Here is a 72,089-nt window from a genome sequence, read left to right on the forward strand (position 1 = left end):
CTGCGGTGGAGCCTCGCATCAGGCAGACTTGTTTAAAGAGCTTCAAGGGATTCTTTCAAATGTATCAAACTAAAACACGAGACAAGATTGGACCAATACAGTTAATACAATTAATATATAATATTGGAATTAGTTCATTTTACCGCCACACCGCCCCGTTAAGTACTATACTGTGGTGACCCTCAGGACTCAATTAGTTTAAAACTCGGGTTGAAACACGACGACCTTCTTCAAGGGAAGATGTTTAATAATACGGGCGTTAGTCTCGGACAAAAGCCGATTCCTTTTGCAAGAAAAAAACGGCGGTCTCCTGTGAACTTTGCAATTTAAAGAACGGCAGGTTTAAGAATAAACCATGTGAAACACAAAAACTTGCAGATCACCACAAGAAGAGCGAATTTTTCAATTTCACTAAAATATTTTATAGGCCAATCACTCATGGGCAGTCCCACTCCACTCATCCGACAGTAACTCCCTGATTAAAGAGGAAGAAGGCATCCTTCAGCGCTGTAACGAGCACTATCATTCACTGCTCAACGGATACACCGAAGTGGATGTCCTGACTACCCAGCAGGTTCCTCAGTATCCAGAGCTGACCCACAACAGCTATCCTCCATCCTTATTGGATGAGGTAGCTACTGCCACAATGGCACCCAGTCTGAATTCTTCCCACCCAAACAGGGGTAAAACAAGGATGTGTACTGGCTTCAACTCTCTTTTCCATTTTCGTGGTTGGCTTGAATATTCGTGCCAGTGCCAATTTAGCCAGCGGGGTGGACATCGAGTACCAGATGAAAAATTTTTTCAACATAAGACGACTCCAGGCAGGAACAAAGGTGTTGGCAGCTTCCATTACTGAATTGCAGTATGCAGACGACCTCACCCTTGTCACTCACACTGAAAGTTACCGACAGGAGATCCTGAACACCTACTCAGATGCGTATGCACACTTCGGCCTATAGGTGAATATATGTAAGACTCGTATTCTCTTTCAGCCTGCCCTGGTTCAGCCACAACTCCATCATCCATCCAGCTTAATGGTACTACCGTCTCTAATGTTACCCACTTTCAGTTTCTCGGCTCCCACCTGCCCATCACTGTGGACATAGATGAAGAGCTTGAAAATTGGATGAGTTGTGCAATGTGCATCTTAAGCCTTTGGCAGACTCCGTACCCGTGTCTTCAGCTGTAGGGAGCTAAAATTATCTACAAAGCTGCACGTATATTGAGCAGTGGTCCTCCCCACCTTGCTATATGGCAGCGACACATGGGTCACATACAGGAGGCACAACAAAGCACTTGAAAACTTTCACCAACGTAGTCTATGTTCCATCCTCCGAGTTCGCTGGGACGACAAGAGAACAAATGCCAGTATTCTCGCTGACACCAAGTGTTGGAGCATTGAGTATATAATTATCCATGAACAACTATGCTGGACTGCTTTGTTACCCGCATGGACGACAGTAGACTGCCAAAGCTGCTACTTTACAGTCACCTAATGAATAGTAAACGTAACGCTAGTGGGTAACTGAAAAGGTATAAGGATAATCTTTAGACAAACCTGAAGAAGTGACAAATCGACCCCCCTCACCTGGGAGATGATTACTCCATACCCTAGTCGCTTGGAGGAGCACCACACAAGAAGATGTCAATGCTTTCGAGTTAGCCCGATTGCATACTGTTACGTGCAACTTATCTCATGATAAAACTACCCTCAACAACCAATTACTTTATGAGCTGTACGTCCCTGCCGGAGGTACTGTAACTGTGTATGCATTCTTGATATATATTGTATGATTATATATTTTTCATATTAGAATTACCTGTTCAAAGCAAGGTCTCCTTCCCCCCACAATGAAGGGACGAAAGTGGCCAGACCCTTTAGGACACCCTTTTAGATAGCCTCTCTTACTATAGCTACATCTTTCTCCTTCTTTCCGAGCTAAACCTCCCTAGACCAGGATATAGGAAACGGGTTATGGTGATGATACTGTAAAGGTAGACAGACTAGTGGAGAGAGAGAGAGAGAGAGAGAGAGAGCCACCCAGCTATAGTTCACGTGACGTCACTGCACAGAGCGAGCGAAAACTAGACCACTGTCAAGCCGACCTCTCTATATTGACCTTGGTTCAAAGCATCCCACAGAAACCAACGGCTTCAGAGCCAGGTCAGTCATCAGACCTTCACCACTGACCTGCGTTGTCAGTTCACTTGTCATCGTTCGGGTGATGTACTCACGGTATTCATTGTTGAGGCTGGTTGGCTGTTTTGGTGTCATATGTATTTATGTTCTAGAATCGTGTTTTGATTTGGTTGTCAGTTCATGTGATTAGCTTTATGTCTTTGTTATTAGTGGTAAGCATTTGTAAATATATTTATGCATTTTATTTAAGTTTCTTTACTACAATCATCAAGTATTCAGTTATTAAAAGGGGCTACATTCAATCCATACATTACACCGTAGTTGGAGTTGTGTTCTCAATACAAATTTAAGAACCATATATTGTAATTCTCTTAAAATACATTTACTTTTTGTTTGTTACGAACCTTACCCCTTTGACACGAAACAGGCAGACAAGCGCCAACGCAGAAAGATGCACAAGATGTAGCCCTCCACATATGTAACTTCTGTGAACGACCCTGCCGGTACCGTATCGAACTCTTTAGTCACCTCAGAACTCACCGACGTAGGTGACATCCTTAATAACTCATATCATTGTATTATAGTTGGTTGATCGTAATACTCGATTCCGAGTGACAGCAAAGTAGTAGTAGCAGTAGTAGCGTTAAGGTGCAGGATCTGCTTGCTTTCTTACACTTTCAGCTACCGCTGCTGGCTAGCCCTCGTGGTGAACAGGGGAGCAACCGTGTGTAAGTCTTCGCCTGCCAGTGCACAGCCTCTTCCCCATCAAGACTCCTGCTGTCCCTCCTCGTGGCAACACGTGGTAACTGGACACCTCGCGGCCCCAGGTAAGACCAGCAGGGGATCTCGGAGCAGCAGTGGGCCCCAGAGGTACGGCGCATAAGCCCACCGGAATGTGGAATCGGGGACACGCCCTGGCGCCTACCAACCACTGCCCGACTGTCTTGTGGATTAAGTTTGATAGGTATAAGGCTACGGGACTAAACCCTAAACGAAAAATCTGGAGCCCCGCATCAGGGAGAGTGCCACAGAGCGGACATCTGGCAGGCTCTGCAGCGCTGGAGAGTTGAAGGTCGTCGTGAGTCCCTCATTCCACCAGAAAGCGTTGGACAGAGCCAATAAGCCTTCCGCTCAAACCAAACCTTGCCTATTACAAAGACTGAGATGGCTGAAGTCACAAGTTTGGAGTTATCCTCTATAACAGCTAACACCAACTTTATGATAGTGCCACTATACATCACAAGGATGTTCAGAATCCAAAAAGACGCACATTAGAATTCATGTTGAAAATTGCTCAGTGAATTCTGAGAGACTATTTTCTGCTGGAAATTTAATTGGGATGAACAATTCATAAAATCGCAATTTTAATTAGAAGACGGTGATAGGATTCAGATGATATACCCAGACAATAAAGGGGAAGTAAATACGTAATGTGTGTGAGGTAAGGGACGCCAGGGCCTCTGAACTGACGTCGTGGGATAACTTTTTCAAGGTCTGCTGAGTCGCTGAAGAGTGTTGACTCCGAGACGTAGGAAAGTGTCATTGTTTTATACATATTTTCATTTTCATCTTCCAATACGACCACAAAATTCTTACAACTGACAATCTTCCGGTCAGTTATTTAATGTTATTAATTCTTACCTTTTGTTTTAACAGTAATGTTCTTGGTTATCCTTTCCAGTTACGGGATTAGGTAAGAAAGTTTTAAGTGGGAGGGATTTTATAATACACAACTGAGCGTTCTTGATTTATTGTTGCAACATCATTATATACAACTAGCGAAAGAGCCGCCCTTTGGGCGGCTCTTTCGCTAGGCCACGGTAGGACGCCACCTTCCGGGAGGCTCCACATTGTCTCACTGTAGTGCATTAAGGTAGACCACATTTTTGGTTTGCCATTAGCAGCAAGTATGTACAGATTTTTGGCAGTTCCCACTCTGGAGCATCCAACATAGAACTGTCCATGAGAGGAGCAGGGAAACACCAGGTTTAGGCCAACCATCTTTAGGGACTGTCCCTGGCTTTTGTAGATGGTAATGGCAAAGCTCACTTTAACCGGGAACTGAAGTCGCTTGAACTCAAATGGCAGGTCAGTGGTGATGAGAGGTATCCTTGGTATAAAAACGTCCTCTCCTTTAGCTTTTCCTGTCAGTATTGTAACTTTCAGTACATGTGGCGTCATGTTCTTCACCACCAGTCTTGTGCCATTGCAAAGGAATGGTGGTTCAAGATTTCTTAAGAGCATTATAGGAGTTCCAATCTTGAGAATGAGGTGGTGAGGAGGCATTCCAGCGGGCTCCAAAGAATTAAGTAATTCTGCAGGGTACTGGACTGCTTGGTCCTGGTCGATTACTGTATCAACAGATTTGAATGAGGTCTCACTGCCTGAAAGCTGCCTGAGTAGAGTCATGTTGATTTCAGCCACTGTTTCATTCTTTGGTGCCAGAATTGCGCGTTCACGCAGCCACTTGTGATCCTTGTAGTGGTGGATAATGTTTGGGTAAACCATGTTAGTGAGCTCAGTTGAGGACTTTACAACATTTCCACATCCTTGAGGAATGATTATTTGTCCTTCTGAATCAACAAGGAAAGTTCCATTCCCAATCTGTAGTAGAAGGTTTGCAAACCGTCCAGCATCCTGATCTCCTTGTAGATGTACTCTCATGTTTGTGGATAGGGTGAGTGTCTGAACACTTCTCCAAAGGTATGATGCCTTGAGGCACGCATTCAGTTCATCAGCTGGAGTGCTTCGAGGAATGACAGGTAGGGTCTGGCGAAAGTCTCCACCAATGACCATTGTAATGCCACCCATGAGCTGGTCATTTTCTCGTATGTCTTGCAAGGTCCTGTCCAATGCTTCAAACGCTAACTTGTGAGACATAGTGCATTCATCCCAGACTATGAGGCTGCATTTTTCTAAGAGTTTTGCCTTTGCCGATCCTTTTTTGATGTTGCACACTGGATTCTCATTGTGAGCGAGGTTGAGAGGCAGTTTAAAAGTTGAGTGTGCAGTACGTCCTCCTTCTAGTAGTGTTGCAGCAATGCCTGAGGATGCCACAGCAAGAGCAATTTTCCCCTGATGACGTACTTTGGCCAACAGAAGGTTGATCAGGAATGTTTTTCCTGTCCCGCCAGGTGCATCGAGAAAGATCATACCTCCCTGCTCCGCTTGTATCGCTTGCAAGATCTGTTCATAAGCATTTGCTTGATCAGGCACCAGGTGAGGCTCATTTTCTTCAAGAAAATTCACCAGAACTTCAACTGAGTAGTCTGTCTCTCTGAGCAACTCCCTGTTTGCAACTACTGGTTCTTCTCGGTTTGGGGAAGGCAATCCCAAATCAGTCAGGTTTTTTCCGCATAGCTCCATCACTTTGTCTTCCAGCATGATCAGAGCCCTGTTGAACATGTCATCCATGAACTCAATCTCTTGACCAGGATGTTCTCTTCTTGCTTGATGAAGCAGATCCTCTGAAAGACTTTCTTGGTGGTTTTTCCAGAGCTGGCTTGGGTTGGAAAGTCCACATGTAGCAATCATGATGGCAAACAGGTTCCTCATTCTCATTGGCGATTGAGTAGCTGCTGCCTCTTCTAATGTGTCATTCCAGTGACCATCATCTTCCAGTAGGCCAAGGAGATTGCACGCTTCCTGATAGGTTCTGCAGACTTGTCCATTCACTGTCTTGAGTGCTGCATATGATGTTGGGCCACGGATGTGGTGCAAAAGTAGTCTCAAACAATAGCATTCAAAGTTGTTGGGGTGAACCGTGTAGACACGTCCCAAAGCATTGCCTGACTTTATTCCTGGATATCCTTCAACAGTACAGTAAAGTATATTTTTTAGCATTAAACTGTTGTATTTTATTGTCTAATCATCACTACATATAACACCACCATCATCACCATATAACATCATCCATCAATACTTTCATATAACACCATCCATCATCACTACATATAACTTTATTATCATCACTACATATAACATCATCCATCATCTTACATATACTTTCACTTACATCATCACTACATATAGCATCATCCATCATCACCATAACACCACATCCATCATCACTACATATAACACAACCAATCACACTACATATAGCATCATCAATCATCACTAAATATAACACCACCCATCATCACTACATATAACATCACCCATCATCACTACATATAACACCATCCATCATCACTACATATAACACCATCCATCATCACTACATATAACAACATCCATCATCACTACATATAACACCACCCATCATCACTACATATAACACCATCCATCATCACTACATATAACACAACCCATCATCACTACATATAACAACATCCATCATCACTACATATAACACCATCCATCATCACTACATATAACACAACCCATCATCACTACATATAACAACATCCATCATCACTACATATAACACCACCCATCATCACTACATATAACACCATCCATCATCACTACATATAACACCATCCATCATCACTACAGATCGATAAAGTAGTTTCCGAGATTCTCGTGCGGACACACACACACAAACACACACACAGACATACTTCTTTGTTTTATATATATATATATATAGATTGTCTAACGTATTAGGGTTACTTTACTGTTTTGTCTTGGTTCCAGTGACTGTAGGAGTAATTTCCAGCTCCCATAGGATAACGTGAAATATATTTTATATAGTTTTTTTATTATTTTATGTAAATTTTCAAGAACGTGTTCACAGTTGTTTTGCAAGCTACCGGTGGAATCAGCGTTGTTTTGGAATAATTAAACTTACTATTAACGTAATTAACAGTATGTGTACACTTACATTAATAGAGTTATATCCTATTCATTCATAAATCAATTCATTTTACAAGCCAATTTTTCCCATTTACAAACTATTCAATCGCTTACCTTATATGCTATTTTTTTCTAACTACATTCCTTATCGTTCATTAACACACTCACCTTACATGCTAAATTTAAATATAATCTTGTTTCACTCGCCAAGGTAAAGTTCCCGGGTCTGGTTATGATCACTCTATACCTCGTGAATAACTGTACATCCACATTTCTAGGATGGTTGATAAATCTTCACTGAGGTTTGGTTAGTTCTTTCCACAATTAATTTATCGGTAACTTTTCATGTTCGTAATTACGAATGATCACTCTGGCCCAGGGTAGACGTATTAGGCGTCCATCCCCCGGATGGTGAAAAGGCCGACTAATTTTCCCTTCCCTGAACCAGGCAACTGAACTCCACCAGACAGTGACGCCACAGTGGTGTGGGCTACACGCGGCCAACACCGTCGAACTACCTCACTACCTTACACCCTTACAGGATTGTTACCTAGTTCATTCACCTTCAAGCATTCTCTAGTGATTCAAATTAATCGAAATACATCATGTCTGCTATATATATATAATACACGGTGTGACATTACCCCCACAGATGTCACTCCAGGATAGTTCAACTAAATAATTAATCAGCCAGGCACGGTAGGCGGAAGTCAGACTTGTCCCTGGCTTTCCGTCTCCTCACCCCAGCGGAGGTCAGTCTGCGTTCCTGGTGGGTTTCATCTCCACATCACAGTTCCTTTGTTCCTTTTGTTATTGGAGATGGTGTGGTGAGTGGGTCCCGCTACTCCTGTGAGGTCGTGGCGGTCACCTCTACTCTCCCTCCACCCCAGTGCGAGTTGTGTACAGCAGGGCCAGATACTGGTGGTTCATCCTTGGGGTTTGCCAGGTCACCGTTGCCGCAGACGAGTCGTGAGAAGAGGTCGGCTCCGAAGTTGGTGGATCTTCTGATGTAGTGGATGGTGAACCCAAATTACTGCAGGTAGAGCGCCCACCGCATCAGACGGGCGTTGGCGGTCTTGGTGCGCTTGATGTAGGAGAGTGGCATGTGATCAGTCTCCAAGACTAATCTTGCACCACATAGGCAAATGCCGCAAATTGTAGAATTTGTGGTCACCTTCAATAACCGCTAGCAGCTCTCGTTCTAGGGTGGAGTAGTTCCGCTCAGCTCGGATGAGTTTCCTGAAGTGATATGCCACTGGACACCAGACACTATTAAAGTCCTGCATAAGGATCGCTCCAACGCCCTCTCCTGAAGCATCCGTCCGAAGAGTAAAAGAATTATCCTTGCAGGGGAGAACTTCCTTAAGGGTCGTGTAAGCTTGCTCCTCGGCGACCCAGACGCGCGAAAATCTTCACATTACTGCGTAGCTTGTACACTTATTCCTGTTGACACACACTTGCCATCTCCCACAGTGTGTCCCAGAACCTGCGTCTCTGATTACGCAATTTCGCATTTGCTGGGTTTTAAGGTCATCCTGTGCTTGTGAAGTTGCTCAAAGACTGTGCAGAAGTTGACAATGCTTTTGTAGGGTAGTGGTGTGAATCAGGACATCACCCAGGATCTTACGCAGGCAGCGACTGAACACTGGAGGGGAGTTTGTCAACCAAAAGGGAAGGACGGTATACTGAAATAACTCAAACGGCGTTTTGAAGGCTGCAATCTTCCAAGCGTCGGGATGGAGAGATATCTGGGAGAACCCTTTCGTGAGGTCGAACTTGTTGAAGTATCTTGAGGTGGCGAGACGAGAGAAGAATACGCGTTGGTCTGACATTGGCTCCGTGTCGAACGGTGTTACTACGTTCACACGCCAGTAGACTCCACATACTGTATGCACACGTCTCCTCCATTCTTCCTCACCAATACTATCGGGGAGCAAGAAGGACTTGTTGACGCCTCGATTATCCCAGCACGTTCCAGTTTCCGCGCCTGTTCAATAACTGGATCCGAGTATTTCAGAGGTATAGGGTAAGGCTTGGTATATATCGGTTCCTTGTCCCTCAGCACGAGATGATGTTCGTCCACTTTGGCCACTCTTGGTTGACTTGAGAAAATATCAGGAACTGGTGTATGATCTGTCGGAGATTGATCTTGTCGTGGTCGTCGAGGTTGGGATTTATCGGGACATCGTTGGGTCCTTCGCGGGAGTCTCCCCGTGGCGCTGCCGGCTGACAGAAACTCGTCGTCTGGTATAACCGTAGCCGTGCATCCATGGTGCCCCCACACAACCGTCAGACTCCGGTGGTGTAATGGGCTGGTGGTGGTGGTGGTTGTTCAGGGCCTGGAGACATGTCAGAGGAGCTTGTAGGGGTATCGAGATATTAATGTTGTCTAGCACTCAGGATGGAAGGAAACTCTAATGTGGTTTTCTTGTATAATATAAGATATATAATAGACAGTCTGGTGCTGGAGGTGCTGTGTGGTGAGGGGCTGCTTGGTAGAGACGTGCGGTGAGTAGCTTGTTGAAGGAGGTAGATGTGCAGGAGCTTCGTTAGAGAAGATGTTGCCTGTTGCTGGCCTCCTGGTTGAATGAAATGTTAACAGCGTGGAGCTTGCTGGAGGAGATGTTGCTTGTTCAGGAAAATGGGCAGAAATGAGAGTTGGTTGGTGAGGAAGCTCAGAGAAGGACATGCTCGCTGGCGGGAGCGAGGACCGCCAGGCAGGCGGAGGAGAGGCGAGGGTCGCCAGGCAGCGGCAGAGGAGGAGGTGTTGCTTGTTCAAGAAGATTGGTCAGACTGAATCTCAAGGGAGAGACAGAGCTTATATACCCCGCAGCAGCCGCTATGAGTCATGGTGGGAAAACCCGAGAAGTAGCCGGTGAATAGTTTCGTTGCTAAGATACGGTAACATCTGGTTGGTTGCTAGGGAAGGCGGCACATTGGAATGTGATAGCAGGTGGTGGGCTGCTACGCAGTTAGTTTGTAGGGGAGACGTCCACTACAAGCTCCTCGAGTGGTACTTCTTGATCGTGTTCTTCGGGGAATTCCTACTCTGCATAACACTTTAAAGAGGGCTTCTGCTACATTGGTGGTTCCTTGATATTCTTCAGTGCCACAGCTTCCGGCCATATCGTGGCAAAATCTACGATCGTGAGGATATATCGGGATTTGCCTCAGCACAGAGGACGATAAGATCAACAATGTCGACTCCTACTCGCAAGAACTACTCGGCGATTATCGGAAGCTGTTGCAGAGGAGTAAAACTGTTTTGACCCTCACGGTCGTTTAATGGCATACCGCCGCAGGATTCCATGAGAATCGTGACCCTGCTCCCATCCTAGACAAGAGCATTGCTTTCTGGATGCAACGAAGGATTTTCGATGTTCTATGTGACCACCAGTATGGAGTGATGACCCATTTTGAATACCTGCTGGCGGTAACCTGCTGGTATCACGAACTGCAACGTGACCTCACCATGTGGTAGAGTTGTCTGCTGATAGGGCAGGTCGTCCCGCAATACAAACTCGGTCATAAGCTTACCTATGATAGCCTTAGCCTTGTTAGAGGGGTTTGGCGTTTGCTGGACAACCGTTGAGAAGTGCGTCCAGACCTTGTATCGTTGCCAGGGCCACGTTAATGTCCGATCATCGGGTGGCAGCTTGGCTGTAACCGCTGCACCCGTGTGTTTGGTGACATGGGCGTCAGCGACTGTGCTGCGGAGAACATCAGAGGATTCTGACGAAGGACAGGCATCCTGTGTGGCAGGAGAATGTATCAGTTTCTCTGCCGTCTGCGTCCCGACGTCCTTTCCTCCTCTGTCTGTGTCTGCGCATCCGTAGCGGGATACAGAGTGGCGCCAGGAGCAGTTCCTACGACGAAGTCACACACGGGACAGTCCATAGCGGAACCTGTCAAACACCTGTAATATATGAGACTGGCAGAAAACCTTTGCTTCTCTAACCGTAATTTCAGAACCATCAATCATTTTAATACAAATTTTCCTGCCTGTATAGTCGCCAGCCCTTACATACATATTTCTCACGACGCAGCCGGTGGATCCAGATCCCAATATGACCATGTCTTGCAACCCAGACATTTCCCATTGCTGTTGACTACCTGGTGTCGGAGGAGTGTGCAAGCGTGGAGGCCTACATATTACATGGTGCTTTGTAGGCCAGGCTGGATGGGGGTATTGTAGCTTGTGCTACGCTGGCCTGCGTCGCCTCAGTGTCGACTTCATCGGAGTTGGTTGTCTGACGCAGTGAATAGGAATTTTCTGTTCACCCCTCGCTGCTGAGTGTTGAAAGGCTGAGGATTTATCTCCAGGGCGACCTGGAGCGGGCCAGAGACGTGATTGGATATTTGATTTTCTGGATCCTTCGGTTCTCCTGGATTTCGCGAGGTGAATTCTTGACATCGGACTTGCGATCGCTCTTCTTCATTCACGCGCATTGTATCCATACGTGGTGACCAGGCGTCGGGCTATGTCGGCGGTCTCTCGAAGGTCTGTAACCTTGTGGACCCGGAACTGGGCTTGCAATTCCTTGGGCAGCGAGCTGATGATCTGGGTTACCAATGCCAGTTCACTGACGCCCTCCTTGGTATTCGGAAACCCACTAAGTTTATGACGGGTTTTTAGCGGTTAGCAAGGTGCGCGACGAAAAGTGAGCTCGTATTGCGCTATTCCAGATAGGCGTCTTGAAATCTAGTACGTGCCTGCTCATGTTCACAGCACACAGTGTGTATCCAACAATGCTCGCTTCAACTCAGAGTAAGTCAGACTTCCTCCAGTTTCTGTGCGGTGGTAGATGTCTCGGCTGTGTCCCTGGAGCCTGGTGACGAGTTGTAGAAATCTCACCCACGTCCCACCTTATGGTCTGCAGCTACTGTTCCAGGCCGGTATAAATTTCACTACTTGTCATAGCATCATAGTTTATATATAAACAGGTATTTAATAATTTTTAAGGTCTATTTTTGGTACGAGAGATATGGGGTTGGGAGCTCTTTGTTTAGCAAGTGTGTTTCGTCTTTAGTGGTCAGCTCCCCGGCCCGAGTGATATCGGTTCATGCCAGCATATATGTCAGGGCAAATATCATTCTTTTCATAACAAATTCATTTTCATACATTAACCTTCATTTTATCTTTTGATTGGTGACACTGTCGTGTGCTGCTGGGCGCTATAATTGGAGTGTGACACTGTCTTGTGTACTGCGTCGAGCAGGGGAGGTGACATCGTCCTGTAAGTGTTGGAGTGGCAGTGTCCTGTCTGTATATGTTGGAGTGCCAGAAAATTTAATATTGATATTGAAACAGTTTATTTAGCCAGAAAAACACAGATACAGAGTGGATAATAATAACAATATTAATATTATTGGAGCCAGTTGAGAACCTGAGCCTTCAGGCTCCTGATATATACTTATACATTATCTCATGAATAGCACAATAGCATGGTGGTAATAAGAACATCTCATAATGTTACCACTGTTATCACTTCGTTATTTATTTTCGATTTTTTTTGTTTTTGGCATTTATATAAGAATACATACGCATTTAAAGAGGAGTTGATATCTGGCTTGTATTAAATGAACACGTGACAGAAGTTGCCAGTATCATAAGTCTTAAGCTGGCAAATATCATAATTGCAATGGTAGCTTCTCATCAATCTCTCTATGACAATTTCTGATATAATGGTTTTGATGGTGCAATAAAGGTGTAGAAATTATAGCAGGTATTACAAAAATATTAATACTTAGACAATAGATATTTTAAGAGATAATAAAGGAAGGGAGCGTAGTCTTTGCTCGGATGGGTGGGGGTGTTGTTCCACAACCTTCACACCGTGATATTTTATGGAGGTCTGGGACTGAGAGGAGCGCATGGTGGTGGTCTTAGTATCCTGGGTGCCTTGTTGTATCTTGATTTTTCCAGAACTGGAAATAATTATTGTTAATTATGATTCACAGATTTGTAAACAACTACACAGTAGTAGCAATAATATAATTGAATTTAATATTTTCAGTTTATCAAATTGGCTGTAAGACTGGGGTTTTTTCAAGTAGGTCATTATCAGCAATAACTGTCTTCTGTGCAGTGATCAGGATTGTTTTTTGTAGAGCCAGAGCCCCCCATAGTGTGTGACAGTGTATCAAGTGTTGGTAACAAAATCGTAATATATTTGTTTCATTGCTGCAAGAGTGCGAGTAACTGACGAGTATGATACAGGATACCACACTGTTTATTGACTTTTACTGTCAATGACTTATATGTGGTTTCCTCCAGCTGCTTTTCATCAACACAAGTTTCCAATAACCCCAATGATTTTAGTATTTTGTCTGCTTTGAGGACTGTATTACCAAGGTACAGGGGTCCAAATCTGGGGGTAGGGTTTTTCCTTCTGTGAATGATTGTGTAGTGGGTTTTTTCGCGGTTTAAGGTCAGTTTATTACGTATTACTCAAGTCCTGACTTTATTCAATTCAGTGTTCATAGTTCTCAGTGCGAATGCAGGTCTCGAGCTGTTGGGTATAGATAGTTACTATCGTCTGTAAATAAGTTGTGCTACAAGTTAGATTTAGAATATAGTTAAATGTCTACCCAGATCCCAACAGGTAACAACAACAAAAAAAATACAAAGACAATCGGATTATAAAAGGGTAGACAAAGGATGCGAGTTTTTGTTGTGTATAATAAAGTACCATAAATTCCTTAACAAAATATTCAGCTTTCTATAATTTACCCTTAACCATACTTAACCTAAACATTAAAAGTATATACATATTTATACAACATAAACAATTTTGAAGCAAGTGGACGTGGGGGAGGCAATATAAGATTACAAATACTTAAGTGCGGAGCTGAGATGGCTGACGAGCAAGGCTGAGTATTATAGAAGACGGTAGGTAGTCACTGTGCCGTAGGTTTCCAGGATAGGTGATCCTGTGGTCACTTCCCAGAGTGAACTCAACTCTCCTCGAACTCGAGCTGACAAAGAAGGCTTGGAGGAGGTGACGCAACAACCAGGATATGGAGAAGAGAGCAAGGTGGTAACTAAGACGAGTCATACTCGTGTCTCGTCCCCTAGATAGCGTTGCTCGTGAGTTGCTGGGTAGGTAGATCAGGACAATAGATGAGTAATGGTTCGTAGTGCTGGGTAGGTAGATCATGACGGTGTGGTGAAGGGGTTCGTAACAGTTGTATTTGACGAGTGTGCTGAAGTCAACAATAACGTTCATGTACAACAAGAACAGTACAGGACTGAGAATGGAACCTTGAGGGACGCCATACAAATTTGCCGAGGAGTCAGATTGATGATTATTATATCCGGCATACTGCTTCCTGTTAGGCAGATATGAGGTAAACCAATTGTGGGATAAGCCCCTAGCGCCATAATGTTCAAGCTTTACCAGGTGGATGGTATGGTCGACGGTATCAAAGGCTTTAGAGAGGTCCAGGAATATACCGACTGTGAACTGACTGTCATCAAAGGAGTTTAAGAAATCATTTGTATGCGATAGCAGTGCACTCTCAGTTGACCTTCTAGCTCTAAATCCAAACTGATATTCTGTATGGATGTTACTGACACTGCAGAAGGAATTTAGTCTATTACATGCTAGCCTTTCCAGTATCTTACTTAAGGCAGGGAGGACTGATATGGGGCGGTAATTCTTGAAGAGACCTTTGTCCCCAGATTTTTTATATGCTGGGGTGAACTTGCTTGAAATTTTCGGACATCCTTCACCACTAATGAGGAAGAGAATTACAAATAATAATGGGGAGAACAGAGAGTAATAAGCGGGCTACTTTCTTAATGATGCTCTCATTGGTATATTGTCTTCGCCTGCTGCTGCATCTTTGGACATTTTTAGATGGTCAATATTTCATCTTTCTCGTAACAGGGATAGAACAGCTCATTTTACTTTAGGCTGTTTTGCAGGTAAGGATCCTCTTTGCAGGGAGTATAGCTGTCCTGTGTTTCGGGTTATCAAAAGAGGATGACCCTTTCCTGTATGCAAGGATGTCACTGTCATATTGACTGGGCAACTAGACGGGATATGACACTTGCCTCTTCAGTGTGGTGCTAGACCAGGGATGGTGACACTGGCATGTGTTCTTTTTGGTTGTCTAATTATGCAGCGAAGTGTCAGTCGAAGTGATACTGCTCCTTATGCCGAACAGTGTCCAGAATGTTAAGGTAACAAACGGGGGGTGGTGGGTGTGACCGCTGTGTACTGAGTGCCAAACGGTGGTGAGATACCAACTGTCTTAGTGATATTGTCCTGTGTGCATGGTACCAGACTATTGGATGTGTGGCACTGCCCTGTGTGGTAGGTTACCAGTGATACTATCCTGTGTGTTTTGGTACCAAAAGAGTGACACCATCCCGAGCGTCAGATAATAGACGAGAGGGGTATTTTCTTTTGTACTTGGGTGCCAACATGGGTGGACAATGTCCTATGTGTTGTGGTCCCAGACAAGGGATCTCTGTTGTATGTTCCGGGGCACTAGACGGGGGAACTGTCCTATGTGCTCAGTACCAGATGGTGAAGGGTGACACCGGTCTGTGTGCTGGTGTGTCACGTAGCTGTGCCGCCCCCCTGACCCGGGTCAAGTGACACACTCACACACGCTTATAAACTCACAAACTGACTTATGCCAGTAAATATACGCACATACACACTCACGCATTCTTAAACATACAGATACACGCATTAAACACTGACAGATAAATACAAACAAAAATAATAAAGTGGAAAAGACAATTAGTTACTGAAACAATACAAATAGATACACAAAATCATATATATTCAGTGCACACACACACACACACACACACACACACACACACACACACACACACACACACACACACTTTGTCTGTCCGCTGTCTCTCCCCAACCAATGTTATAGAATAGGAGTGATGTCAGGGGCCAGGAATTATAACGAGGTGTTTCACTCCGATATAACACAATACTCCGTGCTGAGCTCCAGGAAGTAGTGCATTCAGTAATGTTATTTAATCTCTCACATCTCTTTCCCTCTCATTCCCACTCCTTCCCTCTCTTCACCTCCCCTCCCTTCTTTCCCTCTCATTCCCTCTCTTACCTTCCCCTTCCCTCTCTTCACCTCCTCTTTTCCCTTTCTTTCTTACTCCTGCTCTCGTTTTTCATTTCTTTCCGTCTATTCCTTCTCCTTCGTATCTTTTCTATTCTTTTTCCCTTCCTAACCTAACCTAACCTAACCTAACCTAACCTAACCTCTCCATCATCAGCTACAGCAGGGCGAGATTCCCCACCACGAGAATAGCAAGAGATGAAAAAATTGCAGATGCTTCGGAGAGAGTGAGTCCCTTCCTCTCTTCCTCCCTCTCTCCCTCCCTTCCTCTCTCCCTCATCCCTCCCTCCCTCCCTCCACCCTTCTCCCTACGGCCTCTTCTTTCCTCGTGCCTCTTTTTCTCCTCTCTTTCTCTCACACTTGCTCCTCTCACACCTTCTCTTCCTCTTGTTTTTATCTGGTTCTTCCTGTCTTTATGTTACTTTTCCTCGAAGAACTTCCCTCGTTCCCTTTTTGTAGTTTATATTTGTCAGTCTTCTCTTCCTTCATATTACATTCTTCTTCTCTTATCTTTTCCCTCTTCCCTCTTCTCTTACTTCTCCTTCTTTTATCTCTCACTCATTTACCTTCCCTTATCTCTCAATTTCCTTCATTTTCATTGTGTCATTTCCTCATCACTCATCATTCTCATCTTCCCTCATGTCCCTTCCTTCCCTTACACAGTTAGCCTTTCCTTTCTTCCTTCACCTTTCCTTCCTTCTCTCCCCCTTATCTTTTCGTTCATCTCTCATCCTTCCGTCCCTCTCTCACCCTTCAGTCCTTCCCTCACCCTTACGCCCCTCTCTCATCCTTCCCTCTCTCCCTCCCTCCCTCACCCATCATTCCCTCCCACTTTACCGATCCTCTCTTCCCTCTCTTCCCCCTCAGTAGCCTCGTCACTCTCCTCTCCTCACACACTAAAGAATTTCCTTAAAACTTAGACCTTTTATATTTACCTAAGTTAAAAAAGCCGAAGAAAAACTACAAGAGAATGAAAGTTAAACTAATTACCGTTTATGTAGAGAAAATAAGAATCTTTAGTAGTTTAGATAATAAACAATGAACTTCGGGAGTGACAGTCATTATCACACGTGTTATTACGGGTCGTGTTCAGGGTTCATTATGTTATTTACGGGTCGTGTTCAGTGTTCATTATGTTATTTACGGGTCGTGTTCAGTGTTCATCATGTTATTACAGGTCGTGTTCAGTGTTCATCATGTTATTACAGGTCGTGTTCAGTGTTCATCATGTTATTACAGGTCGTGTTCAGTGTTCATCATACCCAACTATCCTCACTGACTCACTAATAACGTCTTTCCCTATAAAGGACTCTCTTATTTTTTCCTTCGCTGTAAATCTCATTGTTTTATACCCTGGCATGTGTGAGACCAACGCCGCACTAACGCAACTGTGACCAAGTGTCGGTCAAATTTGTCTCGCCTCACTCTTACTCACTGTGTTAAAAATCACTCAGTTGGGAAGGGAGAATAGGAGGGGAGGGAGGTGGAGCAGGAAAGATGAAGAGGAAAGGGAGAATGGGGGGAAGAGGGGGGCGATAAGAAAAAGGAGGAGACGAAAAACAAAGAGGGGGAAGAGGAGGGAGATTAAGAGGGAGGAGTAATAGTGCCAAAAGTCTGTACACTTGGGTGGTCTGGTAAGTCGTCACCACAGTCAATATCAACAACTCTCTCTCTTACAACACCTTACTTAATAGAATCGAGGTACTCGAGTTGTTTGCATTTATAGAGTTGGCTTTGCCATCAGCCGATGCATCCTGCATAGGCTAACTGAAATGCCAATTGGGGTCAACGAGCGCCGCATACGCCTCAACACTGGATGCAGAATATGACATCAAGGAGGCCTTCTACACCGACAATGACAGAGTGTTAACCTTCATCCCTACAGATGATGAGGTTGTGCTTCTGGATGACTTCAGTGCCAGAGTTGGCAGAGATGCTGACATATGGCAGGGAATCATAGGGAGAAACGGAGTAGGCAAGTAAAATCCCAACAGCATACTCCTCCCCCAGCAAGTGTGCTGCATTCCAGTTCAATGATTGTTAGTACAGTGTTGTTCAGCGTTGGGTTTGTTCTGTATCTGAAGCAGGTGTTGCTCATGGGTAGCTTGAGCCGAGTCCTAGTGCGGGGTGTGATCGTATGGCTGGTCACTTGGCTCCCTTCATCTGACCCAGTTGGTCACCTGCTTCCTGTGAGTATTTCATATTTATTATCGTTGTGGTTTATGGTTCCTATGGTGTTATTTATGCCTTAAGTGCCTTGTGTAATATGTTTGTTAATTATTATGTATGTTCAACTTAGTGTGTATAAATCTTGCAAATGTAATGGCATGTTGACCATTACTACTAAATCAACAGGACAATATTCTAAAAGTACTGAGTTGTTACAGCTCTTTTCTTCATGGTCACGTAGGTGTGAGCGGCTGCACTCCTAGCCCTGTATGTCAGCACGCCAGCAAGGATGCTGTCAGCCCTAGCCTCTGTCGTTTTGGTTGTCCACCAATACTCATCGCCATTGTCAGGAAACCCCACCATGGCATGAACGACAGTGTCCTGGACATTGGCACTTTTCCTGTATCTGGCGGGCAGTAAAGATCATGTCAGTGGTGCCACGTGATAGTCTAAAACCACATTGAGATTCTGGGAAAAGTGCAGAGAACAGCGTTATTACCTGTACATGGCTTTCATCGACCTAACCAAGGCCTTCGACTCGGTCAACAGGGAAGCCCTCTGGTGGACCCTCAGCTGTTTTGGCTGCCCCCCCCAAAAAAAAATTCATCGCCATTGTGAGGCAACTCCACGATGGTACGAACGGCAGTGTCCTGCACAACGGCACCCAGTCTGAGTTCTTACCCATCCAAATAGGGGTTAAATAAGGATGTGTACTGGCACCAAGTCTCTTTTCCATTTTCTTGGCTGCCTTCCTTACTCGTGCCAGTGCCAATTTAGCCGGCAGGGTGGACATCGAGTACCGGATGACGGGTCTTTTCAACATAACACGACTCTAGGCAGGAGCAAAGGTGTCGGCAGCTTCCATTACTGAACTTCAATATGCAGATGACCTCACCCTTGCTGCTCACACTGAGCGCGACCTACAGAAGATCCTGAACACCTACGCAGATGCGTATGCACGCTTCGGCCTTGAGGTGAATGTATGTAAGACTCAGATTCTCTTTCAGCCTGCCCCTGGTTCAGCCACACCTCCACCATCCATCCAGATTAACGATATCTTAGCTCCCACTGGTTCACCACAGCGGACATCGATGGAAAGATTCATCATCGGATCAGATGTGTATCTCAAGCCTTTGGTAGATTCCGTACCCGTGTCTTCAGCTGTAGGGAGCTGAAATTATCTACAAAACTGCACGTATATCGATCAGTAGTCCTCCCCACCCTGCTATATGGCAGAGAAACATGGGTCACATACAGGAGGCACTTCATTGCACTTGAAAATTTTCACCAACGTAGTCTACGTTCCATCTTTTGATTTCGTTGGGAAGACAAGAGAACAATTGCTAGTACTTTCGCTGACACCAACTATGGGACCATTATCCATGAATAACTACGATGGACTGGCCATTTTACCCGCATGGACGACAGTGGACTGGCAAAAGAGCTACTTTACAGTCACTTAACGAATGGTAAAAGTAACACTGGCGAACCTACGGAAAAGGTCTAAGGATAGTCTTAAGACAGATCTGAAAAAAAGTGCCAAATCGACCCCTCACTTGGGAGATGATCACTCCATACCGTAACGCTTGGAGGAGCACCACACGAGAAGTTTTCAATACTTCCGAGTTAGCCAGAGTGCATACGAGGCAGACAAGCGCCAGAGCCGGAAAGACGCTGACGCCGCCTCTCCCGCACTAGTTGTAGCCCTCCACACGTGCATCATCTGTGGACGGCCCTGGCGGTCCCGTATCGGCCATTCGAGTCACCTCAGAGCTCACCAACGAAGGTGACAGTTTTAATAACTCATGTCATTGTATTATAGCTGGATGATCGTTACATTCGATTCCCAGTGACAACAAATTAAGTTCACTTACTGATCCTAAATTAAAATATATCCGACAGTCCTTAATCTTACGAATTTCCTTTAACAGGTAATTACGCGTTGTGGGTATAACTGAAGAAGTACTAAGTAGAAACTGATAGAAGGTATGAAATGAGGTTAACGACTCATAAACTGCTAACGAGGGACTGTAACAATTTAGTTAAGTATAAAATAACCATTAATATATAACCGTGAATAGTGAATAGGGGGGGGGGGGTGATAATTGTAATTGCTTAATTCTCAGTAAATATTAAACTCATTTTTATATTAATAATTCTTTCATCAGTTACTTCAATTAACAATTTCGTCAGCAGCTTCATTTGTATCTAATTGCTCAGATCTTCCTTCTTCACCTCCTTCTTCTTTTCCCCTTTCTCCTTCCCTTTTTCTTTCTTCTCGTCCATTTATTTCTCCTTCTTTTCCTTCTCCTCCTTCTTTTCCTTCTCCTCCTCTTTTCCCTTCTCCTCCTCCTTCTCCTTCTTCTGTTCCTTCTCCGTCTCCTCCTTGTCCTCCTTCTCCTCCTTATGTTCCTCCTTCTTCTTCTCCTTCTTCTGCTCTTTCTTCTTCTCCTCCTTCTCGTCTTGAGGTCGGTCAGGTTTCACGACTTGTCCAACAGTGTTTTAATCTGTACTCCTTCGTCCTCATGGCACTGTCTTCCGTAAAGCGCATCTCTTTAAATGTCCTTATCCTGGTGATCAACATTTTAGAAACTGCTGCTGTCTTTACCAAACCTTTCCTCGTTTTAAGGCTGATCTTTAAAATCCCCATCCTTAAAATTCTTGCCTTAGAGGTATTTAATGTTTGAGGACATGTTGGTAGTAATTTATTTAAGCTTAACTCTTCTATAACCATCTTCTTTCCGTTCATTAGAATCTTATATGTATTTTCTCTCCCATCCCCAAAAAATCTTAAGTTCCCGTACATGGAAAGTTTTAAGGCCATTTATAATCCTTCTTTGAACCTTAAACTTCTTGATTTTTTCCCTTTAAATCTCGTCTTTAGGGTCATGGAATTTTGTTTTAAGATGTCGAGTGTTTATGTACTTAAATTCGTTTCCTGTTCTTACTATTTTACCTTATCTTAAACCATCATCATCGTGTCTAAGATATATCATGTTACTCAACTCACCCCCCTGTCACTCCCATCCCACCCCCTTTAAATCCTCCCTTTCGAGATATCAGGATATTAGTATAATCGGTTTACAGATTCTTGTCATTGTTTATCATTCATTAATAACTTTTCTCCTATTATATGTTACGGTTAATGATTTAAAAAACATTAAGACATTGGTTTTAGTCTCTCTAGAAAACGTACCCCATGTTTAGAGAATGTTCAGGACATTGACTCAGAGTGGATAAAAGCTACATTAATCTATTCGTGTTATCACTGATGTAAACTTCTAAACCATCGATTGTTTAGTCTATAAATGTATCGTTCTTTAATTAATATCTTCTTTTTATACTTAAGATTATCAGAACTTTTATAAACATCAATATGGAATTTTTTTCAAAGTTTTAAAACATTAAGTGTTTCTGTTTCGTAACTTTACCGTGTTAAGTTCTCTCTCTCTCTTAAGTCTGGCCTCAGAGGACATGAGTTACATTCTCTTTATTTAATGTATTCAATTACTCCCACAACATCATAATATAGGATGTTAATCTTTATCTCTATCTCCCTTTATTCCTCTTTAATCAATTTCTTATTTTCAGTTTTTGTCATCGTGGTCGTCAACATTTTAGTGGCTCTTGTAGCTGATCCGGTATGATAGCGCCCCTCCATTATTGGCCCATGTCTCTGCATCTTTACAGCGGTGTTTATTGGCCGGCTTTAAGAGACCCACTGGCGCGCTCTTGTCACTTAGAGAGGCGCTGAAGGAGAGATGAAGAGAGTTAGGGGAAGATAACTTTGACCCCGAATACACTGAGCCTTTAGTGTCTGCGAGTACAGTAACTTTGATTCAGTGTACGATTACTTTTCATGGGATAATGAGTCTGATAACTTAGACCCAGACTACGCTAAGTTTTTCAATGACTATGACTACGAATTATTAGAGCCAAAATGATATGATTTTCTAGTGATGGTGAAAACAACAGCTAAAGATCCAGAGCACGATGACTTTGCGACTATGAGCACGAGGACTTACCACCAGAATATGATCATTTCACTACTCTGAGTACGATGACTGCAGTTTCAGATGAACATGATGAATTTTATAACGCATAACAAGGTTAGCAATTGTTCTATTCCATCAACAACAAAAGGATATAGCTATAATATTCTCAGACATTCTGTAGGTCACGCTTTGTCACGTCCAGACGTTATCTCGTACAAGAGGCGAGTCACTGTAGTTGTTGAAGTAAGATTATTCTGCTCACGAGGGAACATTGTTGGTAATATGTGTTGAGAACATTGTTGGCGACAATGTTTCTAACACTAATGTTGCCAACATTTTCGTGGATGTTTTATTGTATTGTTAATAACACAGTTGACAACACATATTACCAACAATGTTTACACTCTCGTGAGTAGTATGTCTGAGAATATTATAGTTATTTTCTTTTATTGTTGACGGAACAGTGCAACTGCTAACCTTGTTACCCACTTAAAGATTTTATTTGTTGAAGTGTATAATAACTTGATAACGTGAACGAGAACACGGTCAATTATGCTTCTTTAAGTATAATGATTTAGCTCCTAAGGTCTCCAAGTATGATGACTTCAGGAATTACTTTTGATAACTCTAAATTTCATGTGAGATGACTAAGCTCTTCTGTGTGATGACTATGAGTACAATACGACTCTCCCCTCTGAACTGGACCTGTGATAGCCTTTGAGTACAGATGAGTTAGTTCTTTGAGACCAAATACTCAATCCTATGACTACGGTGAGTGAAACTTTGATGGTAAATTTCACGAAAGTAAATTGAATTAATTGATGATTAGACTACTTAGTTTATTTCACCTTAAGATTAATCACCCTGATGTTAACCTAACCTTAACCTAGCCTAACCTAACTTAATCTAACCTAACCTTAGTTTAATGGTAACCTAACATAATTTAATATACGTGTGTGTGTGTGTGTGTAAGTGTGAGGTACAGACATACTCACATCTTTCCTCACAACATCACACATGGTCAGATCCGTCACCAACAAGTTACACATGAGGCCAGACATGTCCCGCATGTCCTGTAGTATCTGGCACTTCCCGTCACTGTCCACACGTAGCCAGGGAGACACAGACCAACCACGCATGTCCAAACGTGTTCATGGACATCCAAGTCGGCCATACGTTTCCAAACCAACAGAGGAAAAAACATGGGAACAAAATTAGTTAACACAAACTTAACATAATTTACATATTAACCAAAAAAATTCCTTTGTTATTTTTACTATGTTATTTATAGATGGAAGTAGTTTATATTACGTCAAGATTAGTCACCCCACCAATTGGTTTATGACTCGAGAAAAAAAAACATAGAAAAGGATTCTTTGAAATTGGAGCTGTTTGGTGATATCGTCAGTGAAGGCAGAAGAACTAGGAAGTGGGAATGGTGTACGGAAGTGCAGGGGAGGAAGTGAAAGAGAGGAGATGGAGCAGTATAAGAGAAGGAAGGAGGGAAGGGAAGAAATGAGAACGTAAAGAAAGACGTTACAAGTAATGGGAGGAGGAGAAAGAGAAGAAGAGGAAGAAGAAGAATAGGAAGATCATTACGTCATACTCACATCAAGAGAAAGATCTATTTAGTTACTGAACGACTTTTAGTTTTCCCAAATGTATATAAAGAAACATTAAGGGACTTTTACAAGATTACAGTATATCACTTAATATTTTTAATGTAACCTCGGTCGAATCACCTTACCGTTTAACACTGCTTGTATACCTGAACTATACAGGTAAAAGCTGAATCAATGTGAACTGTGAACTTGTATGACAGTTTTATTGAATATCTGTCTGTCTGTCTGTCTGTCTGTCTGTCTGTCTGTCTACTCTTTTTAAGTGTGCGAGTACTGTCTCATAGCCCGACACAATAGCTCAGATGAGAAGAATGTGTTCTTTCCTAACCTCTGACTCTGTTTTCTTCTTTATTTACGTTGGACTGTGGACACGATGTCCTCCGTCCATTCCTGTCTGTGACTATAGCGTACAGTCCCTTCCCCACCACCTCTCACAGGTCTGATGAACGCTCCCTGTAGACAACACCCGGCTTAACAATTGTCTCAGTCCCCTCCTCCCGGTGCATATAAATAACTTTCGGTCGGTTCCTCAGTGATTCATACAATTTATTTATCTCCTTTAATACATTTTTATTTGAAGAACGACTCAAATTTTATGCCCAAACGATGTTGAAATTACACTGAAGCTCTTATATCTTTACTCAGTTCTCTTATCTTCATGTAAGGAGCAAGTTTAACGTATGGATCAGAGAGCACTGATCTTGATAGACCGGATGTAGGGAGATGTTCTGGTGAGACAATTGCCTCGGTGCTCCCTCCTCCCTAGGCACATAATTAGCCCCAAGGTACTAAGGGGAGAGGAGAAAATGACACTAACGTAGAAAATTAGAATAAAAATAAATGACAACATGGCTGGATCGCCCTGAGTGCCCGAGTCCTTCACCAGGAATTCGCGAAGCCTCACCAAGAATGCAGACCAGTTCCTGTTTTAGTTCCGTTGTCTATCGATGTCCGGATTTTCAAAGGTTCGAATGTTAATTTCTCCTCCAAAATGGACATAAGAGAACTCATCTAGTAACAGTAGTTTATCATTAGTGCAATCTAGATGTCATATTTATCTTCCATCTTCATGCCGTAGTGTTAAGTGAGTCAGTTACATACATCCTCACAACTTCAGTTAAGGGGGAAACTTGAAGTTAAATCTATGAGACTGAACGCTGGTTAGGAAAGTGCCTCTTTATGGGCTCACATCTCGTTTTCTGTTGTCCCACCGACGGACCGCAGAGTGGTGGGGGTCCTTAAGAGTTTTAGTTATTATGGTCTCCTTGAATTCTTATGGATTTTAGAGGCTTCTTTAAGATCTCTTTGGTGTCGGCGTGTTAAGCGGTCTCCGTCTAGGAATGTTTGAGTGGCGGCTCTCTATAATTAACTTAGGCAACGCCCGTCTCCTGCCTCCCTCAACCTGCCCCACTAACTGTCTCACTCATTGCCATCTATCCCGCCTCCTCTCCCCCTTCCTCCTCCTCTCTCTCTCCTCTCTCCTTTCATCCTCTCTCTTCTTCTCTCAAAAGGAATAGATCATATTCATTAACAGTATATAGTGTATGAACCTCTGTCCTGCGTGGCAGTGAGAACTGATACCACCCTCAGTGTCAAGACCCGACTGAATTACTCACAATAGGCAAACTGAACTACAAGCTTTGTCAATAAATTTGTTAAACTAAAATTCTTCTCCTCTTTCCCCTTCCCCTTCCTCCTCCTCTTCCCTTCTCCCTCCTCTTCCTTTTCCTCCTCCTCCCTCTCTGCCCTCCTCTCTCCTCTCCTCCTTCCTCTTTCCTCATCCTCATTCTTCTCTCTCTCTTCTCTTCCCTCCTCCGTCGATGTCGATGGTACAGAAGTGTAAATCACTGTAGTTATCTAGATACGGTAGAGCCTCAGTGCATTTTCGACGCCACTTTGACAGTCAACTACCTCTCATTCTTCCGTTCCCAGTTAAAGGGAAAATTTACTTAAGAATTTTTAAGAGTCAAGTCTATTATTCATGTTCATATGATTAATTCTACCATATAAGACGATAATAATATTTCTGTAATACGATATTCTTGAACTGTAACCTCTTGCACTGATTTGTATATAATAAATACAACCACATGCGATTCTAAGTTAATATCGTTACTGGTTATAAAACTATTATACGGAGCCACAACTAACCTACAAATACTGAACTAAAAAACAACAGCTAAAAATTCCAATTATATTTAGTTTATATTCTTGCATGAAAATATATAATAGAGAACACATGTTTACTGAGAACAAAGGGTTATGTCAACTAAGACTTCCAGCTTCATTATCTCCACTAATAAATATCCTTCACTGTACACGACCTACAATTATTCTTTAGACAAGATACACATAAACACCAGAACCTCACATGTAAATCATTTTCTGGTTATTTCTCTATCTGTTTGTCTATTATTTTGTGTATACTCAGACAGTAGTCAGAGACGCAACACAGTGACTCACCTTACACAGCAGTACACACGGGGAGAGTTGCACTGAATCTTGTTTAGTATCGTATGGAGTTCAACAGACATGAACACAAAATGGAGTTAAATCGTCTGGTGTTATCCTAATAAATTATTAAAAGTGTCGTCCCCGTAGTGAAGGGGTTAAGAAGTGTCTGCCTGCACACTCTACACTTACAGAGCTACAGGCTGTATACACGTGAGTAGACATATAGTCCTACTGCTCTAACGTGTGAGGATCATTCTAGTTTTATTCACATTTATATATAGAAACATATGTACAAGTTGGTTTCGTAAACATACAATAGGTATGAATGAATCAGTTTGTGTGTGTGTGTGTGTGTGTGTGTGTGTGTGTGTGTGTGTGTGTGTGTGTGTGTGTGTGTGTGTAGACCTACTTTACAAGCTGTGTGTCTCTCCATTAGCCAGAGTGCACTCATCATTCAGTAAAAGTGTGTGTGGATTTCCTTCTATATGTGTATGTGTTAAACTTGTGTGTATTTCACGTCACGTCCATCAATCTCTCCGCCGTAAACTTCTAAAACTGTTTCTTCTGACGAGTGAGGGCCAACCAAAAGATGAATAGCTCGGTTGTGGTTTTCTGTTGAGTTTTATGGCTTATTTTGACAGGAAGAAACTTTCCGCCTATAATGAAGAGCTTTAAGTAAGAACATGAACATGATGAAGATATATAATGTAAATAATGATAACACCATTCATGATCTGTTACTCTTACTAATCTCAGTTCAAGATCACTACTACTACTACTACTACTACTACTATTACTACTGAAGATGAAGTTTCCTTACGGTGATGTGGTAGTCAATGGTTAAACCGCCTTTCCTGACTGACTTACTGACTCGAGGAGATTTCATCCTACCAGTGTTGCCTTGCTTGGACTGTCAATAACCCCTCGTGATCTTCCACCCAATTTTCCTGCGTTTCCTGCCAACTCTCGCTACGGATTCCTCACCGACTAGTTTTCTGTTAATCTTCGCCTCTGATATCTACTTTGAGATAATAGGCGTACGTAAAAATTAATAAATCATTTCTCTACGGAAAATTTGCCCAGGATTGACTTGTAAATTCCCTTGTAGTGGCCATTAAGTAAAGGTCTCAGAGTGTTCAGTAAGCAGAGACGGGCGCCAGCTAACGAGACCATCTTGACCTACCGAGAGACTCACCAAATTTGCAAACAATAAAAGTAAAACAACGAAAAAACGAATTATGTTAGTAAGCAAATAGACAAACTAAAGCCTAATAAGTCACCTGGTCCTGATGAGATATTTGCCAGAGTATTAAAGGAATGTAAGGAAGAGCTTAGTATGCCCTTAGCAAAGTTGTTTAACATGTCCTTAAAAACAGGTGTAGTACCAGAATCCTGGAGGATAGCGAATGTAATACCGATTTTCAAGAAGGGGGATAGATCACTATCCTCTAACTACCGCCCAATCAGTCTAACATCAATAGTAGGCAAATTACTGGGAAGCAATCATTTCCCTCTATTCGAAATCACCTGGAGAAGCACCGATTGATCAATGATTCCCAGCATGGCTTCACAAGCGACGTTCTGTCTAACTAATCTATTAACATTCTTTTCATCAGTTTTCGAATCAGTGGACGAGGGGCACAATTATGATGTGGTATATCTCGACTTTAGCAAAGCCTTCGACAGAGTCCCCTACGAAAGACTAATTAGAAAGGTAGAAGCACATGGCATCAAAGGTAACATCCTTAAATGGATTAGGGCGTGGTTACAGGACAGGAAACAGCGAGTGAGCATTAACGGCACTAAGTCCCATTGGAGCAACGTCGCAAGCGGAGTTCCCCAAGGCTCAGTACTTGGACCATTATTATTTATATATACATAAACGACATAGATATCGGCATAGACAGCAACATAAGTAAATTTGCTGATGACACTAAAATAGGACGTGTTATCAAATCTGACGAGGACTCGGCAAAACTACAGGAAGATCTAAACAAATTTTTCGAATGGTCTGAAAAATGGCAGATGAAATTCAATGTCGACAAATGTAAAGTACTCAGTATAGGAGATGTAAACAGGGAAACCAGATACCAGATGAACAACGATGCCATAGAGAAATCCGACTGCGAGAGAGATTTAGGAGTAATGATAAGTAGGAACCTTAAGCCAAGTAAACAATGTGTTTTTGCTCGTAACAAGGCTAATAAAGTACTTGGGTTCATACAAAGGAGTGTTAGTTACAAGACTAGCGAGGTCATCCTAAAACTGTATCTTGCTCTTGTGAGACCACACCTGGATTACGCAGTTCAGTTCTGGTCACCGTATTACAGAATGGATATAGAATCCTTGGAAAGAATTCAGAGGAGAATGACAAGACTAATCCCGGGCATTAGGAACCTTGAGTATAGAGACAGGTTAAAGCATCTTAATTTGCACTCCTCGAGAGACGTAGAGCGAGGGGCGACCTGATAGAGGTGTATAAGTGGAAGTCAGGGCTAAACAAAGGGGACATTACAAAGGTACTCAAACTATCCAACCAGGAGCGAACTCGTAACAATGATTTTAAATTAGACAAATTTAGATTTAGGCGTGAAATAGGTAAACACTGGTTTGGAAACAGAGTAGTGGATGAATGGAACAAGTTACCAAATATCATCATTAACTCGAATACGCTGAATTGCTTCAAACATAGGTTGGATGCTCATATGAGCAATAGGGGTTGGGTGTAAACGGACTGCCCAGTTTGGGCCAATAGGCCCGCTGCAGTTTCCTCCATTCTTATGTTCTTATGTTCTTATAACGGAAGCATCAGTTTCATCTTCCATTGTTCCTTTAGCTATTTCCTTTCTGAAGTCTTTCTACGTTCCAACTCACTAGATTTGATTCCTTCTTTCTTAACACTTACTGTCAGCTGCCATTTAATTGTCTCTCTCTGAGTATCTATCCACAGTCACAACGTGGCGTCATTTCCCAAACACTTACCTTTTGAAAGCTCTTTTGTTGTTTTAGATTTTGGTTCAAAATGTTAATTTAGTAATGTCATTACCAGAGTAAATTGTGTAGTAACAGTTATGCTAATCTCCGCACAGTGACTATTATAAGAATATTAACCTAATACAATAAGTATCAATATGTTCCTCTCTAAAGATCAGGTCTCTGTCATAACAATTGCTCTCCTATATTTCTTCTCAAACTTTTACTCTTTTCCCCCTAAACCTAAACCTTCCCTAAAGGACCTCGAGCGGCGCCTGTCATTACTTCACTCGTCTCCTTCACGACAGGAAGTGACACCCAGGAACTGACCTGTGACAGTCGGACATGTTATGAATGCCGGAGTCTTAAGACACGAACAGGAAGCCGGAACTACTCCTACACTCACCAGGGGAACTGATGACATTGTAAATATTCAAGTATATTAAAAAAAAATCAGGTATTCTTTGCAATATTTTAGCCCAAACTAGACTAGAGATTTACGGCGAAAATTGTCGTTCTGGAGATTATTGTTATTAACTCCAGGAACTTTTGTATATGAAAATCTGAGCATTTTAGGGATAAGTAAGAGCGTAAATATTAGAGATATACTTCATGTTATTATTGCTGCTGGAGAGAAGGAAGACGTTAGTGTTGTAGTATACAGGGTGCCTATAACTTATTCACCTTATCATGAAGCTCATGAAGATTTTTCTGTAAAATATATCATAAAACGGTTTGGTGCAATTAATAAAGCAACCCAAGTAATCTTTTGATCTGTATTTGTCACACATAACTACACTTCAGCAAGCCTCCACCTGCGCCTCTTTGGTAGCACGTAAAATATCAAGACGGCAGCTAATTTCATTCTAGGTGTTATGAATCCATAGGCGTGATGTCCGGGGAGTGAAGTGGCCACGGAATGGGTCCATCACGCCAGATCCAACAAGTAGGGAAGTTTTCATTGAGGAAATCGCACACTTGTAAGCTCCAGTGTGGCGGTGCTCCATTTTGCTGAAAGAACACCTGGGGCTGCATATCTTCCAGCTGAGGTACAGCATAAAATTCAAGCATATCTACAGGGTATGTGAGTGGCAGAGTTAACAGTGTTCTCAAGGAAGCAAAATGGTCCAATCACACGGTTGTAGGAGAGTGCGCACCAAACCTTTATTTGGGGACTGTCACGCTCGTGTTCAAGAAATAAATGAGGATTTTCTGATCCCCATACGCCGCAATTGTGCCTGTTGACTTTACCAGACAGGTGGAATGTCGATTCATCGCTGAAAACGACAATATCGCTGAAAACGACAATATTCAAAAATTGCTGCACTGTCACAATTCACGCCAGTCGCAGTCCTGCCAAATACAGGTCAAAAGATTACCTGAGTTGCTTTATTAATTGCACCAAACCCTTTTATGGTATAATTTTTGTTGTGTTACAAATCAGGTGAATAAATTACAGACACCCTGTCAATAAGATAAACTTGTGGCATTTTCCAGGGGAGGAAGAGTCCCTCTCACGGTAACTATGATCTACTCGGTGAAGCCTGACACTTTCTCCGGGATCAAATATCAAAGAAATGTGTCCGAGAGGTTAACAACCCTAAGGTCTTACATAGGATAATATGAGGATATCTGGAAAAATCTAAATGACGCTGGCAACTGAAATGACACAGCAATATATTTTTTCTATAATTCCAGCATTGAATATATTGAGTTTACTATCAGTGTCATTTTCATTAACCAATAATAAAAATCAGTGCAATAATTAACATGATACACTAACTAACCATGAGACAGCTTGGTCCCTGCTGCTGGAGTATGGCGGTGAGCTGCCCAAACTCCACACCTGAGACATTTCATCATGGACTCTGTAGTGGAAAATGACTGGAGGATTTTCTTACAGACAGAGAAAATCCCAGGGGTGAGAGGGGGTGTCGGGGTAAACAACGTCTCCCTGACAGAGGCCAAACCTCAGCTGAGAGGGTGAGGACGCTCGGTGATTGGTCGTTCATCCAGTGACGTCAGAGATAAATGTGAGCAATGATTGGCTACTTCCTCACTAATGTATTATTTGGCCCATCTCGATTCATTCATTTCCTGATGTATCTGATTTGACAGTCGATCGTTTTTACCGACCAACTTACTTAACAGGTGATAACAAGGTGCGCGATAATGGCTGGTAATAATGAAATCACGTGGACAAAAGGCAATTCTTCTGACATAAAGTACCACAGAGGCGACGGCTCAATATATTTTAGTGATCAGTCATATAAGTTTCCACCAATATACTGAAAATAAACCCCACGACCCCCCAAAAATTTCAGTTATCTGACCTCTTCACGTGTTTGTTTACTTCAGGTCTTCACGTGTTTGTTTACTTCAGGTCTTCATGTTTTTTTTACTTAAGGTCTTCACGTGTTTGTTTACTTAAGGTATTCATGTATGTTTGTTTACTTCAGGTCTTCACGTGTTTGTTTACTTCAGGTCTTCACGTGTTTGTTTACTTCAGGTCTTCACGTGTTAGTTTACTTCAGGTCTTCACGTGTTTGTTTACTTAAGGTATTCATGTATGTTTGTTTACTTCAGGTCTTCACGTGTTTGTTTACTTCTGGTCTTCACGGAAAAGTCTTAGTAATCAATAATGTTATAACCAAACGGATGTAAAAGATCGCCAGGTCTATGAGTACCATTGTCACACTAACGAAACTCAAGCTATGACTTATTCTAAACCTCAAGTAACTAAACCAACACTCTAAACAAGATTAACTCTAACTAACCCGAACCTAACCTAACTAAAACTAACCAACCCTAACTGTACCTAATCTAACCTAATTATACCTAACCTAAGCTAACTAAATCTAACCTAACCTAATTATACTTAACCTAAGCTAACTTAAGCTAACCAACACTAACTAACCCTAACCTAACCTTACTAAAACTAACATAACCGGAGTAAAGCGAACAAACCCTAAATATACCTAACCTAAGCTAACTAAAGCCAATCTTTCCTATCTAACCTAACCTAACATAACCTAACTAAACTTAATCTAACCTAACCTAACCTAACCTAACCTAACATAGCCTAACCTAACCTAACGTAAACTAACCTAACCTAACTATAGTGAGTTTTTTCAGACCAAACCAAGCCAGTAGAAAAACATACATATCAGTAACTATTAGGTTATTGCTTGTAAAATGTGAGGCTACTTTTCGCCTCAGGAGTTATTCTAGATGCTGCACATTATATTACAAATGATCACTGTCTATATGTGTCATCAGTTAATTCAAGAAACTACCCTGCAGCCAGTACCATGCACCTGTTCAAACATAGCTGTCTACACACTCCTAGATTAGTGATAATTATGTCGGCCTGACACCTCCAATATAAGGGGCTTACAGCTCCTTCCATCAGTCAGACATGGAGAGGCAGAACTCAGAAGCAGACGGAGTCACAGTCATCACAAGTCGGAATTGGGAGGGGGACTTCCTTTCCCAGCACAGAGTCTCCAGCTAGCAGAGTCTCTCACAGGAGACAGATTCCATTACCCGCCGGGACAACTCTCTTCAGCAACACCTGCAAACCGACTCCCCAGCCGCTAGGCCTCCCACAGGTCACACGTGAGTCATTGTCAGAGCGATCCATAGGGAGAGTTACTTATGGTGGGAAGTGTATCTATTTCATGTTTGTGTTCGGGAGTCATTCTCTAGTAACGCCAGTATAATGAACTATTACTGTGTTCATGCCATTCAGGTAACTAATAAAGAGCTGTATACTTAAAATGGTTGTTTAGAAGATTTCCCCTAAGATTATATGTTAACTATTCGGCGACGCTAACAAATATCTTCACTTTACAATCATATTACAGCCTTAACTATACCTAACCTAACAAAACTTAATCTTTCCTAACCTAACCTAACCTAGTTTAGACCTCATCTACCTCAATTAAACCTCGTCAACGCTTAAGTAAACCAAACTTATCCAAACTAAACCTAACACTCACCAACAAAACCTGTAAATTGTTCCATTAGCTTGGCAGCCTAAGGGGATAACGTAGAGTAAACAGAACACCTCGTATGCTAGGCCTTCGGTACACGTGGTCGGCACTTCACTTTTCCTGCTTTCAGGTAAAGGTAACCATTAACACCTGGGTAAAAATGGATGCAAACCAACGAACACTTGGAGAGGAGACGAGCGCTGTACCCTTTCAGCCGGTGTGTTGACGAACTAAACCTAACTTAACCTATCCTAAATTAACCTATTCTACCAAAAATGAAACAAACTGCCTTAGCTAAACCTGAATGTGTGTGTGTGTGTGTGTGTGTGTAGGAGAGGTTAATGGAGTACAAAGGGAAATAAAATTAAGAGGGAAAAAGGTGTACGGGAGAGAGTGAAGGAAGTAAGCAAGGAGGGCGGGAAGAAGGAGAGGGAGAGAGGGAATGTGTTTCGAAGGTAAAAAAGAAATTATTGTGAAATTGGTTTCCTTCTCATCGATTGAAGGCAAATTGCTGGAAGCAAAATTTCAAACTCAATTCGAAATCACATCGAGTACTTGGGTTCATACAAAGGAGTGTTAGTTACAAGACTAGCGAGGTCGTCCTAAAACTATACCTTGCGCTTGTGAGACCTCATTTGGCTTATGTAGTTCAGTTCTGGTCACAGTACAAAGGAATGGATATACAGGGGGAGGTAGAATCGCTAGAAAACGTACAGAGGAGGATGACAAGACTAATCCCAGGCTTTAGGAACCTTGAGTATAGAGACAGGTTAAAGCATCTTAATCTGCACTCCCTCAAGGGACATAGAGTGAACGGCGATATGACGAAGGTGTATAATTAGAAGTCAGGGTTAAACAAAGGTGATATAACAAAAGTACTTAAATTATTCAACCATGAACAATGGTTTTAAATATGACAAATTAAGAATTAGGCGCGAGATAGGTAAACACTGGTTTGGAAACAGAGTAGTGGATGAGTGGAACAAGTTACCAAACATCATAAACTCGAACACGCTGGATAGCTTCAAACATAGGTTGGGTGGATATAATGACGATAGGGGTTGGGTGTAATTGGGACTGCCTAGTATGGGCCAATAGACCCGCTGCAGTTTTCTCCATTTTTATGTTCTTTTGTTCTTTTCCTCACTGTATCTCTCTCTCTCTCTCTCTCATACACTGTCTCTCTCTCTTTTTTAACGATTTTCTGACACTATATCCCTCTCTCTCATTTTATCTTTCTCATACACTATCCCCTTTTTACTTTCTCTTACACCGTCTCTCTCTCTCTCTCTCTCTCTCTCTCTCTCTCTCTCTCTCATGAGAACATAAGAATGGATGAAACTGCAGCGGGCCTATTGGCCCATATTGGGCAATCCCGTTTACACCCAAATCGTATCGCTCATATATCCACCCAAGTTTGAAGCTATCCAGCGTACTCGAGTTAATGATGTTTGGTAACTTGTTCCACTCATCCACTACTCTATTTCCAAACCAGTGTTTACCTATCTCGCGCCTAATTCTTAATTTGTCTAATTTAAAACCATTGTTACGAATTCGCTCCTGGTTGGATAGTTTGAGTACCTTTGTTATATCACCTTTGTTTAGCCCTGACTTCCATTTATACACCTCGATCATATCGCTCCCTTACTCTACGTCTCTCGAGGGAGTGAAAATTAAGATACTTTAACTTGTGTCTGTCATCAAAGTTCCTAATGCCTGAGATTAGTCTTATCATTCACCCCTGAATTCTTGCTAGGGATTCGATATCCATTCTGTAGTACGGTGACCAGAACTGAACCTCGTAATCCAACTGAGGTCTCACAAGCGCAAGATATAGTTTTAGGATAACCTCGCTAATCTTGTATGAACCCAAGTACTTTGTTAGCCTTGTTTCGAGCAAATGCACATAGTTGTCTTGGATTAAGATTCCTACTTATCATTACTCCTAGTCTTTCTCACAGTCGGATTTCTCTATACCAACGTTGTTGAATCTTATATCTAGTTTCTCTGTTTACATCTCCTAGACTATGTACTTTACTACTGGCTGCTATGTCGACGATACACATTGCCAGTTCTTATGCCACAAGGGCAGTTCTTCTTTTAGGACGCTCATTTGTGCCAGTATCCAGAAGGGTCCTGACATTCCATGCAGTGACCTTAAGAGGTTGCAACACACACACGCACACACATCATTATGACATCATCCAGCATAATCCCAACACACACCATACTGTAAACACACCCACAATACAAACACACGCCTACAACACACACCCACAATACACAACACACACCCACAATACACAACACACACCCACAACACACACCCACAACACACCCACAACACACCATCAAAATAACACCTTACTACCCAATAAAAACTTAATACAAAAAACTTGGCTTTCAGCTACACGTCCACAGAAGATACATAATGTCTCTTGTTCTTTTTATAGAAATTACTTCCTTTCCCTCTGTGTTTTATCCCCGCCACCCCTCATAGGAATGCGTTTGATACCATGCGTCGGGCGGAAGTTACGGGTGTGTGTGTGTGTGTGTATGTGTGTGTTAGTACCATGTGTCGTGCGGAAGTTAGGAAGTGTGTGTGTGTAATAATAAAAAATATTAAAAATAATCAGCGGTTTATTGAAAAAGTTTAGCAGCCCGAAGGCTGAAAATATACATTGGACATGAATGACTTATTACATACATTGGTGGTTTAACAAAAGCCTTCATTAGAGAAAGGTAAAGGAACAACTTTAAAACTGGTACTGTAGGAGCTGGTCTGTAGACATTTTTGCGACCTGATGTCGGCGCTAACAAAGTCCTTCCCACTGCCTTGATGCCCGTTGTACCTGACTGCTAAGCCGCTACCTCACTACAGCTGCAGATGTACCACGTGGTCCGAGTAGGTCCTCCAGCTCACACAGGGTGTTGGAGATGGTTCTTGTTTCTCATATGATGTAGTTACGAATTCATAGTTCCTCACCTGAGTGGAGTAGGGAGTCCTCATTTCTCTCCTGGTGTAGTTTGGAGTGTTTCTTGGCTTCTCATCCCGTGTTGGGGGTGGCGAGTGTAATAATAATAATAATAATAATAATTAACGGTTCATTGAAAGAGCATGCAGCTGGAAGGCTGAAAATATACAGTTACATAATTTGGGAATTATGTAATTATATAATTTGTCCACCAAGTTTGATGAAAAACGATTGTGCCTTTTCAGCTGCCCAGAACAGACAGACACACACAAATAGACAGACAGACAGACAGACAGACAGACACACGCCTAGTCCTATAGTATATTAGATAGATCGATAGATATACAAGTAACATAAGTGATACAAATATGATAAGAACATAAGAAAGTGGGATACTGCAGGAGGCCGACTGGCCCATACAGGGCAGATCCCTTTCACACCCATCCCAGCACTTCCATGTGCCTATCCAACTTTGTCTTGAAGCTCCCTAGCGTCCCCGATCCTACTATAGCACTCGGTAGCCTATTCCACATATCCACAACTCTATTACCAAACCAGTGCTTGCCTATATCCTTTCTGAATCGGAATTTATCTAATTTAAAGCCATTTGTTCTAGTTATTTCGTTATTACTGAGCTTCAGAACATCTTCGATTTTACCCTTGTTAATCCCACTTACCCACTTGAACACCTCTATCATATCTCCCCTAACTCTACGCCTCTCTAATGAATGCAAGCCTAAGCTTTTCAGTCTTTCTTCATATGGAAGGTTTCTAATATTATGGATCATTTTTGTCATTCTTCTTTGTACTCTCTCCAAAGAATCTATGTCCATTCTATAATAAGGACACCAGAATTGAACCGCATAATCCATGTGTGGCCTCACTAATGCTAGGTAAAGTTTCAAGATAACGTCAGCAGTTCTGTTACTCACACTCCTAGATATGAACCCAAGAATCCTGTTTGCCTTGTTGCGAACGCTAATACATTGTTTTCTAGGTTTCAAGTCGTTGCTAACAAATACACCTAGATCTTTTTCACAATCTGAGTTTTCTATTTCCGTGTTACCTAGTTTATACTTAACGTTTGTATTCGTCTTCCCTATCTGTAGTACCTTGCATTTATCAGTAATAAAATTCATTTGCCAGTCTACTGACCACTCATGTAAGGTATCTAGATCTCTTTGAAGGTGTTCAAAGTCACTGTCTGAATTTATCACTCTCCCCATTTTGGTATCATCTGCAAATTTACTAATCCTACTAGTTATACCTAAATCAAGATCATTAATGAATATAACAAACAGCAGGGGGCCTAATACAGATCCCTGGGGAACTCCGCTTTTGACTGCACCCCAGTCTGACTTAAATCCATTTATGCTGACTCTTTGTTTCCTACCAGTTAACCATGACCTAATCCATTTTAATAATGATCCACCTATTCCATGTGCTTCTACCTTCCTTATCAATCTCTCATGAGGGACTCTATCGAATGCTTTACTGAAATCTAAATAAATTATATCATATGACTTATCATTATCTACCGCTTCAATACTTCTGAGAAAAAGCTAAGCAAATTTGTGAGACAAGAACGTCCCTGGGTGAACCCGTGCTGAGAAGAATGAATTAAGTTGAATGTTTCAAGGTGGCTTCTGATTTTCGTAGCAATAATTGACTCTAGCAACTTGCCTATGATTGACGTGAGACTAATGGGACGGTAATTTGATGCAATTGATTTATCACCTTTTTTGAAAATCGGAACTACATTTGCAAGTTTCCAAGCTTCTGGCACTAGGCCCGATTCTAATGACTTATTAAATAAAACTGCTAATGGATTACTCAACTCATCTCTACATTCTTTTAATATTCTAGCATATACCTCGTCTGGACCAGGCGATTTATGAGGCTTCAGTTTGTTAATTTCTTTAAGCACATCGTTACTAGTAATATTGATATTCATCAGCATATTTTCTATACTGTCGTTATATACCGTATGAACTTCTGGAAACTGTGCTAGGTTTTCATTTGTGAATACGGAGCGAAAGTGACTATTTAACGTACTACACATTTCTAACTCATCATCAGTCATTTCTCCTGTAGTAGTTTAAAGGGGACCTATTGTATCTCTAACCTTTGATTTATACAGTTGATAAAAAGCTTTGGGGTTATTTTTCGATTCGTTTGCTACCTTGATTTCATAATTTCTCTTTGCTTTCCTAATTTCTGTTTTTACCTGTCTTGTTAGGTTCTGATAGTAACCAAGTAAGTGATTTTCGCCTTTCTTAACTTTTCTATATACTCCTTTCTTTTTCCCTAGAAGATCTAAGAGTCTATTATTCATCCATTTTGATTTGTTCCGTATCGATTTGAATTTTCTTTTAGGGATGTGTTTATTTTGAGCATTATGGATTGTCGCAATAAATTGTTCATAAGTAGCTGCTAAATTAAATTCGGGGTTCTCCCGTCCTACGTTGACAGTTTCCGGAGGTGTGGGGGAGAAGCTCAAACTACAGGGCATTTCAACATAGTGACAGTGTAAGAAGTAAGATTGACTGGGAGTGAATAAACTGGTTGATTACAAGTTATTGATAATTTTTACAATGGTTGGGACTGGGCTTTTATTATAGCGATCAGTTCGTGCTTGTATGGGCTGAATGCGGTTGTGGTGTCGAACAGCAATTCTCGGACAAGGGATATCGGGTGGCAGTAGGAGCCGGTGTCGAGGATGGTGCAGTGTGTGTGTGTGTGATGTCGTGTGGGAAGTATGTGTATTTATGGATATGATAAGTGGGCGTGTGTTTTATGACTACTCTGGGAATGTGTGGGCGTGTAATTGGTAAGAACTATGGTCATGTGTTGCGTACTAGAAGAGGCTTAAATAAAGGGTAGTCGCCGTGAGAGTTACATATATATAGGGAGCGGTGAAGTAATACGGTATAGGATTTTAACTCTGGTTAAATAAAGTGAAATTCTTGTTTTGTTTTTTCGTTTAATCAGACCAATGTGATGTAATTTATTGCTTCAGAGTGAGAGTTCAAAGTACAACATCTGACTGTTAGTGTCATAAAATTCTTGAAAAAATAGTTTCTATAGTACGAAAAATCATCCATGCATGATGGTAGAGTGTAACACAGATACCTCCTCACCTACCATCATAAAATGTGGTTCAAGTGTGTGTGAGAGAACCTTCAGGCTCAGGACGGGTTTCAGATGCCACCGACTAGACAATTTTAGTCTGAGTCAAAAGCTTGATTATAGCAAACCAACATATTTAAGATGAGGCTGGCACTTGTCATGGAAGTTTTGTGACCACCGTCCATAAACATATGAGGATGTCTATTGTCTAATGTTTTTGTAATACGGTTACATGAAACCTCAGTGCTTAGGATCGACACCAGAGGTTGGTCTCAAGTTGTAAGCTCCTTAAATAATATGAACCCAATTTAGTAAATTTTTCTCCGTCTGCTGACTGAAAATTATTCCTGGATTCACCACTCTAATTCCGAGTCAAAGGTGGAATTCAAGTAATGGAAGCACCCTTATTTCCTTACCCTAAACATCATCGGCAACGTCATGGCATCAATATCGTGGGGTGCCAAAAGGATTCTTCTGATTAAACACCTGTCGAATCACCAGTGCTTATTATGCTGACCACGTTTATAAACTACACAACATCATCTGGGAGGAACGACGATGAATATTGACTAGAAGAGTGTTCTTCCTCCACGAAAATGTGACGGTCCACAATATTTCCTGTCATTCAGACTGTGGTTTCAGTAAATGCCTCCACCCTCACTACAACCAGATCTGGCTCCAGGTGACTATTATTATTTGTTTCAAAACTGAAGTTTCACCTCTGAGGATGCCGCTTTCAGGATTATGAGCTGAGTGAACCTAGTAAGTCTAGTAAGATTAGAATAGTGAGTTTGAAGGACAATTACAGTAAGTGTAATGAAGTGGTTCTGACCTTTCATCACTACCCAGCTTGCCTTACCTTTTCACTCTCTCTCATACATGCTGGACGTGAACTGTTGATGAAACTGAGGCCTCGGCCATATAAGCAGCTCCAGTGAGTAATCATCACAGTCTGGTATTTTCATTTACCCTGCAGTTAAAGCTGTTGTGGCTAACTAAACTTCGTCCACTTTTGGCTTTTGTGACGGTCTTTTGAGGTACAATAATCAGAGCAGCAAGTCTCTTAACACAGGACTGTTTACTGGGATGTAACAGGAATTTTGCAATGTTGGGTTCTACTCTAGGGATACAGTGAGTTTTGAGAGCAGTTCAAGAGGCGAAGCGAATGCACCCGGGGATTTGTTAAGGAAATTTTGAAATGGCAGGTGATTTCTGATACACTCCGAGTCAATCTTATTTGTGTATGTCTTTATGATTTCCTTTGTTTTCACCACAAATGTTGGGTTATTTAAGACGATATCAGTTATGAAAAGCAGTTCTGGTGTTATATCACGACTCACGACTACACCAAACCAGACCATTCCTGCTTGCTCTTGGTTCGAACAGATTAAAACCTGCTTGTACATGAACTCTTCTCTTCAAAATGAGAGATTCGATGGACAAGGGCGAATTCGATTAAACCTCCCCGAACCTCCTATGAATCCACCACATTCGCTATTATTAGTTAGTCTTCTTAGCCCTCACAAGTCTGGCAGTGGTCCCATTCTCTTATCCCAGCTGCATCTGGATCAGAATTCTTCAAGGTCTTTACTAAATTTTTTCTGCTCCAAGAACGTACTCAGTATTCACAAACTTTCAGTGTAAATTTTGACATCCTTGGTATCGCTGTTTAATGAGCCCTTATGTACTTTGTTATATATTAAGTAAGGTGAAACTTAGCCCTTGTGTGTGAGAGATGGAGGAAGTTCATAGAATTACTAAACACAAAATAATTTATTTCTGGTTTACAACAGAGGAAAATCGCAAAAGACAAGAAGTAGTTAACTGTGGATCACGACGGACAAAAATTTGTTGTCTTATGATCACAAAAGACGAATATATGTTATCTTTATAGCATTAGAAATAACACTATGTTACTGTTCGAGTTAGAAAAACGATATGTAATCTGTATGTCCAAAGACAAGAATATGACAATTTTAGTGTCACCAGACTTTGGTTCAAACACTTGCTTGTATTTGAGAAAGAGTACCTGAACCACTGATAAGAATGTACTATCTTCAGGGGACAAAAGACGAGGATTTTTTCTTTATACAGTAGTTCAAAAGACAAGAATATGTAATCTTTCAGAGTTAAAAGAAAACTAAATTATTTCTAGATACCATTAAAACGTGGCTACATTATTTTTATACATATTAAAGACAGAAAAATGTTACTTTCACATCACAAAAGACGAGAAGGTGTTGCCTTTGAGTTATAGGAGAGACCGTAAACGAAGCCACGATAAAAATAAACAAACTCAAAATAGGTTTCATAGCCCGGAAATGCTCTCACGGCAGAGGGGAACTTCTGGACCCCCGCGATACTGTGGCAATTAGAGGTCTAAAATACTCAGAAAGATTCAGAGGGGTCCGTGGAAGGTGACTTGTGGAGTTAGGGGGAGGGAGAGAGAGGAGAGGGAGAAGGGAATAGGAGGGGGGGGGGGGGGAGGAGGAAAGAGGGGAACGAGGCGTAGTTGTCATACCTGGGACATCTTTGGGACACTCGGAAGTATCAAGTAAAGTGAAGAGAGAGGAGATACGTTAAAGGGAGAAGAAGAGAAAATAGAAAAATAAGAAAAAAGAATTGAAAATTACAGAAGAAAGAACATACTCAGAAAAGAGAAATGAGGAATGGAAAAAAAAGAAGAATTAGTCAACGAATGGAGGAGTACAAAATTAGAGTGAAACAGGACAAACAAGATAATGAAGAGAGAACAGAAACGATAGGAGGAAGAAGAAGAATAAAAGGGACAGAATAGAAGAAAATATAAATAAATACTAAAAAGGAATTGAGAATAAAAACAAGGGATAAAATAAGATGTCAGATAAGGAAGAAATTATTGCCAAATAGCACAACTTATGCGGCAAAGGTATGGGTTGGTTCCTAGCTGCTGATTTGGATAAGAATGTACATCTTTTAATTATTGATTCAGTTGTTCATATTTTGAATCCATCTATCTATCTATCTATCTATCTATCTATCGTTTCATTTATTTAAAGAATGTCTTATCTCATTATTCCAGGCTTCAACTATTCTGGTATAATTGATTCTTCAGCTTCAATTACATGTTTACATCTGACAACTTTACTTCAGTCGATAACTTTACAACTGACAACTTTAGATAAATTCCAAATCATTTCTAGTGTTTGTGGTCGTCGCCTGGAATGTCTCAGGAACTTTTCAGCATAGTGATGACATGCCGGTGGAGGGGGAAGTGGTGACATAGAAGGGAAGGGAGTAAAGGAAATGGTGGTAAAGGGGGAAGATTGGGAGGAATGGGAGGGATGGAACGAGAAAGGGAAAGGAGAGGAGGAAGAGGAGTGATTGATAGGCGAAGGGTATAAGAAACTAGTCAATTTTCTTTAATGGTTATCAGAAATTCTTACAAGACCGAGTTCGTGAACACTTATTGATCTTGTCTCTACCTCTATGGTCTACACTCTGGTGAAAGCTGACACCCCACACTTTGTCACCTTCAGAACTCAACATCCACCCTCATTGTGTGGTCCTCAAGACGCCGGGAGACATTCTATTCGTCTAGTGGTGTGAGAATGACATTCGTAGGTCAGGAATGTGCAGGGAAATGGCGGTTTTACGTCCACTTGTACGGCTTAATCATTCATCCCATGAAATTTTTGCGATGCTGAAAATCCGAGAACAGACTGGTGTGAAGCGGGTGGAGGAGAGGGATGTTTTGTCTGCTTTTTGTCGTGGTTTCCTTGTAACTGTTGTAGAGATAAGTTGAGGGAGTGTGACTGTAAACTATATGCAGAAAAATCATGAATATTTCTTCCTGTGATTATGTCCCAATCGTATCATCACGTTTATAAAGTGTAGATGGTGGAAGCTTTAAAACCAAATGGCGATATGAGCTTTTATGTTTCCTCTTAAACTCAACCGATGAATACAACGATTATGCAAATATGAGTGTTTGAAATCCCACCTGAGTTTAGTTGACATATTCGTGGTCACCCAAAACTTAATGTCATGGGCCCATTTGTCTATATTGAGCAGAATCTTTAAGGAGATGACGTTGTCCTGTAGGTAAAAGAACGGCAGCCACCACACTGGAGTTCGTTAGCGACATCCTTGACGACAACTTCCCAGGTAGACGGACTGGGCGTGATGGGGCAAGTTTATATCCCTTTCATCTACTACTGTTTCGTCTAGGTTCCTATTTATTTTTTTCCCCTTCTGTCTACTCTGAAAATATCACATATTCCAGGAATGTCTACTTTCAGTTAATGGCCACTGAAAGTTATTTTACTTGAAGATTATCAAGTGATACCTTGACCTGACCTGACCTGACCTGACCTGACCTAACCTAACCTAACCAGTCTAAGACGTCTTCTACTCGGGCTATGTCAAAGATTGTCTTCAAACTTCTGTTATTGACATTGAAACATTTAATAAAAGGAAAATCAATTGCATCAGAAGTGTGGCCATCACTCGGACTAGTTTAGCTGTGTTACGGGCCACGAAAGGCGCACATGTTGAGGTGCACTGAAGAGAAAAGTGGATGTTAAAATCTTAGCTGCGAAGATGTAAAATACCGCTCCATTGTATCTATTTAATATAAAAATCTATATATATATAACCGGAAACAGTTTTTGTGGATTACCTTACATACATATAAACCGGGTATTAAATGATCTTCCCCATGAAAAACAAGCAAAACCACAGGGTGCTCATAAATGGCCTGAATGATTGACTCTAATATTTTCATACTATTTAAAATATGAAGCGAAGATCATGTGTAAACGGTGCAGAAACTATCAAACTTTATCATTAATCCATTTGTTTCATTACTGACTAATTGATTGACAACTAATTTTACTGGTATCGCTGGATTGGTCACGATGGGCCCACATGTTGAAGTGTATTAAACATGAATGAAAAATTTTAATTGATGATTTATTGCTTACACATAATTTGAGCTTTATATCTTAATTAGTATGGAAAATATTACAGAATTAATCGTTCAGACCTTTTATAAACACCCTGTACTTTGAATATCAAGATATGTTAAATATTTTTTGTTTTTCAAGCTATGTAATTTCAAAATGAGCTTTTATGGCTCTGCAGTCATCACATGTTGTACCGTTTCGTTGTGTTATTTACTAACACCTTCACGTATTGTCTCCTTCCGGTTCCCAAGATTGCTGACACAAGTGGAACAACAAATTAATTTTCGACATAACCTGAGATGATAAAGTCAAGGTGGCTTACACTGGGCGGACGAGCCGGCCAACGACAGCACAATTGTTCCCTCAGGAAAGTTGTAACCTCTTTGTGGAAAATTCTCCAAAGATTATTCATTAGTATACAGTATCTTGCTTTTCACTGTAGCTTTGTTAGAACCTTTGTCATCACCCAGAGCAGTATAAAAAGGTCACTCTCAGGACTTCATCACTTGGGCCAGAGATGCCCTACAAGCCCCGCCTTTCATTTGTCAACAAAGAACTTCCTGTGTGACCCCTAATAATTGTCCCCTCCTTCTCACCGACCTCTGACCCCACATGACCTGACTCACAGTGGGACCTCACATGACCTGATCTCTGATCTCTGAATTCTGACCGAGACTCACAACAACTCCAGTGACACTAGTTGACCCTGGCACTGGGAACACAGTGTCAAGCTGCTTTAAGAAGAACTTTCTAGATCAACCTTCTCTCGAGTTCCTACCGATGAATCCTCAAGACGATCTGTTGAGACGAGTCCCTAAGACGAGTTCCTACAATGAGTTCCTTTGATTAGCGCTTGTTCCCAAGACAGACTAGTTTCTTTGACGAATTTCTGCAATTCGTGTTTGGGATGAGTTCCTTTGATTAATTTATATGATTGGTTTCAGATATAAATTCATTTGATGAATTAGAACGAGTGACTCCAGCAATGATTTTCCTCAGATGTGTTCCTACGATAAACTCCTGCAGTGCTTTCTATTGACGAATTCATGTCATAAATTCCTATCGTGTATTTTCCTGACGGCTTTCTTCTGTAAAATCAGATCTTATGATGATATCTTGTGAAGGGTTTCTGGTATACGCTTCTCTGCCGAGTTTTGAGGGGTTGCTGTACCATCATCATCAGCCTGTATAAATTAGGTGCTGGGTGAAGCCTCTAATATTCTTCTTCTGTATATCCTCTGTCTTGAGTCTTATCTCCTCAGTGAACACCTGCAGACGTTTTTTCCATTGAATTCTTGGTGTTAGATCCAGTCAAGGGTCGTCCTGATCCACTGTTTATGTGTTCTTACAGACGAATGTTTTCTTTGACAGTTCCTTTGTTCTTGAAGTTAGTGTCTCTTACTTTAAGATCTCGCTTGATTGCTCTTCTCCCAACTAGCATTAATTTTTTCCGTGTTTATATCAATAGTATAGATGGTTTCTGTAATATTTTGTAGTAATTTGCATTATTTTTAACATTATGAAGTCAACAATCGTAGCAACTTAAAGAGTCATTTTGTTTAATACAGAATTCAGGTTTCAGAGATACTCCCCCGTCCATGTTGATGTTTCTTTTAACTTTAGTGGATCTTTTTTTTCCCCAGTAATATCTCTCTCTTAATTTTTCATTGTTGATGACTAGAGTATTGGCTAACCTAAGATACGAACTGAAAGACATTACTTGTTGGAGTTCTGTAATACATTATAACATTAACATCAATCGATTTCCATTAAGAATGCATTGTCCACTAGTTTCTCTCTTCTTCTTTCTTCAGTTGGGAATAAATGAACGTATTTAGTGTACTTATAGATCGATTTCATTTCCAATACTTGATTCTTTCAGCTTTTGATTAATTATTTGTTGCTGTTGGTTTTAATGAAAATAATATGATGTCAGTAATTATAGACGTATTAAGTACATGTTACTATTAATTGTCATTTCATTCCAGTTTAGTTACTTTAAAACGCCTTCAACTATTGCTTTGAAAAGAAGTGAAACAGTATTTGGAGAAATTCATTAATGTGTGAATGTCAACTAGGAGTTTATATCGACAATAAAGACAGAAACTAATATCAAAACAACACAGGTTCAGTTGCCACCGACAGTTGTCAATAATAGATAAAGGGGACAACAACGTTATCACCTCTATCATCTATAGCTCTTCATTCTAAACACAAGTAGAGTTATACATCTAGAAAGAAGATCGTTAACACGGATCCTCATTTCTCTTATCAATACGGCGAAAACTTTCATCTTGGGTTTTATTTACCTCGTTGTGACGGGCAAGACGCCTTTGTCTCGAGAACCAAACACCACACGTCCTCTACCCGGAAATTAACACTGCTCTGAACGAGGGATCGGAACCTATACAGTAGATGCCAGGAATCCTTGTAAGGATTTAACTCGGATTAACTGAAGATTTACTGCCTCGCAATTCTCAGAGATGATCATTCTCAGGGTTCTAAACTTGGCTCTTTGATTGGCTAATTATAATTATATTTTGTTATTTAATTTATCTACAATGAATTACTTTGTTCTTGATACTGAAGATTAAACACGGACAACTTGTGTTTGTATGTAAGGAACAGAGGAGGTACACAGTACACGAAGCAGGACATCAATGATGTGTTGTTATAAACAGCAGAACACATTCTCGCGCCAAAATGGTCACAGCTGACGCCAAGTGTCGCCAACGTCTCCAATTTCCCGCACTAGTGACCGGATGTGCCACGGGTGGTCAGGCACTTCCGCTTGGCACGTGGCCTCCACATTAGGAGACTCATGGCCACGCTACTTTTTGTCCTAACACGGACGGACACAGAGCTCGCTTTCCGATGCCCAGCTTCCAGTCCTGGAGCTCCCAGTGACTGTGTTGTACAGTACACAGGAGCACAAAGAGTCGTTTTAGGGTGTGTGAGTTTTGGCTATAGGACATCTCTTTATACTTTATTATGCTTTATACACACACACACACACATACATATATATATATATATATATATATATATATATATATATATATATATATATATATATATATATATATATATATATATATATATATATATAATCCCTTAAACACGATGACTTAACCCCTTGAGGGGATTAAGTCATCGCACTCAAGGGATTAGCATTAGATCAGCGCACTCAAGTTTCAAGTCATCGTACTCAAGAGTTTAAATCATCGTACTCGGGGTCAGATTATCGTATTCAAGAGGCGAAGTCATCGTACTCAAGGGCTTCAGGAATTGTACTCAAAGGGTCAGCTCATCGTATGCAAGGGTTAGGTCATCGTACTCAACTGTTAAACTGTAGCAAAGGCCCACTAGTCTCAGCCGTAGTGAAATATTGTGTTTGTCAAGTATGTAGTCATAAATGCGTTACTCTTTTCATTCGATATATTATCATTTACAACTTTTGAAACCGAGTGACGATGTTACTCTCTCTCTCTCTCTCTCTCTCTCTCCTTCACTCACGGTAATCAGCAGAGTAGATTGTATGCGTCATCTGGCAGGCCACACAAGTTGGGCTTCTGAAAGGCTGTTTCCACCTCTGAGGACATTTACCCGTGTTATAAATTTCTCGTTACCACTAGCACAGTAAATCATCCTCTTCATTTATCCATTTATCTCTTCTGTGAGTATACAGCTGAGCGGAGATTTTATTAGAATATATTTAAGGATGCTGATATGGGAATATAATATCGATGTATTTATCCACGTCAACGATAAGGAGTAGCCAACACTGTAAACCCTTTTAGGCCTACTATTGTGTTACTCTTCCTCACCCCCACACACCTCTCTAGGCCTACCATACATTATACTGATGAGCAAAGATATACTAACAATTAACACAAGAACGATTGTATTGTATCAGGTGATGAAGGTGTTACTGAAGTTAGAAATTACGATTACATTATAACGCTCCTTTCCTTTAAATCATCTCTTAAAAAAAAACCCCTATTGTCTAAGTATTAATATTTTTGTAATACCTACTTTATATTCCAACTTTTATTGTACCACCAAAACCATTCTATCATAAATTGTCATGGACATAGGTAGAAATTACCATTGTAATAATTATATTTGCCGACAAGACATGATACTGATAGCTCTGTCCTCTTGTTCCACCTTAATACAACACATGTTGTACTGCTTCCCTCCCTTATCATATTTATGTATATCAATTCCACTGTAAAATATGTATATAGCTACTAATAATATAAACGTAAAAAAAAAAAATTAAATAATAACGAAGTGATAGTGGTGGTAACATTCTCATATGTATTTAATACCACCATGATACGTGTACTATTGTACTATTCCAGATGTCACTAAATGTTACATAATACTTCCTTGAGATAAATGTATAGTATATATCAGGTGCCTAAAAGAGAGCTCGGGTTCTCAACTGGCTCAGCCATGTTAATATTGTTGTTATTATCCACTCTGTATCTGTGTTTTTCTGGCTAAATAAACTGTTTCAATATCAAAACTATTTGTAAGATCAGGGGAAGAGAGAGAAGCTTTCCAAATGGGCCGAGGGAGAGGAGGGTGGATAGCCGGGCAGGTTGGTGGGTGGTAGTGTGGGACAAGACCTACTCCTCCTCCCTGCCTGAGTCCCTCCTGTACCACCTGTTATTTAGAGTAAAGCGGATATTTGATTATCTGATCCGACACATCCGTTGTCGTTTATCTCTCTTCCCATCCATGCCACCCACACACACACACACCCACACCCACACACACACACACACACACACAGCTCCCCTATGTTAGTGTTTACACACCAAGTTTTTGTTTACATACAAATTAGCAGCGGCGGTGCCTCTGTGGGATAGTCCCGCCAGCACCCTTCAACACACGTGTGCGCCTGCGGAAGTTTGGACTTGGGCGAGTGGGCGTGGGAGTGTGGGCATAGAATTGTGGGCGTGGGAGTGTGGGCGTGAGAATGTGAGTGTGGGAGTGTGGGCGTGATAATGTGGGCATGTGAGTGTGGGCATTGGAGAGTCTGCGTGGGAGTGTGGGAGTGTTGGCGTGGAAGTGTGGGCGTGGGAGTGTGGACGTGGGTGGGTAGGCGTGGGATTGTGGGCGTAGGAGTGTGGGTGTGGCAGTGTGGGCGTGTCAGTGTGGGCATGGGAGTGTGGGCGTTGGAGTATGAGCTTCAGAGTGTAGGCGTGGGTGTGGGAGTGTAGGAGTGTGGGTATAATAATAATAATAATAATTAACGTTTATTGAAAAAATTCTGCAGCCCGAAGGCTGAAAATATACATTGGACATAAATGACTTATTACATACATTGGTGGTTTAACAAAAGCCTTCATTAGAGAAAGGTAAAGGAACATACAGTGAACATAGAGATTAATGTAGGTGTTGAACAGCAAACTCGTAGTGTAGTAACTCCCTCCCAGATGGTGTTAAGAGGAACTCACGTGGTGTAGTAGTTCCCTCAGATGGTGTTAGGAGGGACCTGGCGAGGTGTAGTAATTCCCTCGCAGATGGTGTTACGAGGGGCCTCACGTGGTGTAGTAATTCCCTCACAGATGGTGTTATGAGGGACCTCACGTGGTGTAGTAATTACCTCACAGATGGTGTGATGAGAGACCTCACGTGGTGTAGTAATTACCTCACAGATGGTGTTATGAGGGACCTCACGTGGTGTAGTAACTCCCTCACAGATGGTGTTATGAGGGGCATCACGTGGTGTAGTAATTTCCTCACAGATGGTGTGATGAGGGACTTGACGTGGTGTAGTAATTCCCTCACATATGGTGTTATGAGGGACATGTGGTGTAGTAATTCCCTCACAGATGGTGTTATATGAGTGAGGTTTGGTTTTAGGCCTTCCTATCGTAGACGGATTAACACATCGCTGGTTGTTGTTGGGTCTCACGGGCCGTTATCACTGGGTACCTGGGACCTCACTGTGTGATGGTTAACTTGGGTACGACTGTTACTGTTGAGTTGTTCTCACTGACTTAAGCATTGTTCACCACTGTTCACCTCTGTTTAACACTGGTTCCGTTCCTTTCCTAAATGAAATTGGAACTTCTGGCGAGAACTTGTTGATATTCCGGTGGGGAGGAGGGTTCAGGGGAGGGGGTTGGTATGGGCCAACTTAACAGTTGACCTGGCTGCTCCGAGAGGAGCGCCAGGTACGTCTTGACCCTTCGGTGGTCAAGGATGTGGGTGTGGGAGTGTGGGCGTGGAAGTGTGAGAGTGTGGGTGTGGGAGTGTGGGTGTGGGTGTGTGGGCGTGGGAGTGTGGACGTGGAAGTGTGGGAGTGTGGGTGTGGAGTGTGGGAATGGGAGTATGAGCTTCAGAGTGTAGGCGTGGGTGTGGCAGTGTGGGCGTGTCAGTGTGGGTATGGGAGGGCGTGTGGGGCTGTGAAGTGTGGGCGGGGTTGTAAACGTGGGCGAGTGGGAGTGTGGGCGTGATATGAGCTTGAGTGTAGGCGTGGGTGGGTGTGGGCGTGCTGGGTATGGGAGGTAGGCGTAGGAGCATGGGTATGGAGTGTGGGTGTGGCAGTGTGGGCGTGGGAGTGGGGCGGGAATGTGTGAGTGGGAGTGTGGGCATGGGAGGGGGGGTGGGAGAGTGAGCTGAGTGGGGTGGGAGGTGGGTGGGCAGTGGGCGTGTCAGTGTGGGTATGGAGGGCGGGAGGATGGGTATGGGGAGGTGGTGAGTGTGGGCTTGGGGAGGTGGGGCTTAGAGTGTGAGAGTGTTGACGTGGGAGCGTGGGGTGGGATTGCAGGTGGAGGAGCGTGGTGGATTGCAGGCGGAGGAGCGTGGGCGTGGGAGTGTGGGCGTGGTGTGTTGGCTTGGGAGTGGGGCGTGTGGAAGTGTTGGTGAGAGGAACGTAGGAGGGCATGGGAGTGTGGGGAGGTGGGGCAGGAGAGTGTGAGTGGAGGTGGGCGTAGGGGGTGGGAGTGGGCGTGGAGTAGGGCGGGAGGTGGACGTGGGAGGCAGGTGGAAGTGTGGGTGGGAGTGGGCATGGGAGTTGGCGGGGAGTGTGGCTTGTGGGTGTGGGAAGGGCGGGAGGTGGGCGTGGGAGTGGGCGTGAGGTGGGCGTGGGAGTGGCGGGAAGTGGGCGTGGGAGCATGTGTTTGGGAGGTGGGCGGGGAGTGTGTGGGAGTGTTGGCTTTAGAGTGAGGGCGTGAGAGTGTGGGCGTCGGAGTGTGGGCGTAGGGAGTGTCTGCTTGGTATTAGGCGGGAGGTGGACGTGTTAGTGGGAGTGCAGGCGTAGGAGGTGGGGCGGAGTGTGAGCTCCAGAGTGTGGACGTGAGAGTGTGGGAGGGAAGTGTGGGTAGCAGTGAGAGCGTGGGAGGTGGGGGAGCGAGCCAAACTGTGGACGTGGGAGTGTGAGCTTCAAAGTGGACGTGGGAGGGTGGGAGGAGGCGTGGGAGTGTGAGCTAGAGGGGGGGGGGTGGGGAGCGTGGGAGTGTGGGGTGGGAACGTGGGAGGGGGGGTGGGAAGGGAATGTGGGAGTGGGAAGTGGGAGTGTGGGGAGGGGCAGGAGAGTGGAGGGAGTGTGGGCGTAGGGAGGTGGGCGGGAGTGTGGGTGGGAGTAGGGCGTGGGAGGGGATGGGAGGGGAGGGCGGGAGGTGGGGCGTGGGAGTATGAGCTTAGGTAGGCGTGGGAGTGTGGCGTAGGTGGGAAGTGGGAGTGTGGGGATGGGAGGTGGGAGTGTGGGCGGGAGGTGGCTTGTGGGTGTGGAAGTATGGGAGTGTGGGTGTGGCTGTGGGCGGGGAGTGTGGGGCGGGGAGGTGGCATGGAAGTGTGTGGGCGGGAGCATGTATGGGACTGTGGCGTGGGAGTGTGGGTGGGAGTGGGCTTAGAGGAGGGCGTGAGAGTGTGGGCGGGAGTGTGGGCGTAGAAATGTGGTGGGAGGTGGGCGGAAGTGTGGGTGGGAACGTGGGCGTGGGAGTGTGGGCGGAGAATGGGCGGGAGTGGGGCGGGAGTGTGAGCATCAAGAGTGTAGGCGTGTGAGTGTGGGCGTGGGTGTGTGGGCATGGGAGTATGGGCGTGAGAGGAGGAATGAGAAAGACAAGAACAGGGCGTAAATAGAGAGAATTCAGAATGTGGATAAAGACAGTTTCACTCCACGAAACACTGGCCGAGGTGTTATCTGACCAGAAGCAGGAGCAGCCCAGAAGCTAAGTTGCAGCCTGGTTGGGATGTCCTAAAAAAATGGCTACCCTAGCTGAGTTAGTTAAGCCGCAGGTCTATGTGGTATTCAGTGAGTGTTGCCTCATAGTCAGTGTTTGCAACTGTTGTTGGCTTTAGGCCAATTATCTTGTTCCCCTGAGGCAAAGTAATGCAGACCTAAGTAGAGAGAAGGACAGGCGACATCTCAACCAGGGTGTTATGTGATGGAGATTCTCACCATCCAATAGAAGGAGGGTCGGTTCCGTTGTGACGTCGTGGCATATTTCCTTCCACATTTTCGCTGTGCTGCTGCTGCTGATGATGATGATGATGATGATGATGATGATGATTTTTTTCATGACCTCCAGCCTTCCCCAATAGCCACACCTTCGCCGCCACTTTATTGCCTAAAAATTAAATGTCCTAAAACAATACTAGCTACCCCAGCTGTGTTAAGTGACTTACCTCATAGTCAATATCTGCAACTGTTGTTGGTTGGGGCCAAAGATCTCTTTCCCCTAAGGCAAAGGATTCCAGACTTAAGCAAAGGGAAGGGCAGTCGACATTTTAACCACGCTGCAACGTGGCTTCTGGGCTGTTGTTTGCTCAGATAACACCTACGCTAGTCTTGTGTAGAAGCGTCTTGCACTTGGTCCCATCCCGCCAGAGGTTGTGAACACCAAAGGAATGAAGCTGCCGTGATCCACATTCTGAATTCTCTGTGCATATGCCCTAATCTTGTTATTCTCGTTCCTCTTGTGTGCAACCTCAAGAGACAAGTTACGGTGAGAGGCGGCCATGAAAAATCCTTAGGTTAAAGAAAGCATACTGTCCCTGCATCGAGAATCCTCGAGCACTGACAGCCAAATGGGCTTCATTGGATGTATTGGAAGTCCTGTGACGGAGGTTCTCACCGTCCAATGGAAGGAGGGTCGGTTCCACCGTGACATCATGGCAGATTTCCTTCAGTAAATTTGCTGTGAGATCCCTTACTTCGTCATACCTCATGCATATGAAGCCCTCTTTCTTGCACACCATGGCGGTTCAGTGCCGTAGGATGAGCCACCCACGCTTTGGGAGGGCAAACCTTCTATTGGTCAATCATACCTTTGAGCAATGACATCTGTAACTTCCTGTTTATTAAAGTGGAAACCTTTCCCTTATCGGTAACGTTGTTCGCCAGTTAGAGGCGCCCACCTCCAGCGCTTATTGTACTTTTCTTTTCAAGTTCTCTGGCCATTACATCATCAGTTGCTGCAGTTATCACTTTGGGCGTGCTGTCGATCTGTCGTAATGGACCGTCGAATCTGTTTATTTCGTTGGTATCTACCTGACTTTTTGGATTCTGAGCTATTGTGTGCCCAGTGAGGACTGCCATGAGCTTGATTGAGTTCTGATGTTCGGTGGCAGCAAGCTCCCTGGATTAGTCAATCCCATTCTTTCTAGTCTCGGTGGTAGTGCAAAGAGTAACCTTTTTGTTGGGATTAAGTGAAAGTGTTTCACTAATGTCGGAATAAAAATGACGCTGATGGCTTCATCCAGAGGGCGGAGGTAATTCCAGCGATGGTTAACTCCATAAGTAAATGCCGTAAATGCCACACGTGGCTCCATTGTAGCAATATCAGACAGAGCTTAGATTTCCTCCACCCACTCATTTACCATTCCCGTTGCATACTCGGCCTTGAAATCGTTCGTGCCGATTACCGCACCTAGATGTCTTTAGCCGTCCTTTGTTATTTTGACCTCACTTCCGTTGAACACCTCTATGGCCAGGTCATGGTAGTCTGGCTTCACAATGAGGAAGGACTTGCTAACATTTGGGTGGTACTTTTATTTGTGGAGCACGTGATGTTACCAAGTCCCACCACTTTCTGATGCCACTTGCTTGACCTTAGATGTTTCAATTTATTGTATGTTGAGTACGGGTAGGCCTAGTGCACACATTGCCATGGCGACAGGGTCCCCCTGCGTTGTTCCCTCAGTTGACTGTATGGTGGTATCACCTCTTTGGGCCTTGAAGCTTATTATATAGAGGTCTGATGGGTTTCTACATATGCTTTTAACATACAGTCTGGACACTTGATGTTGTACAGTGGCCTTTGCGATTGATTATGTTGAATGCGTTGGAAGAGTCAACCAGGAGTACTGCCTCACAATCAAGCTGCTCAAATATCTTTCATGGCGTGAATGGCAGCTTCCCCTCCAGTCTGGTGGCTCGCACTTACTTGCAGGTTCCCTGCCGCCGCCCTAACATCATCCTTTACCACCTCCATTATGCATTTTTAATGATCTCTTCTCAGCACTTCCACCACCCTATAGGCCTACATCCTGTATATCCGGGATGAGGCGCGCCGTCAGAGCATGGAGGTGGTGGCAGCACGAGGTTGCTAGCTTGCAAGGGCGAGCGGTATTGCAGAGATCACCAAACCAAACTTGTTGTTCCACACAGGCCTGAAGGGCCAGTCCTTCCCTGTGTCTTCAGTGCTTTTTTTTTCCATACCATCCTTCCTGTTTTCGAACATGACAGAAAATGGAGGGTAGATAGGCACCCTGAAACCTGATGCCTTCCTCTGCACTCATTTATTTCGTGGGTAAAACGTGGCCTCCAGTCTCCCCTTATAGCCACACCCTCGCCACCATTGTATTACCTAAATATCCTAATTTAGAAGTAGCTACTCTAGTTTAGTTGGTTAAGCCGCAGATCTTTGAAGCATTTAGTGACTGTTGCCTCATGGTCAATATCTGGGAATGTTTGTGGTTTTGGGGCCAAGGATCTCGTTCTCCTGAGGTAAAGAAATGCAGACCTAAGAAGAGTAAAGGACAGTCGATATCTCAACCAGGCTGCAACGTAGCCGGGCTGCTTCTTCAGTACAGATAACACCTCGGCCAGTCTTGCGTAGAAGCATCTTGCATTTGGTCCCATCCCGCCATAGGCTGTGAACATCAGAGGAGTGAAGCTGCCCTGATCCACATTCTGAATTCTCTCTTGTCATTCTTGTGTCTCTTGTGCAGCCTCGAGAGACAGGTTACGGTGACATTTTTTTTTTTACGGGAACTAGCCCACCCGGGCACAGGTCGAACGACCCACAAAGGGGTCTAGGGGTCAAATATCCTGATATCAAAGGAGGCTCGCTGTTCCCGCATTCGGAATATTCGAGCAATTTCGGACACACGGCTGTTGGATGTTTGATGTCCTGTGATGGAAATTCTAACAGTCCAATGGAAGGATGGTTGGTTCCACTGTGGTGTCGTGGCAGATTTCCTTCAGCATATTCCATGAGATCCCTTACTTCGTCAGCCCTTATGCATACGAGCCCCTTTCTTGCACACCACTACTCCTACTAGTACCAACGCTATCTTCACCACCACTTTTACCACTCATCACCACAACCACCATCGCTAGAACTGGTAGTAGTAGTAGTAATAGTCTTGGTCACATCAACCCGCCCTTCCCATGTTCACCCTCTCATCCACTTCAATCATTCATTTAATTTTATTTCTAAACTTTACCTTTCCCTTGTTAACCCTTTTCATTTCATCTTCTTCCATCAACATGTTTCTCTTCTTCATTCCTCATTTTATTTTCCCACTTTTATTCCTATCCTCTGTTGCTCTCGCCTTCCCATCCCTGCCAACGGCCCTATCCTCCTTCCTTCCCTCCACTTTCTCTCCCTACCAACTCCAAGGAGATAAAGGGGAGAGGAGGGGAGGGGAGAGGGGAGGGAGAAGGGGAGGGAAGGAGGGAATTGTAACAAGAAGCTCATAAGTTTATAGATTACGTCTTGATTTTCATAGGATGATGATTAAGGTTGCTAAGTCCATCTGAGAGCGGAAGGAGAGGAAGGTGGAGAAGGGGGGTGGGAGGAGGGAGAAAGGGAAGGAAGGGTGAGGGATGGAGGAGGGGTGAGGGGTAGAGAGAGGGATGGGGAAGGTGAGGAAGGGTGAGGGGGAAAGGGAGAAAGGTATGGAAGAAGTGGAGGAAAGGTTGAAGAAGGGGAGGGATGGGAGGAGGTTGAGGAAGGATGAGATGATGAGAGGTGGAAGTAAAGGTGAGAAAGGTATGAGAATGTGGGATGGAGAGAGAGGATGGAAACTTTGTGGGGGGTGAGGAAGGAGGCAAGAAGGTAAGAAAAGAGGTAGAGAGAGAGAGAGATAAGAAGGGAGGCAGGAGAGGGGTGGAACTTTGTGGGGGGTGAGGAAGGGGAGCAAGAAGGTAAGAATAAGAGGTAGAGAGAGAGAGAGAAGGTGAGAGAGGTGGGGAGGGGCAGGGGAGAGAGGTGGAGAACTTTGTGTGGGGGGGTGAGGAAGGGGAGGCAAGAAGTGTAAGAATAAGAGGTAGAGAGAGAGAGAGATAAGAAGGGTGAGAGGGTGAGGGGCAGGGAGAGGGATGGAGAACTTTGTGTGGGGGGTGAGGAAGGGGAGACAAGAAGTGTAAGAAAAGAGGTAGAGAGAGAGAGAGATAAGAAGGGTGAGAGGGGTGAGGGCAGGGAGAGGGATGGAGAACTTTTTGTGTTTGTAGAAATTGGGATGAAAGAATGTTAGTGTACGAAGAGGAAAATACACACTGGAGAAGTTGAGAAATGGAATGAATAGATGGCAGTGAATAACGGACTCACTGCTATTCATTAATTAAGATGAGTACCTTTGGATAAGATAATATACACCTGTATTGGGGTAAATACATACTGGATATTATTTCTTTTTTACTATTTGTATGTATTTTGGTGATTCCAGAACGAGGTGGTTTGTTGAAGTGTCTTGGATGGTTGTCCTGGCTGGGGAGGAGAGAAGGAGGGGAGGGGTGAGAGGGGTAGGGAGGTGAGAGGGTCAGGAGAGGGTGGAGAGGGGTAGGGAGGTGAGAGGTCAGGGAGAGGGGTGAGAGGTCAGGGAGAGGTGAGAGGTCAGGAGAGGTAGATCGGGTGGAGAGTGACAGGAGGTAGATAGGGGAGAGAGTCAGGGAGAGGTGAGGAAGTGACAGGGAGAGGTAGATAGGGGAGAGGTCAGGAGAGGTAGATAGGGGAGAGTGAGAGGAGAGGTAGATAGGGGTGAGAGTGACAGAAGAGGAGAGGCTCAGGGAGAGGGTGAGAGGTCAGGAGAGGGTGAGGTCAGGAAAGGTAGATAGGTGGGGAGAGGTCAGGGAGAGGTAGATAGGTGAGAGTGACAGGAGAGGGGGGTGAGGAGGGCTGGGGAGAGGGGTGGAGAGGGCTGGGAGAGGTACAGGTGAGAGGGTCAGGGAGGGGTGAATGGGATGAGAGGGTGGGAGAGGTAGATAGGGTGAGAGGTCAGGAGGTAGATAGGGTGAGAGGGTCAGAGAGGTAGACAGGGTGAGAGGTCAGAAGAGGTAGATAGGTGAGAGGTCAGGGAGAGGTGGAGGTGAGACACAGGAGAGGTAGAGGGTGAGAGGGTGAGGGAGGTAGAGGGAGGGGTGAGAGGGCTGGGGAGAGAGGTAGATAGTGAGAGGGTCAGAGAGGTAGATAGGTGAGAGGTCAGGAGAGGTAGATAGGGGTGAGAGGGTCAGGGTGTAGATAGGGTGAGAGGGTCAGGAGAGGTAGATAGTGGAGAGGGGCTTGTGGTAGGTGGAGAGGGTCAGGGGGAGGTAGATAAGAGAGGTCAGGAGAGGTAGAGGGAGAGGAGGGAAGTGGGGGAGAGAGATAGGGGTGGGGAGAGGACAGGAGATGTAGATAGGGGAGAGGGTCAGGCAGAGGTAGATAGGGGGAGAGGCTGGGGAGAGGTAGATAGGTAGAGGCCGGGAGAGGAGGGTGAGAGGGTGGGGAGAGGAGGTCAGGAGAGTAGATAGGGTGAGAGGGTCAGGAGAGGTAGATTGGGTGAGAGACAGGGAGAGGTAGATAGGGTGAGAGGTCAGGAGAGTAGATAGGGTGAGAGGTCAGAGAGGTAGATAGGTGAGAGGGTCAGGGAGAGGTAGATAGGGGGAGGGACAGGGAGTGTAGATAGGGGAGGGGTCAGGAGGGGATAGGGTGGGGAGGTCAGGGGTGAGGTATAGGGTGAGAGGTAGGAGGTAGATAAGAGAGGTTAGGGAGAGATAGGTGAGAGGACAGGAGATGTAGATAGGGGGGTGAGAGGGTCAGGGAGAGGTAGATAGGTGAGAGGGTCAGGAGAGGTAGGGTGAGAGGTCAGGAGAGGTAGATCGGGTGAGAGGGGTCAGGAGGTAGATAGGTGAGAGGTCAGGAGAGAGATAGGGGGAGAGGTCAGGGAGAGGTAGATCAGGTGAGGGACAGGGAGATAGGTGAGAGTCAGAGAGGTAGATAGGTGAGGGCTGGGGAGGTAGATAGGGGGAGGGCAGGAGGTAGATAGGGAGGACAGGAGAGGATAGGTGAGAGGGCTGGAGGGGATAGGTGGGGTCAGGTGAGGTAGATAGGGTGAGAGGCAGGAGGAGGTAGATAGGGTGGGGAGAGGGTTAGGGGAGAGTTAAGGAGAGGTCAGGGAGAGGTAGATGGGGTGAGAGGACAGGAGAGATAGGGTGGGAGAGGTCAGGAGAGGAAGATAGGTGAGAGGGTAGAGGGGAAGAGGGAAGATAGGGTGGAGGGGTCAGGAGAGGTAGATAGGGTGAGAGGGTCAAGAGAGGTAGATCGGGTGAGAGGGTCAGGGAGAGGTAGATCGGGTGAGAGGGTCAGGGAGAGATGGGGTGAGAGGGTCAGGGGAGAGGAAGATAGGGGTGTGAGGGTCAGGGGAGAGGAAGATAGGGGTGAGAGGGACAGGGAGAGGTAGATAGGTGAGAGGGTCGGGAGAGGTAGATAGGGTGAGAGGGACAGGGAGAGGTAGATAGGGTGAGGGTCAGGGAGAGGTAGATAGGGTGAGAGGTCAGAGATAGATCGGGGAGAGGGGTCAGGGAGAGAGATCGGGTGAGAGGCTCAGGAAGAGGTAGTAGATCGGGGTGAGAGGGACAGGGAGAGGTAGATAGGGGTGAGAGGGTCAGGAGAGGTAGATAGGTGAGAGGTTAGGGAGAGGTCGATAGGTGAGAGGGTCAGGGAGAGGTAGATAGGGGTGAGAGGGTTAGGGAGAGGTCGATAGGGTGAGAGGGTCAGGGAGAGGTAGATAGGGTGAGAGGGACAGGGAGAGGTAGATAGGGTGAGAGGGTCAGGGAGAGGTAGATAGGTGTGATAGGGTCAGGGAGAAATGATAGGACTAATTTAATAAAAAAAAATAATGGAATTAAGTGACAATTAAAATTTCGAAATGTAATAACAATAATAATAATAATAATAATAATAATAATAATAATAATAATAATAATAATAATAATAATAATAATAATAATAATAATAATAATAATAATAATAATAATAATAATAATAATAATAATAATAAAAATAAGTGAAAAAGAGAAAAGTGAAAGTGTTCCGCAGACCTGATGTTCTGGTCAGGTTACAACACACAGTATAACTAAGTACTTGGTGCACAGAGGCAGTTAGGCCGGCACTGATCTCGACCGCCTTCACTTCCCCAGTTTTAAAGTTAGGTAACGATTTTATATCGTGGTGAATTTTGCGTGGCCAGAATACGGTCCAGTCAACTTTAGGACAGGAGTCGAATATTATATCCGCTCAGCCACTGTCCCTGTAAATATATTATTTGAACCATATTTCAGGTGTTAAGGTGTAAAAGTATAATTACGCAGATGAGACAAAAAAACAACTCACATGGTAGAGAACCGACCATCTAACTTTCTTAATTAAATAAAAATACATAGATTTTTGGTTGTTTTACAATAGTTCTCATTCTCCAAGATTAAATCTGAGTCTGTCTCTGGTCCACATCTTAACGTCAGGTGCTGTAGATTTCACGCTCCAGTTATTATTTTACTGATCAAAGCCAAAATAGAACAAAAGCTTCACTCACACAATACCACAACTAATTTATAGTCTTACCTAAATATTTCAGCCATTGTTAACTCGCGAGCTTCAGAAAAAAAACTGTTTTGAACTGTTCACCAAAGCATCCTACTCTACGGCTTCAGTAATGATAGGAGCGGGGGGCCAATTTCTTGATAGTGATCCTATGAGGAAATAGAGTGGTTTGGGCCGGAACGAATGACAAGCCTGGAGACCGTCGTGAGGCTTCGGCAATTTCCCGCAGTGTAAACGATACCGCTTCAGGGTTCCTGGGAGTCGGATAGCCTAACACAGCTGACTGACGCTGGGTCGATCGTGTTACTTGATTACTGCCGCCTGTGGGAACCAGCCTTTCTAATAGGATTTTTTTTCAAGTGGAATAATTTGATCTTACCTATTACATCAAAGTTGATTGCCAGCAGCGTGATCAGGGCTGTGTCCTCTTTGTTTACAAATCTATCAATCACTTGCTTGATAATAATTATTTCCAGTTCCGGAATAATCAGAGATACAATTTAAGGCACCCAGAGCTACTAAGGCCACCCCCCATGCGCTCCTCTCAGTCCTAGACCTCCATAAAATATCACGGTGTGAAGGTGTGGAACAACTTACCCCCACCCATCCGAGCAAAGACTACGCTCCCTTCCTTTAAATCATCTCTTAAAAAATATCTATTGTCTAAGTATTAATATTTCTCGTAATATCTACTATATATACAATACCTGCTTTTACTATACCATCAAAACCGTTTTATCGGAAATTATCATGTAAATAGATAAAAAATTACCATTGCAATAAATATATTTGCCAACTAGACATAATCCTGACAGCTCTGTTCTCTTGTTCAACCTTATTACTGCACAACCCATGTTGTACTGCTCCCCCATTATACTTGTGTTTTTCATTTCCACTGTAATTTATGTATATACTTATAATATAAATAAAAAATAAAATAATAAATAAATAAAATAAATAAATATTGAAGTGATAACTGTGGTAACATTCTGAGATGTTCTTATTACCACCATGCAATTGTACTATTCCAGATGATACTAATGTTACATAATACTTCCTTGAGATAAATGTGTAGTATATATCAGGTGCCTACTGGAGAGCTCAGGTTCTCAACTGGCTCAGCCATGTTACTATTGTTATTATTATTCACTCTGTATCTGTGTTTTTCTGGCTAAATAAACTGTTTCAATTCATTTCAATTCAATTTAGATCAAGTCTCAGCTTAAAACTGGTCAGCAACATTATGAGTAGATCAGAAGCTCGGCAGCAGACACAGAGAGTTAAGAAAAATAACTCATAACAAACGTCCATAATTTGGAGACAGAGTTTGTGACCTAAACCACAGAAGGCAGTATAATAAGACACGGTTTAGGCAGACTCGAGACGTTTGCCTCGCTCATCCTTCCCCGGCTAGCAAATAACATTCTAAAAATGAGTTGCAAACATTATTTCGTAAATTTTTTTGGCATTTAACAATGAAACTCACTCAACAGCGCATATAGAGCTTGGAAATTAAATTGTGGATTATGTACCATTTTAAGAATAGTGTCTCTCACAGAGAAGGAAGGTCACACAAAGCAGAAGAGACAAAACAAACAGAATTTCACTTCATGTTTTAGTTTTTACTGTGAGGCAAAACACCCCAAAGGTTGATGTAGCTCCTGGGCCTCGTGGAGGTTAACTCGACGCTGCTCAAGACGCCGTATCCTTAAATTTACTCCGTTTTTATGAAGGCTTTGCTTTAAGTGCAAACACGAGCTCATACTTCTGGGTAAGAAAATATATGTTTGTGAAGTCAATATTTCCGGCGTGTGGATGAAAGAAATTTCGTGGATATCACAACTATATAATTACCTTATATATATATGCTCCCACCACCAGTAGCACTACCCGAGTGCTAGACCGTACTCAAAAAAAAAAAAAGGATCAAAGTTCATCTTTTCGTATCAGTTCTCCGTCAACAAGTATGTACAGGTACGCTGCAGTTTGTAGTCAGCCCAACTTGTCGATATTGGCTGTGTTAGAGTCGCACTGTTTGGTGTAGGTAGTCAGTTCTCAAAACAGAGATGGAAAAATATAAGGAAGTTCACAAATTACGGGAACTTGTGTGATATCTTTCTCTCTCTCTTGATTTTACTGGATGTATTTACAATAAAGGCAAGAACTTTTAAATGTTTGAGGTAAATTTATTTTACGTTAATCTGTTTTTATATTTTTGCTGTTGAAATATTTTAATCCCAATAGCAGCTGTCAGGAGAGCGAGATCTTCGGCCCCAAAGCAAACAACGGTGGCAGACATGGACGATGAAGGAACAGACCGTGAATGCTTCATTAACTCACCTAGGGTAGCTACTTTTGTATTAGGATATTTAGGTAGTAAAATGGTGATGAAGGTGTGGCTATAAGGGGAGGTTGGAGGCCAGACAAAATTATTTTAGCATTAGATAAAAACACTCAACAAATTTCCACCCTCTTAGTTTACACATTATAACGGAAACATTCTATACAACCACACAATTGTGTTAAAAATAAACCAGGTTAAAATTGTAAAGAAATGATTACAGTGATAAGGTTAGTGAACAGCAAATACCTAACTGGCCATTATTGGTGTTAGATCTGTACAATAATAATTAATTTACAGTAACATAAAAAACGTCCTGATGTAACAAAACATAGATATATGGCTGCCAAGTACACAAGGGTTAATTAGAAAATATATATATATATATATATATATATATATATATATATATATATATATATATATATATATATATATATATATATATATATATATATATATATATATATATATATAATGAAAGTAACAACTCTTGTAAAATATAAAATCTATTAAGATTTGACAATATAAGTATACCAGGCAGTTAGTTTAAGATGCATCAACAAATTATTTTAAGGAACTGTAGCTTCACCTGCACTATTTACCTCTTGTTTTGCTACGTTAATGAAATATAATAGAAATAATCAATTACCCTCGCGCCCACCCTCCCTCCAACACGATACTGGGCGAGGCAGAACGATGTCACGCGATACTTTAATTTACTCCTCCACGTAGCGTCTATCCTCCGCCCACAACACCCCCCACCCCCTAAACAGCCCCCAGGAACCCACCCCATCTCTAAAATGACCCCCTACCGATCCCCCTACCCACCAACAACGGGAGAGTTGCCTGTTATATATTTTCCACTTCGTGTTTTCCTTTAGAGTTACCCGTTGGTTATTTTACACTCGTATTGCCAGTATCTTTGTTTCACTAGTTGTTTTGGTCGCTTGAGTTGCCCACTACATATTTCTAATCATTTCGCCCATAAGGTCGACAAGGAGAGTTAGTTCTTTGACGTGTATAAATTGGAGACGATAATAACAATATTTACAAGATACCAAATAACTTGTTTACGGTTTTTTCAATGTTTTCCTTTCGGTAAGTTCAGCCAATTCTTTTTCATAAATACGATTACAGTACTTCACACTGAGTATGATGAGTTAACACCTTGAGTATGATGACCTAGCACTTGAGTATGATGACCTAACACTTGAGTATGATGACCTAACACTGAACATGATGACTTAACACCTTAAGTATAATGACCTAACACTTTGAGTATGATGACCTAACACTGAATATGATGACTTAACACCTTAAGTATGATGACCTAACATCTTGAGTATGATGACCTAACATCATGAGTATGATGACATATCACCTTGAGTATGATGACCTAACATCTTGAGTATGATGACTTAACACCTTGAGTATGATGACCCAACACCTTGAGTATGATGACCCAACACCTTGAGTATGATGACCTAACACCTTGAGTATGATGACCTAACACCTTCAGTATGATGACCTAATACCTTGAATATGATGACCTAATATCTTGAGTATGATGACCGAACATCTTGAGTATGATGACCGAACATCTTGAGTATGATGACCTAACCCCTTGAGTATGATGACCTAACATCTTGAGTATGATGACCGAACATCTTGAGTATGATGACCTAACACCTTGAGTATGATGACCTAACATCTTGAGTATGATGACCGAACATCTTGAGTATGATGACCTAACCTTGAGTAGGATGACCGGAACATCTTGAGTAAGTGGGATGACTCAACCCTTGAGAGGATGACCTTAATGATTCTTGAGTAAGTGATGGGACCGAACATCTTGTGGAGTATGATGACGACCGAACACTTTGAGTATGATGACCTAACACCTTGAGTATGATGACCTAACATCTTGAGTATGATGACCTAATGATTCTATATGATGACCGAACATCTTGAGTATGATGACTCAATCCTTGAGTATGATGACCTAACACCTTGAGTATAGATGACCTAACATCTTGAGTATGATGACCTAACACCTTGAGTATGATGACCTAACATCTTGAGTATGATGATTCAACACCTTGGAGTATGATGACCCGTTATCTTGAGTATGATGACTAACATCTGAGAAGGATGACCTAACACCTTGTGTATGATGACCTAACACCTGAGTATGATGACCTAACACCTTGAGTATGATGACCAACATCTTGAGTATGATGACCTAACACCTTTGAGTATGAGATGACCAACATCTTGAGTATGATGACCTAACATCTTTGAGTATGATGACCTAACACCTTTGTGTATGATGACTTAACATCTTGAGAATGATGACCTAACCCCTTGAGTATGATGACCTAACACCTTGAGTATGATGACCTAACACCTTGAGTATGATGACCGAACATCTTGAGTATGATGACCTAACACCTTGAGTATGATGACCCAAGATCTTGAGTATGATGACCTAACATCTTGAGTATGATGACCGAACATCTTATATGATGACCTAACCCCTTGAGTATGATGACCTAACACCTTGAGTATGATGCCGACTTAACATCTTTGGAGTATGATGACCTAACACCTTGAGATGACCTAACATCTTGGAGTATGATGATCTAACACCTGAGTATGATGACCCAACATCTTGAGTATGATGATCTAACACCTTGAGTATGATGACCTAGCACTTGAGTGTGATGACCTAACACTTGAGTATGATGACCTAACACTGAATATGATGACTTAACACCTTAAGTATGATGACCTAACATCTTGAGTATGATAACCTAACATCTTGAATATGATGACTTAACATCTTGAGTATGATGATTTAACACTTTGAGTATGATAACCTAACATCTTGAATATGATGACTTAACATCTTGAGTATAATGACTAAACACCTTGAGTATGATGACCTAACATTGAATATGATGACTTAACACCTTAAGTATGATGACCTAACACCTTGAGTATGACGACCTAACACCTTGAGTATGATGACCTAACATCTTGAGTATGACTTAACACCTTGAGTATGATGACCTAACACCTTGAGTATGATGACCCAACACCTTGAGTATGATGACCCAACACCTTGAGTATGATGATTTAACACTTTGAGTATGATGACCTGACACTGAGTATAATGACTTAACACCTTGAGTATGATGACCTTACACTTTGAGTATGATGACTTAACACCTTGAGTATGATGACCTAAAAACCTTGAGTATGATGAACTAACACTTTGAGTATAATGACTAAACACCTTGAGTATGATGACCTAACATTGAATATGATGACTTAACACCTTAAGTATGATGACCTAACACCTTGAGTATGATGACCTAACCTTGAGTATGATGACCTAACATCTTGAGTATGATGACCTAACACCTTGAGTATGATGACCTACCACCTTGAGTATGATGACCCAACTCTGGAGTATGATGAACACCTTGAGTATGATGACCTAACATCTTGAGTATGATGATCTAACACCTTGAGTATGATGACCTAACATCTTGAGTATGATGACTTAACATCTTGAGTATGATGACCTAACACCTGTGTATGATGACCTAACACCTTGAGTATGATGACCTAACACCTTGAGTATGATGACCTAACCCCTTGGAGTATGATGACCTAACACCTTGAGTATGATGACCTAACACCTGAGTATGATGACCTAACACCTTGATGACCTAACATCTTGAGAGATGACCTAACACACCTTGTGTATGATAACTTAACATCTTGGAGAATGATGACCTAACACCTTGAGTATGATGACCTAACACCTGAGTATGATGACCTAACACCTTGAGTATGATGATCTAACACCTTGAGTATGATGACCTAACATCTTGAATATGATGACTTAACATCTTGAGTATGATGACCTAACACTGAGTATAATGACTTAACACCTTGAGTATGATGACCTAACACCTTGAGTATGATGACCTAACACTGAGTATAATGACTTAAGACCTTGAGTATGATGACCTAACACTGAGTATAATGACTTAACACCTTGAGTATGATGACCTAACACCTTGTGTATGATGACTTAACATCTTGAGAATGATGACCTAACATCTTGAGTCTGATGACCTAACACCTTGAGTATGATGACTCGACATCTTGATTATGATGACCTAACATCTTGAGTATGATGACCTAACATCTTGAGTATGATGACCTAACATCTTGAGTATGATGACTTAACACCTTGAGTATGATGACCTAACACCTTGAGTATGATGACCTAACATCTTGAGTATGATGACCTAACATCTTGAGTATGATGACCTAACATCTTGAGTATGATGACTTAACATCTTGAGTATGATGACCCAACACCTTGAGTATGATGACCTAACATCTTGAGTATGATGACCTAACACCTTGAGTATGATGACCATTGACCTAACACCTTGAGTATGATGACCTTACATCTTGAGTATGATGACCTAACACCTTGAGTATGATGGCCTAACGTCTTGAGTATGATGACCTAACACCCAGAGTATGATGACCTAACAATGAATATGACGACTTAACACCTGAGTATGATGTATTAACTACCCTGAGTATGATGACTTAACACTCTGAGTTAAGTTAATAAACTCCTCGGCTATGATAACATTACACATTGTACTACATAACGTTACACCTTCAGTATAACACCAAGCCTCGTCCGTGATCCAGGGTGTACTGTAGAGCACTGTAGACACAATATAGTTAATACAGTGAACAGTGTATTACTAGCTCTTGAAGGACCTAGAGAGATATAAGAGCGAAGTAAGGTTTGGGAGGGGCCTTGTCTCACCACGTGTTTGTAGTACTGTATGTGAAAGTGAAACTGGGTCTCATAAGCATGACGGCCCTTGAGGATAATAGGTACACTATTCTCTATACTAAGCCTTCGGTATTCAAGGAGTCAACGTAGCCAGCACCGCACTCTACTGCCTTTACTTCATGAACATAAAAAGTTAGGTACGCATTTTCAGTTGGGTGGGCTGTGATTGATTCAGTAACTTTTAGGACAAGTGACGGATACTGGCCTCTCGGCCACCGCACTTCCTGAAGTATGCAGTAAAGACTAAATATCGAAGTCGTTTGAAACAAAACATATAGACGAAATAATGATAATAATTAAAGTTGAGTAGTTGAAGGATAGAAATTTAAGAATTGATTTTCAAAGGAATGTATATGATAGAGAGAGAGAGAGAGAGAGAGAGGCATGGAGGACAGAAGATGTCAGCGTTACTGGGGGCTGCTAAAAGAGGAGTGTAGGATGGTAAATAGTGTGTAAATAATATAATGTACTACAACGCCTCAACAAATGATGCCTTTTAAACACAAAATCTAGGTTACTTCAGACAATTGTCATCAGCAATAAAAAAAATAAAAAATCATCAATGTCTAATTTTGTAAAATAATTTTAGATAAAACCTGAAAAGCAGAAGGCTTACAGCAAGGTGAGAAACTGTGTTAGGGTAAGAGATGAGTGAATGAGGATCTTGATAAGAAGATGAATGAAGTCTTCAGGGCAAATGGTAAGCTGTACCAGAGCGATAAATAGCAGTGGATGTAAGAAAAAGCCAAGTGATAAAGCTACTAGTCTAATGGATGGATGGCAGTCTGGTGATATAGTGTCATAAATAAAATTCTTATTGTTGAGAGAGAAATTATGGAGGAATAGATGCAGAACGTGATTGGGTATGAGAGGACTGGAGGAAGACTTTGAAATTTTCACACACACACACACACACACACACACACACACACACACACACACACACACACACACACACACATTTTAGGGTAGTAAGAACGGGTATTGGGATAATGATTGACTAAGAGTTTCCTGCAGGTGAGGACCAGGGAGGGTTTAGAAGAACAAGACGATGTGCTGCAGTAACGTGAAACTGAAAAAAAGAAAAATATGGGTAGTGATAGTTGTGTGTGGTAAGCTTCTGAGTCCTGCCCAAAGCTTTTGTAATGGAAGAAACACGAGTGTAAGATTTTCTGATGGTATGATAATGATGTTGAAACTGTGTGTGTGTGTGTGTGTTCAAACTTGTTTCTTGCTTTTCTTTAACCTTGTAGGTGCATTTCTCCCCCTTTATAAACAGTAAAATTCAACTGCCAAGGGATTAATTTTTTTAAATGAAAAGCATTGGCCTATTAAGAGAAATTTAGACATCCGTTCAAAGAAGGTTCATCTTCGTGTCTGAGGGTTGTCGACCACAGCAGACGACTCCAAACATTTTCGAGTTGCTTTGGTCAAACCTCCCACTTCGATTATCTCACCAGGGGTCAGTAGTATCACTATTTCTGAATTAGTGGGTATTGGTCGTGCAACGATGGACGTAATTTGTGGATAGGTTTGCTATAGGTCGTCTAGGTTGGCTGTTGGATACACTACTTACCACAGGGGGGATAGGAACACATTTCCGCAACTGTACCATAGTTTTTAGTTCTAGTAATCTGTGCCATTTTTTTTCTTCTGACCTTTCTATCTCTAACTTAAATGTCTACTACACAAACAGTAAAAGTATGAGAAATAAAATGGATGAAATCAGGACGGTGGCTTGTACAGAAAAAATAGCTACAATAGCCGAGCCTACCCGGGGTAATAATATACTAGATTAAGTTCTGTCAAACAGAGAAACCTCATTAGTAATGTCGGAGTCGGGAGCGAATTAGCTAACAGCGATCACAAAGAAGTGAGACTCAAAGTAGAACTTAATGTCACATTTCAGAAGGGCAATCTTTGATAGGTTGAAAAGGTTGCTGCAAGGAGGGGTATTACGTTTGGGGGTGAATTGCAAGATCTCGCGTGAGGTGACCTCCCACAATAGCCTCAAACATAGGTTGGATGCTTATATGAGCAATAGGGGTTGGGTGTAAACGGGACTGCCCAGTATGGGCCAATAGGCCCGCTGCAGTTTCCTCCATTCTTATGTTCTTATGTTCTTAATGTACCCACAGCTGGCGACCTCACTTTACCTGGTGACCTGACAACGATAGCCTCACAAAATATGACTGCTGAGGGTGACCTGACCACGAGATCTGAGGTTGACGAGTTCCACAACAATTTAAATAATGAGTTACTTAACGTACAAAGGCAGAATATACCATACAGAAGACTCAGATCAAATAACAATGACCCCAAATGGATAAATAATTATTTAAAGACTATTATTGGACAAACGATGGCTATATAGGTAAGAGACTAAATCGTGGTAAAGACGTGGTAGGGCGTGTAATTAAATCTGACCGGGACTGGGCAAAACTACAGAAAATTCTAAACAAATTTTTCACATGGTCTCAAAAATGGCATTTGTAAACAGAGAAACCAGATATCAGATGAACAACGTTGTTATAGCGAAATCCGACTGTGAGAGAGATTTAGGCGTGTTGATATGTAGGAATCTTAAACCAAGACAACAATGAGTATTTGCTTAAAACAAGGCTAATGAAGTTCTTCTTGGGTACATACAAAAGAATGTTAGTTACAAGACTAGCGAGGTTATCTTAAAACTATATATTGCGCTTCTGGAACCTCACTTGGATTACGCGACCCAGTTCTGGTCACCGTACTACAGAATGAGTGTAAAATCCTTAGAACGCATTCAGAGTAGGATGACAGGACTAGTCGCGGGCATTAGGAGCCTTGAGTACAAAGACAGGTTAAGGCATCTTAATTTGCACTCCCTCGAGAGACGTAGAGTGAAGGGCGATATGATCGAGGTGTATAAATGGAAGTCAGGGATAAACAAAGGTGATTTAACAAAGGTATTCAAACTATCCAAAGAGGAGCGAACTCGTAGCATTGGTTTTAAATTAGACAAATTTAGATTTAGGTGAGGGATAGGTAAAAAATCGTTTGGAAAGATAGTAGTGGAAGAGTGGAACAAGTTACCAAACATTATCATAAACTCGAACACGCTGGGTAGCTTGAAATATAGTTTGGACGAATATATGAACGATATGGGTTGGGTGTAAACAGGGCATAAGAACATAAGAAAATAAGGAGTCTGCAATAGGCCGGTTGGCCTGTGCATGGCAGCTCCTGTCGAGAGTTACTACCACCTTCTATCATCCATGAATCTATCTAACCTCCTTTTGAAACTTTCCAGAGTTCCCGCACTTACTACAAAGTTGCTAAGCTTGTTCCACTCGTCCACCACCCTATTTGTGAACCAGTTTCTTCCTATCTCCCTCCTAAACCTAAACTTATCCAACTTGAATCCGTTGCTCCGAGTCCTATCCTGCTCGGATATTATAAGAACTTTATCTATATCCCCTTTATTGATTCCTTTCACCCACTTAAATACTTCTATCATATCTCCCCGCACTCTTCGTCTTTCTAGGGAATGCAAGTTAAGTTTCTTTAACCTATCCTGATATGGAAGGTTTCTAAGTCCCGGAATCATTTTTGTCATTCTTCGCTGCACCGACTCTAGTGAATTTATATCCATTCTATAATAGGGGCGCCAGAACTGAACCGCATAATCGAGGTGCGGCCTGACTAGCGCAAGATATAGTTGCAATAAGACCACTGCACTCTTGTTACTTACACTTCTAGATATAAAACCCAATACTCTGTTTGCCTTATTTCGAACATTAACGCACTGTTTTCTAGGCCGTAGGTCCGGGCTTACAAGTGCCCCTAGGTCTCTTTCACAAGTCGACTTCTCTAGGTTGACGTTGTTAAGGCTGTATACATTATAAGTATTTGTTCTTTCAATATTAAGTACGCTGCACTTGCTGGTGTTGAATTTCATTTGCCATTTTTCAGACCACCCCTGCAGTTTATTTAGATCCTCCTGTAATGCATTTGCATCCTGCCCTGAATTAATTTGCCGCCCTATTTTGGTGTCATCCGCAAACTTGCTTATGTCACTGCTGATCCCAGTATCTTGATCGTTTATGTAGATTATGAACAAGAGTGGGCCTAGTATTGACCCCTGGGGAACCCCACTGGTTACACGGTCCCACTCAGATTTAACACCATCTACGCTGACCCTCTGCGTTCTATCGGTGAGCCATGATTTTATCCAATTTAAGACTTTCCCCTTGATACCATGAGCCTTAATTTTTCTCAGAAGCCTCTGATGCGGTACTCTGTCAAATGCTTTGCTAAAGTCTAAGTAAATAACATCGAAATTTTCGTCATTATCTACTACCTCGAAGACTTTCCTAAAAAACGTTAGCAGATTTGTTAGACAAGATTTTCCCTTTGTAAACCCATGTTGAGAGTCGTAGATTAATTTGCTTTTCTCTAGATGGGATCGGATGCAGCCTAGTATGGACCAATAGGCCCGTTGCAGTTTTCTC

The 72,089-nt window shown here is 42.6% G+C and overlaps 1 protein-coding gene across 1 annotated transcript; it reads right to left on the reverse strand.

Annotated features, from left to right (window-relative positions):
• Positions 1-30,137: 30,137 nt before the first annotated feature.
• On the reverse strand, positions 30,138-49,485 carry LOC121853514 (putative proline-rich protein 21). The gene is made up of 2 exons (XM_042347666.1): positions 49,158-49,485; positions 30,138-30,337 (listed from the first exon to the last, which is right to left on the reverse strand). Exons 1-2 carry the CDS (start codon positions 49,483-49,485, stop codon positions 30,138-30,140), a joined length of 528 nt encoding a protein of 175 aa, XP_042203600.1.
• Positions 49,486-72,089: the final 22,604 nt, after the last annotated feature.

This window comes from Homarus americanus, unplaced genomic scaffold (assembly GCF_018991925.1).
Source record: "Homarus americanus isolate GMGI-L3 unplaced genomic scaffold, GMGI_Hamer_2.0 scaffold4896, whole genome shotgun sequence".
Taxonomy (NCBI): Eukaryota; Metazoa; Arthropoda; class Malacostraca; order Decapoda; family Nephropidae; genus Homarus; species Homarus americanus.

Coding starts and splice junctions, on each gene's coding strand:
- LOC121853514 (XM_042347666.1), bottom strand. CDS start 49,485: ATGCCCACACTGACACGCCCACACTGCCACACCCACACTCCTACGCCC. Junction 30,338..49,157: donor GGCACCGCCGCTGCTAATTT/GTATGTAAACAA, acceptor CATACCCTGTAG/ATATGCTTGAATTTTATGCT.